At 35.8% G+C, this 57797-nt stretch overlaps 5 protein-coding genes and 2 pseudogenes across 6 annotated transcripts; 1 reads left to right on the top strand and 6 right to left on the bottom strand.

Annotated features, from left to right (window-relative positions):
- Positions 1-116: 116 nt before the first annotated feature.
- LOC147277855 (uncharacterized) lies at positions 117-3656 on the bottom strand (annotated as a pseudogene).
- A 14353-nt stretch (positions 3657-18009) lies between these two features.
- On the top strand, positions 18010-19284 carry FTM1 (Plant stearoyl-acyl-carrier-protein desaturase family protein). The gene is made up of 2 exons (XM_086255740.1): positions 18010-18639; positions 18709-19284. The coding sequence occupies exons 1-2, from the start codon at positions 18010-18012 to the stop codon at positions 19282-19284; spliced, it is 1206 nt and encodes a 401-aa protein (XP_086111866.1).
- Positions 19285-20628: 1344 nt separating this feature from the next.
- Positions 20629-21387, bottom strand: LOC147277853 (uncharacterized). The gene has a single exon (XM_086255286.1). The coding sequence runs from the start codon at positions 21276-21278 to the stop codon at positions 20694-20696; it is 585 nt and encodes a 194-aa protein (XP_086111412.1). The 5' UTR covers positions 21279-21387; the 3' UTR covers positions 20629-20693.
- A 9042-nt stretch (positions 21388-30429) lies between these two features.
- LOC147277852 (secreted RxLR effector protein 161 pseudogene) lies at positions 30430-30945 on the bottom strand (annotated as a pseudogene).
- Positions 30946-33114: 2169 nt separating this feature from the next.
- Positions 33115-34504, bottom strand: LOC147277851 (uncharacterized). Its single transcript, XM_086255739.1, has 2 exons — positions 33711-34504; positions 33115-33613 (listed from the first exon to the last, which is right to left on the bottom strand). Exons 1-2 carry the CDS (start codon positions 34502-34504, stop codon positions 33115-33117), a joined length of 1293 nt encoding a protein of 430 aa, XP_086111865.1.
- A 744-nt stretch (positions 34505-35248) lies between these two features.
- Positions 35249-36352, bottom strand: LOC147277850 (uncharacterized). Its single transcript, XM_086255323.1, has one exon. It carries the CDS (start codon positions 36350-36352, stop codon positions 35333-35335), a length of 1020 nt encoding a protein of 339 aa, XP_086111449.1. The 3' UTR covers positions 35249-35332.
- Positions 36353-51305: 14953 nt separating this feature from the next.
- On the bottom strand, positions 51306-55732 carry LOC147277849 (protein trichome berefringence-like 7). 2 transcript variants are annotated; one of them, XM_086255468.1, is made up of 4 exons: positions 54362-55732; positions 52907-53065; positions 51695-51969; positions 51306-51483 (listed from the first exon to the last, which is right to left on the bottom strand). In XM_086255468.1, exons 1-4 carry the CDS (start codon positions 55177-55179, stop codon positions 51446-51448), a joined length of 1290 nt encoding a protein of 429 aa, XP_086111594.1. In that variant the 5' UTR covers positions 55180-55732; the 3' UTR covers positions 51306-51445. The 2 variants fall into 2 exon arrangements, with proteins under 2 accessions (XP_086111594.1, XP_086111595.1); XM_086255469.1 differs by having other exon boundaries at positions 51306-51969; positions 54362-55730.
- Positions 55733-57797: the final 2065 nt, after the last annotated feature.

Genomic DNA, 57797 nt, shown 5'->3' with positions numbered 1-57797 from the left:
CCTCGAAAGGTAAAAACCACGTGACCTAGTCCAGCACAAAAAAAATTCACTAATAAAAAAATATTACATAAGAGTTCTTAATTACAAAACAACACCAAAAAAATAAAACAATTAATTTAAGCATCCATATCATCATCAAGCTCATTGTCAGCAATTAAATTAACCAATTCAGTGGGCAAAGGTAATGCTTCATCAAAAGGTGTCTCTTCCATGCCAACTCTTGTTTGCATATCTTCATTGTCAAGTACCCGATCATCCAGATTTGGTATGGCATAATCATCAATTGTATCTTTATTCTCTAATACATCAAAAAAATCCCTCGGATGCATTCGGACCACTACATGCCAATCTGTTTCAATCAAATCTGCAACATAAAATAATTGCATTGCTTGTGAAGCTAGTATGAAAGGGTCATCCCTAAATCTCAATCGATTGAAGTTCACCAAGGTAAAACCATATTGATCTGTCTTCATACCCCTAGGACTTCCACTATCAACCCAATCACACTTAAACAACATCACACAACGACCCATATCTTAAGCCTCGGTAGGACCACAATATCTAACCAGAAACATATCTGTGACAACACCATAGCAATTAACTTGCCCAACACCACCCGGAATATTTGCAGGAACAAATATACCACAATTTTGATTCTTATGATTATCATCCACCGATTTTATTCGAAATCTAAAACCATTAATAACGTGGCTTTTGTATTTCGTCACAAGTGTGCGAGGAGGATTAGCAAGCCAATGCAAGTCATCGGATATTAACGGATCATTAGCATAAAACCTTGCATTAATCTGTGAAAAAGATGATGTAGAAACATTAGGTAAAAACTAATATTAGCGACATGATGTAGAAACTTAGTAATTGAATTCTTACATGTTTCTTGAACCATTCAGGAAATTCCTTCTTGCTTATCTCCATGATTTGTCGCCTAGTGAACCTTTCCCTTCGATGTTTATCTCTCAAAAAGTCCTCATGTTGCCTTCTAAAAGGGATCACTTCATCACAATTATCAAGAATGTATCTGTGACATTGATTCCTATCATTTAGATCAAGCTCCACATTTTCACCTGAACCTAAATATTGGCCTGTGGAGTCAAAAATTGATAACCCCCCCCACATATTCCACGTCCAATACCATCTGCATTTCGACCTTTACGATTACGACGAGTATCAACATCTCTAAGGTACATGGAACAGAAAGATAAACCCTCATCAACCAAATACCCTTTAGCAATAGAACCTTCAGGACGACTCTTATTTCGCACATACTGCTTCAATGTTTGCAAATACCTTAAATATTCAACATGAAAAAAAATATATTAGAGAATCAAAACTAAAATTAATGCAAATTAAGCATAAGGAAATGACCATTACCGTTCAATGGGATACATCCATCTATATTGAACTGGTCCTGCAATAGCAGCTTCATTTGCCAAGTGAATTGGGAGATGCACCATGACATCAAAAAATGGAGGGAAAATCTTCTCCATCTGACATAAGGTCAATGCAATTCTAGAGTTTAGTTGATTGAATGCTACCTCAGTTTCCTTCTTGCTACACAACTGTCTAAAGATAGCACTCAACTCTAGTAAAACCATAGTGATAGATTTGGGTAACACACCACGTATCGCAAGCGGGAGTAATTGTTGCATTAAAACATGACAATCGTGACTTTTCAACCCATTTATTTTCCTCTCATTCACATTCACACATCGAGACAAATTTGCTGAATATCCATCAGGAACCTGAATAGTATACAACACTTTGTAAAATGAGGTTTTTTCTTCTTTGCTCAATGTGAATATTGCCGGGGGCAAAAATGTTTTATCTCCTTCTCTACGAGGGTGTTGACTATGTCTTATATTCAAGACTTCAAGATCTGCACGTGCAGCCAATCCATCCTTTGTCCTCTTCGCAATATCCAACAATGTTCCAACCACATTATCACATACATTCTTTTCAATATGCATGACATCGAGATTGTGTCTGATCAAAAGATGCCTCCAATAGGGTAGTTCAAAAAATATGCTTTTCTTTCTCCACTGACTGTTATTACTTCTAGAAATTGAAGGCCTTCGTCTTCTTTGTCCAACAGGAGCATTTTGGTCATGTTTTCCAAAAGTAAACCTCAAACTAGATAGTTGTTCAAGACATTGTAACCCATTCAACTGTCTTGGTGCCTGACGATCTTCTCGATGACCATTAAATGCTGCTTGTTCCCTTCGAAACCTATGCTCAATTGGTAAAAATCTTCGATGCCCCAAATAACAAATCTTACGACTCACAGGCAAATGTTCAGATACATTATCATCCATGCAATGCGGACATGCTTTATATCCCTTCGTACTCCATCCAAACAACATTCCATAAGCTGGAAAATCACTAATGGTCCATAACACAGCAGCCATCATCGTAAAAGTTTGGTTTGAAAATACATCATACGTGGTAGTGCCAACCTCCCACAACTAATTCAACTCATCAATTAATGGTCGCAAATATACATCGATGTCATTTCCAGGACTTCTCAGTCCTGGAATCAACAAGGACAATAATAAATTTGGTTGCTTCATACACATCCATGGAGGCAAATTGTAAACAGAAAGCACCACAGGCCATGTGCTATGAGCATTGCTCATATGGCCAAAAGGATTGAATCCATCACTTGCCAGCCCTAAACGCAAATTTCGAATTTCTGACGCAAAGTTAGGGTACAAATTATCTAAATGCTTCCATGTTGGAGAATCTGACGGATGTCTCATAAACCCATCCTTGGGACATTCAGTTGCATGCCACCTCATATGTTCAGCAATATGCTTCGACATATAAAACCTCTTCAATCTCGATTTTAAAGGGAAGTACCACATAACCTTAGCTGAGACTTTCTTTCTAGAAGTATCATCTCCTTTGTTATCTTTATATCTTGATTTGCCACAAACCAAACATGCAGTCAATTTTGAGGTGTCTTTCCAATATATCATGCAATCATTGGGACATGCATCAATCTTCTCATATGTGAGACCCAACCCATTTATAAGTTTCTTTGCCTTATAACACGAGTCAGGCAAACAATCTCCATCAGGCAACATTCTTTTAACCAACTCTAGTAACGTAGTGAATAAACTGTCCGGCAAACTCCCTAAACACTTGATCTGGTACAATCTTACAACGGCCTCCAATTTCTTAAACTCTTTACAACCAGGATACAACTCTTGATCTACCTCTTCAAGAACCTTGAAAAAACTTTCGGCCTCTGCTGGACGCCCATCCACAATAGTAGGCTGTGTTGATGACCCAACCTCTTCTTCCATCACTGGTTGAACAAATATGTCATTAAGAAAATCATGCATACCATCCATCTCTCCTCCTACGTCATCTTCTATCTCTCTTAAATTTGGCTCTCCAATATTAGGCTCCCCATGATGCCGCCACCAAGCTTTTTTGTAATCTTTATCCATATCATGCCAAACAAAATGATCCACAATAGTTTGTCTTTCAAAAATATATCTATTGCAACATTTTTTACACGAACATTTGAATTTATCTGGCCCAACACCATTCGCAGCTGCTTGATCCAAAAACAAATTAATTCCATCTACGTATGCCTCTAACTGTCGCGGAATTGTCAACCAAGTCCTATCCATGCTTTACCTGTTAGATGAAAACTCTAGACCCTGACGCATACAATCTTTCAATCCCTATCATGTAGGCGTACCTATTCATACCTAATAGATTAAATTCAAAAAATATTCAATAATAATTTATGATTATTTAAATATGTCAAACAAATAAATTAAATTCACAAAATATTCACAAATAAGTTATATGTTTGTTAATCTACTTAACCTTTTTTTTTTATTTGAACTGTAACAAATAAATTATATCTACAAATAAGTTGTTCTATATTTATTTATCTAATTAACCCAAATTTTTAAAAATTTTCAGTCAATTTTATTTTTAATTTGAAATAGAACAAATGAATAAATTAAGTTCACTAATATGTTATATTTTTATTTATCTATTTAACCAAAAATTTGCATTTTTTTATTTCTCCTATTATTTTTATTTTTAACATTGATACATGAACACTAACATAATACTAAAATTTTTCATATATACTACCCTAATAATTGTATGTTAGCTAAATAATTAATATTATACTCCCTACCCTAATAATATATTAACACTAACATATATACAATGCAAAAAATGAACACAAATCTAACATATACATATATAAATCAATTAAATCAAGCATATATAATTTTTAACATATCTAACATATATTAACATATTTCAACACATCAACATATAAAAAAAAAATATCCAAGCTAGTCATAGAAAAACCTTGTTGCAAAATCCAAATCAACACTTAAATCTTGCTGCACCAAAATCACCACTTATCTGGCCTGCAAAAAAAAAAACACAAAAAATCACATATATAACAATAATGAAAATGAATATACAAATACAAAAATTAAATATAATCTAGTATATACAAAAATCAAATTCGGCATACCCCCAAAGAATTCAAGAATGAAGTGGATCTTGGCCTCTGAGACAAGAAATTTGAGAAGATTTGGATAAACCTAACAAATTATAAAACAAAATAAAAAACAAACTTAACAAAATCTGAAAATAAAATCAGAAATAAAGAGATGAGAGAGAGAGATTACCGGAGCCGAAGCCGAGCGTGGACGTGGAGCCGGAGCCGAGCGCGGTGGTGGCAGATGAGGAGGAAGAAGAAAGATGGAGAAGATGGAGGAAATAGAAGGAATCGGCGCGAGGAAGAAGAGAAGGGGAGGAAGAAGAAGAAGGAGGAAGATGCGGCGTGAGGAAGAAGAGAAAAGGAAGGAGAAGAAGAAAGAGGGTGCGGTTTAGGTTAAGCACTCAATCCCGGCGGTTTGGACCGCCAGGATTGATCAATACTGGCGAAATAGACCGCCAAGATTGATAAATCCTGGCGGATAATATCTTCCGCTAGGAATTCTTAAGCATTTGTGGCGGATAATTCTAATTCGCCAGCATTGTCCGCCAAGATTAAGCATTTTTGTAGTAGTGTCATCATCAAGATCAAGGAAGTGTTCCTTCAGCAAAGGAACCACTTTGATTCTTCCATTTTTTAAGAAGATATTATCTTCATTAAAATTGATATAACATAGATGATAATCAGTCCTCACATGGAAAGAAAATTCCACCAAATCTCTATACAAGGATAAAAAAAAGTATTAGAAAATGATACACATATATATAAGTTAAACTAATTAAATAATAATTTCAAAAAACTATATCAAGTATTAACTCAAAATTAACTCACCTGAGGATTAACTGTGCCTCCTCTTTCAAACTCCCATTTTCAAACAAATTATTTTTATCTTCGGCCCAATTCCGTAGCGTCATGTCTAGACGCTCGGTGAATAGGATCTTGCTGCCATTTGGGAGTGTAGTTCGGCCGTCGACCCGTGCAAAGAACCCGCTACTATCAGCTCCAAATGTTCCATACCAGTGGAATGGAAACCCCGCATCGCTAAAAAGTGATACGATAACGGAAACAAATATTCGCCATCATTTATATGGCCATGCAAAACAGTAGTGTAAGCTGACCTCATACCAATATCAAATACACCCTTGGTGTATTTGATAACCCTATTACCACCAACAACCTAGAGCATTTAATTTAAGGAAAAAAAAAAAACCTTAGTACCACTACAACAAAAATGTCGATAGATATCAGTCGTGGACTGATATCTATTTGGGTAGCCGTCTGATATAGCGCGTCGTGATATCTAATGTTCATATTTTAGATATCTAATGTTCATATTGATAAATCTTGGCGGATAATATCTTCCGCCAGGAATTCTTAAGCATTTGTGGCGGATAATTCTAATCCGCCAGCATTGTCCGCCAAGATTAAGCATTTTTGTAGTAGTGTCATCATCAAGATCAAGGAAGTGTTCCTTCAGCAAAGGAACCACTTTGATTCTTCCATTTTTTAAGAAGATATTATCTTCATTAAAATTGATATAACATAGATGATAATCAGTCCTCACATGGAAAGAAAATTCCACCAAATCTCTATACAAGGATAAAAAAAAGTATTAGAAAATGATACACATATATATAAGTTAAACTAATTAAATAATAATTTCAAAAAACTATATCAAGTATTAACTCAAAATTAACTCACCTGAGGATTAACTGTGCCTCCTCTTTCAAACTCCCATTTTCAAACAAATTATTTTTATCATCGGCCCAATTCCGTAGCGTCATGTCTAGACGCTCGGTGAATAAGATCTTGCTGCCATTTGGGAGTGTAGTTCGGCCGTCGACCCGTGCAAAGAACCCGCTTCTATCAGCTCCAAATGTTCCATACCAGTGGTATGGAAACCCCGCATCGCTAAAAAGATGATACGATAACGGAAACAAATATTCGCCATCATTTATATGGCTATGCAAAACAGTAGTGTAAGCTGACCTCATACCAATATCAAATACACCCTTGGTGTATTTGATAACCCTATTACCACCAACAACCTAGAGCATTTAATTTAAGGAAAAAAAAAACCTTAGTACCACTACAACAAAAATGTCGATAGATATCAGTCGTGGACTGATATCTATTTGGGTGGCCGTCTGATATAGCGCGTCGTGATATCTAATGTTCATATTTTAGATATCTAATGTTCATATTGATAAATCTTGGCGGATAATATCTTCCGCCAGGAATTCTTAAGCATTTGTGGCGGATAATTCTAATCCGCCAGCATTGTCCGCCAAGATTAAGCATTTTTGTAGTAGTGTCATCATCAAGATCAAGGAAGTGTTCCTTCAGCAAAGGAACCACTTTGATTCTTCCATTTTTTAAGAAGATATTATCTTCATTAAAATTGATATAACATAGATGATAATCAGTCCTCACATGGAAAGAAAATTCCACCAAATCTCTATACAAGGATAAAAAAAAGTATTAGAAAATGATACACATATATATAAGTTAAACTAATTAAATAATAATTTCAAAAAACTATATCAAGTATTAACTCAAAATTAACTCACCTGAGGATTAACTGTGCCTCCTCTTTCAAACTCCCATTTTTCAAACAAATTATTTTTATCATCGGCCCAATTCCGTAGCGTCATGTCTAGACGCTCGGTGAATAAGATCTTGCTGCCATTTGGGAGTGTAGTTCGGCCGTCGACCCGTGCAAAGAACCCGCTTCTATCAGCTCCAAATGTTCCATACCAGTGGTATGGAAACCCCGCATCGCTAAAAAGATGATACGATAACGGAAACAAATATTCGCCATCCTTTATATGGCCATGCAAAACAGTAGTGTAAGCTGACCTCATACCAATATCAAATACACCCTTGGTGTATTTGATAACCCTATTACCACTAACAACCTAGAGCATTTAGTTTAAGGAAAAAAAAAAAACCTTAGTACGTACCACTACAACAAAAATGTCGATAGATATCAGTCGTGGACTAACTATAGTCAAAATGGATGATATATATATACTAACTATACAGTACTATGCAAGTAGCAAGTACTGTATCAGTTCATTAAATTGAGAAATGAGCAATATATTATAGGGAACAAATAGTTCAAGACAACCTTCTTTGTATAGTTTTAACTTTTAAGACTCAATTACCTGCACAATGCAAAATAACAACAGATTAAATTATGGGGAAGGATCCCTAGCCCAATTCAATGGCTTTCAATAGGTTGCTCAATCAGACATACATCCAAGGCATTGAAAATGAAGAATAGAGAGAGATAGAGAGGAAAAATATAACCAAACCCTAGCCCCCACAATTAAAAAACAAAGGAAAAGACAATAAAATTTTACCTAATTTTTAAGTCGGCGTGTAAGTTTATCGAAGAATTCTATTTGGGAAGAGTTTATTGTAGAACTCATACAAAACTGGCAGATAGCCTGGATAAGCTTCTGTTAGTCCACGGTCCATTTCTTCTTGAGAAAGACCAGCCTAAAACAAATAGACAAAAATTAAAATGAAAACTTTAGTGAAGCCAATTAAAAAAACACACTAAAGCTATAAAAAATAAAAAAATAAAAATTATATTACCCTATCCATGGCGTGTGCTACGGCATTACGGCTCAATTTGTAAAAACTGAAGGCAATATTTGATGGATATGACGAGTGGTAGCCAGTTACGTAATTTGACCAATCAGCCTTTGCTTTTGGAAGCACATCCCTTTGCAGGTTCCTCCTCCAGGCTATATTATTTAACTTCCAAGAATTAAGTAAAACATCCAATTCTAAATTCACAACCGATTACAGTGGTGAAAATCTATCCTCAACATTTGTAAATTGCCACAAACGGTAAGCATTCCATTCTTCATGGCTCAAAAAGACCGGGTGATAATATAATAATTCCAAAGACATGTAATAAAGAAGAAAAATAATCAAATTTTGGGATATAAATATTGGAACAAATATTAAATTAATTGGTAAAGTAACTCACGTTGACTTCATGGTATGACACATATGCCACAGTTCAAAGGGCATAAACTCACCATGAGACTCAAATAGTCCCTCATACAACTGCACAAGACTATCAAAATCATCTTCTTGATAACGCGCATCACCAAAATCAATGAAGTCTTTCTTCAACAAAGTAACCACTTTGATTCTTCCATTTACTAAGAATATACTATCTTCATTAAAATTGATATAACCTAGATGATAATCAGTCCTCACATAGAAAAAAAATTCCAGCAAATCTCTATACAAGGAAAATAAAAAATATCAAAAAATGATACACATATACGATAAACTAATTAAATAATAAGTTTAAAAAACTATATCAAGTATTAACTCAAAATTAACTAACCTGAGGATTAACTGTGCCTCCTCTTTCAAACTCTCATTTTCAAACAAATTCTTTCGGCCTTTAGCCCAATTCCTCAACGTCATGTCTACACGCTCGTTGAATAAGATCTTCCTGCCATTTGGGAGTGTAGTTTGGTCGTCGACCCGTGCAAAGAACCCGCTTCTATCAGCTCCAAATGTTCCATACCATTCGTATGGAAACTCTGCTTTGCTAAAAAGATGATATGACGACGGAAACAAATATACGTCGTCCTCTATATGGGCATGCATGTAAGACAATAGTATAAGCTGAGCTCATACCAATATCAAATACACCCTTGGTGTATTTGATAACCCTACTACCACCAGCAACCTAGAGCATTTAATTTAAGGAAAAAAAACCTTAGTACAATAAACTTTTTAAAGAATAAGTTAAAATTTTTTAAAAAAGCTATAATAACTTACACTATGAGAATGCAATCGGCGTTTTCACCGAAATTGATTTAACATTATTTAAAGTTTATCGGGTTTAAAATGTTTTGTTTTAAATTGTGAGAACCCGTATTTTTTGAAGTTTTATTTTGAAAAAGTATTTTAAAGATTTTGGGAATTGATTTGAGAAATAAAAAGTTTTGGGTTAATTTTAAAATTTTGTTTTAAAATTAGTTTGACAAAAAGATTGACTTTTTTGTTTATTGGTTTGACTTTGAGTTTGGGCTTGTTGGAAAGGTCTTGAATTCACGAACGCATAGGTGTGAACGGTTCGTTAATCGGAGTTGTGGTTTGAGTTTTACGGACGATTAAAGTGTAAGGGCAAATTTGTCTTTTCGCACCCTAAGGATTTTTTCTACAAGGGACCAAATTAGAATTTATTCTGATTCTCTCTCACTCACGCACAGACCCAGACCCTCCTATCTTTTCTCTTTTCTCTCTTCTCTTTCCTCGACTCTCTCTGCACTGTCTCTTGGTTTCTCAGTCCAGCGGTGGTCACAGGCGAACCCAGCCAAGCCGAGACCACCGGTGTAACACCTTGAATTTTCGTCTTATGTTAATTTCGTTACTTAAGCTCTTAACCTTGTTCTTAAGGTTTGTTTAAAGGAATTAAAGTTTTCCTTGATTTTGTTTTAACTAACTTAGACCTTTGGTCGTGGATTTGGAGTTTAGTTGTGTGAAAGTGAATTCTTGAAAAAGGAAATTTAAGAGTTTGGTAATTATTTTATTTGTTTTCATTTTTCAAAATTAAAAAATGAGAGGAGGAATTTTCATAATTTTTCTGGAAGTGATTTGACAATTTTAAGGCTATAGGAAATTAGTCTTCATCATTACGAGTCCGTAGAATTTTTCGGGGAATTATTCGAAGTCCCAAGCTATTTTTGGTGAATTAACGAAATTTGGAGAAATATGAAAAATAGGAAAAAGAATTAAAAGTGAAATTGTTGCTGACTGGACTGACACACGACACGTGTCGCAACGCGACTGGTCCACTAAGGCTGACGAGGTACCAGCAAGTGAGCTCACGCTGCATCCGATTAGTTCCGGTGTTTTAATCAAGGCCATTGCGCCTCATTAAAGGCTTTTAATTCGAAGCGTCCATTTCATGTGAAGACTGGTCAAACCCAGCCTTTCTTTCTCCTGATCTGTGTGTACAGTAGCCGGGTAACCCGGCTCGTTTTCTCTCACAAATCGGGTGACCCGCCAGCTTGTGTTGACCCAACTCGTGATTCTTGTGTGTTTTTCCCTTGTTTTTGACACTTTTGAGCATCATATCCCACATTGAAAACCTACAACTTCTTCTCACCCCCTTGTGCTTATAAATAAAGATCATTGTACCTCATTTTCACTTACACCACCAAATAGAGTTTGAGAGCTTCTCACTCTAACTTTGGTTTCTCTTTCTCTCTAGAAAAGTTATTATTCTTTCTATTTTGGAGCAAGATTATATTTTTTAGAAGCTCCCTCATAGTAAAACATTTTGAGGCCTTCTCTTGGAGGAGAAGACCCAAGTTTAGAAGAGTCCATTAGGAGTGGAGTCTAGCTTTGGAAATCTATAACCGGGTAAGTCTTTTATTTATTTTTCTTAAGCTTTAATATTGGGTTGCATGATTAAATTAATTAAGTATGATTTATTTATTAATTAAGCATGCCTAGGTTTATTTGGGATTGAGATCTAATTGCTTAATCTATTTGTTTAATTAAGCATGATTAGTTGTAACTTTAATTTGAAAAATTATTTAAAGGTTATTAACTTGTAGAGATTAAATTAGATTTAAGCTATTATTCAAGCTTAATTATTAGTGGAATATTTTGGAGAAATACTAATTAATTAAATACTTGGATAATACTTAGGTTTGATTTATTCTAACCTAAATTAATTTGTAGAATTACTTTAAACCAAGACAATTAGTCAAGTAGTTTGACTTTAAAATTAACTTGAAACTTAGAAACCTTAAAGAGTAGAGTTTAGTCCACTTAGGGCTAGAGTATTTAGGGACGTGTGATGTAAAGGGATGAGTCATAACGAGATTGTGTTAAACTTAACTTTTGACTAAGTTGTCGTATTGTCGAACACTAGGAACACTAGTTACCGAATGATTTCTTTGTGACGTGACAGGAAGGCGATGAATTCGAGACGGATGGGGATGCATAGGCTATGTAAGAGAATACTTGAAGAACATTAGATTTCAGGTAGGGGGATTTATCCTACATTCCTAACTATGGACTTTGTGTGTGTTTGTATTTTTAAATTATTATAACATGCTATATTTGTATGATTGGTCTGAGAGTTTGGGTAGCGCAGTACGTGACCTTAGGTTCAAATCTCTAAACTTTCCAGAAGAATTTATTAGTATATTATGGGGAGCTTAGTCAAGTCAATACGTGGCTACGTGTGCTTGTGCGAAGCGTGGACACATGGTTTATCAGGTGGTAGTAAATACGGTTTCTCAACTGCGAGTTTCTATTTCTATTTACCAGGGCACTCTCGCTATGGATGCTATTCTCTTTGAATAGTTGGTCATAGTCATACTTAATGTGTATCGACCATTTGTTTTATTGTTATCTATGGATTATTATGCATGTTTGCCATATTGCTGTACATCCGAGTCACAAATGTTTTGTAAGTGATTTCAAAGGAAATATTTGAAGAACTTATTTTGGATGATTTAAGAATCCAATGGAAAAGGATTTATACTGTGTTTTTCACTAGTTATGGTTTCATGGTTTTCAAACCTAGCTGGGTCCCCTAAGGGAAGCTATGATCGTATGAGATGTTTACCCCTACATTGTTTTTGTATTCCTTATTTATTAGATGTTTTTATAGGTACGAGCATGGTAAACATACGAACTTGGATGATGGTTGAGTAGAGTAGCATCTTGAGACTTGTCAACTTTCTGGATTCGTTTGGTGATGTCATTTAATTATTTTCTCATATCAAATATGTTTTGAATGATTTTCCTCCATTGATTGGAGATGAATTTGAGTTATTCACTTTGATTATACGTTTGTGTAGTTTTGAAACCTTTATTCTATGCTTGCTATGTATTTCAAATTTATATAATTCTTCAAGGTTGCAATGAACTACCGTAACCTTAGGGGTTGGTTTTATAAAGAAGTTTTATTTTTACTTCACATGTTTTCCGCTATTTATTATCTTTGATCTAACCCGGTCCATTTAATTTAAAATGCTCAACCTATCTTGGGTATCTTGGGAAATTAATGTTTGATTAATGACATTAATCTCTTGGGACATTCAAGATAGGTGCATCTGTTGCATACCCGGGGTTCGGGGTGTGACAATTAAAGTGGTATCAGAACAATGATTTTAAAAGGTTTTCAAAACTGTTTTGTTTACAAACGGTTATCTTTTGTTTTGTGAAATTTATATTTGACTTTTGTAAGTTTGTTTTCTCAAAGGCTAAATTTCGAAATTCTGGAGAAGTATGTTCAAATAGTTCTTATTTTGAAATACTTATTATTTTCAATAAATGTCTTATAAAAGTATTTTATCTTCGAAATTTTTGTTAAAGTTTCCCTATTTTGGAAAGAATTTTGTAGGAATTTTCGTTTTAAAATGCTAGTGTTTAAAAGAGTGTTTTATCCTCTTAAATAATTTTAAATATTTTATTTTCTATTTTGAAATCTCTTGAGGATTACCATTCGGTTTTCAAGAGGATTGTTGAGAGTTAAACCAGAGTTCTTTACTACAAATTCAGAAATCTTATTTTAAATTGTGGATTGAACGATGTTTCTACAAAGTTTTGGAGTCCATCTCTTGAATGCGAGTTGATTTGTTTCTTCAGACTCGGTTCATTGACATGATTATTATTCCTTCATGTTCGGTTAATCCAGTTGACAAGATGTTGTCTCGACCTCTCAACTATGCTCAGCCTATGAACAATCTAGACCAATGTTAATTGGAAGATCAAATTGGATTTTGAAAGACTCTTAAGGAACAAGAATATAAGCGGTAAGCTAAGTATTTTGATGACTTTTATAGAGCTGACATCCATGAGTTTTAAGGAATCTCCGAGAAGGAAAGTCTGTAAGATTAGATCGAAAATATTCAAGAAAGATTTGAGTTTCTGAAGGTACCACCCGAGTATAGAGTGAGGATGGTAACTCACCTCCTCAAAGGAGAGGCAAGAGCTTGGTGGACATCTGAATGCACTCAAAGGATTGGAGCATAGTCGACTTGGGAGAAGTTTGAACAGTTGCTTATCAATTGCTTTTTGTCTACGATTTTGGAGACTGAAATAGGATGAGATAGAAGTTATTTAGCTCACTCGATTTATGATTAAGCTAATTGTGATGTTTGGTTAAGGAGTCAATACTTATTGTACTTCGAAATTAGGTTGCACGATGTATTTGTTTTGAAGGAATATAAGACTTTGACACACTCGCGATGAGCGTTGAGATCTCAGGCATTCTCAAAGCAAGTACTTCCAATGCATACTTTGTTTTGGTTGTGAAAAGTAAAGTAAGTTAGATGAAAGCTCGTTTGAACTGTTTGGTCTATTTTCCACATACACTGATATTGACCAATGTTTTGATGCTTGGATACAATTAAGTTTACTTAAGGACTTGTGGAGTAAGACATGAAATCATGTAGTTGGTGGAGAACTAAGAATGTACTGAAAGTAGTCGAGTTCACTCAAGGTTTGGGGAATGCAATTTGAAAGTACTTAGTTGGAGCATGACTGTTGTCATACTTGGAGTTAGTAGAAGCAATTTTGGCTAGAGAAACACCATTATGAGAGATTTTTGCAGGAAAAGAAGTTGGTTGGAAATACCAAGAAAGAGAGATTATGTTTTTGTTGTAAGGAAAGTGGACATTTTGAAAGCAAGTGTCTGTATAGAGCAAGAGCAACCATGGATAATCAACTTCAAGATGAGGAGAAGCAAGAGGACAATCAAGATGGTCAAGGATAAGCACCCGTTGTTGAGACAAAGAGAATGTTCGTGAAAGAGAAGCAATCTAAGGACGTGAACCACACTTGAAATGAGTTTGCACCTTTAAGTTGAAATTTTATTGGTTTCATTTGCATCTGTTTGATTGTTTTATGCTTGTTTGATTTGTGGTGTTGTCCGTATCAAGGAATAAGATGAAATTGAGTTGGTGATATCTTATACAAGTTGAAATTGTTTCTTTAAGGCTTCACTAGTAATTGGATAAATTCTCACGTTAAGAATTGCAAGTTGATTACTTGGAATGCTTGAAGTACCTACAAGAGTTTTGAAAGAATTACAAGAACTGAAGAACATTGCAATTGAAAAGGGTAATGGACATGTATTGGAAACACTATAAAAATTTGTCACCCAAAACAAGAGTTTGAATGTGAATGTGATTGTAACTATTGCTTGTTTGATATTCGTCATTGTGACTTTGTGATTTTAAATGTTAATTTCTTATAAAGAATATCTCTTATGTCGTTATAATCAATTCATTAGAGCTCTCATGTTTTTATATTAAAGCCGTTATGAGATTGATTAACAGGAGATTACGTAGACTCTTCGCCTGATCAACGAAGATGTCTTTGGTTTGATACTTCCCGTAACATTTTTCAAAAATTGTTATAATGAGACTCTAGATGATTGACTATGACATAAAGAGATGATTTCACATAATGGATTATGTTACTAAGTTGAAAAAGATCGTATGCTTATTTGAGAATCGCCTGGAAGTACAGAAAGACTTGACATGTGAAAGGAAGACGTTTGTTTTGGGAATGTTTTCATGGATTCTTGAATTGAGTGATCTCTTAAGTTTTACTTTAGGAATGATGACTTGCGAATTAGATTTACTGTTTCGGAAACAAGGATCTAATGTATCGTTGGATTTAAAAACTTTTCGAAAGTTGATTTGTGATTTTGTTACCGTCAAATGACTATTTGAGGAAAAAAAATTTATATGAGTTTGGAAATACTCACTTGGAAGTGAACGTCACTTGGGAGACGATATGTTTCTACCTTGGATAATCACATGGATTGCATGTAACGATCTTCTTGAGTACGTGGAGTTGTCAAAGTGACACTTCCAATAAAAGGAAAGTATAGATTGGATGTGATTGTGATATCTGAAAGGAAATATTTGAAGAACTTGTTTTGGATGATTTAAGAATCCAACGAAAAAGGATTTACACTATGTTTTTTACTAGGAATGGTTTTGTGGTTTTCCAAACCTAGCAGGGTCCCTTGAGGAAAGCTATAATCGTATGAGATGCTTACCCTCTACATTGTTTTTGTGTTCTTTATTTATTAGATGTTTTTATAAGTACGAGTATGGTAAAAAGACGAACTTGGACGAGAGTCGAGCATAGTAATATCTTGAGACTTGTCAACTTTCTAAATTCATTTGATGATGTCATTTAATTATTTTCTTGTATCGAGTATGTTTTGAATGATTTTTCTCCATTGATTGGAGATGGATTTGAGTTATTCACTTTGATTATACGTTTTTGTAGTTTTGAAACCTTTATTCTATTCTTGCTATGTATTTCGAATTTAACTATATAATTCTTCAAGGTTGCAATAAACTACCGTAACTTGGGGGTTGGTTTTATAAAAAAAGTATTATTTTTACTGTACATGTTTTCCGCTATTTATTATCTCTGATTCAACCCGGTCCATTTAATTTAAAATACTCAACCTATCTTAGGTATCTTGGGGGATTAATGCTTGATTAGCGACATTAATCTCTTGGAACATTCAAGATAGGACCTGATCAACACTTAATCAATGGGACCAAGTAGGTTTATTCTCTCAATTTGATTAAGGGTGCTTCTATTCAGATCCAATTTTTATATTTACATCCCCAACACAATTTGTACACCCAACAAAAAGTTTCAAATTTTATAAATTTATTTCTACACCCAATATAATTTTCAAAATTACCCTTAACACAAACACCCAACATAAAACCTTAATTCTACTCTCTTTACCCAACTTACAAAACCTATCCCCAACACCATCACCACCCTAAACCACCCTGGGACCCACACCCCACCTGGCACCCACAACGGCGACCCCACACCGAAGAACCCAGTTTGGCAGCACCTTCCCAATTTTTGGTATTATGCATATTAGATTTAGGATGTATGGGTTTTCCATAAATTTGGCATGAGTTATTTAGTTTTGTTAGATTTTGTTTCAGTTTGGGCTTAGATTTGTTGTGAAATTAAACAAAATTGGAAGATTTGTTGTGAAAATTGAAAAAAATGGGAAGAGGTGTTCAGGTTTTGTTCGATACTAGTTTACCAAACACTTCTTAAGATGTGGTGAACGACCGAACAAGCCAGTGACGTTCGGTGCTTCATCGTCTCCTTCAATTTTCCATGTCCTGAACAGTACTGTTCATCATCTCCTTCATTTTTCTAGAATTTTTTCCAGTTTTACCAAATTTTTCTTGTAACTTTGGTCCTGATTTTAACCTAGCAAATCTTAACGAAACTGAACAAACTTATACTCGTTTTAAATCTTGTAACACCATCTTTTCAACCATACTTTTAGATTTAAAAAAGGAGTTCTAAATCTTAAGATATAAGACCGCAAAGAAGGGTAAATGAAACTGTCCTGTTTTTCCAGGAAAATGCAAAGTTTTAATTTCGAAAATTCAACTCACTTTCATCCAATTCTAACACTTTGAATATATTTCTAACTCTTAAAATCATTATAAAGGACCTTAGTTTCACATTAAAAAACTAGAAAACAAGATTGGAGCTACAAATCAAAACAACCCAAAAACAAAAAAGGGTAGAGAGTGTGAGCAGAGATGGTGGGTGTAGAAAAAGGGTGATATTGGGTGTATTGATGGTGTTGGGTATAGTTGAAGTGATATGTTTTTTTTAGATGATATGTCCTTAATAATCATTTCACAATAGAATAAAATTGTATATTAATAATACAAAAAGTTGTTGGGGATAGATATGTTGATTAATCATGATAGTTGCACATAAGTTACATAACAATTCAATTAAATAACATTGAAAAAGGAATAAAAAAATCTCTGAAGTACTGATGACAGAGAGTCAGATTCTCTAGGCTGGGATATGTTAACTTAATTAATTAAGAATTAGGCAAAGAAAATCAAAATTTCGATGGTACCAAAGCAAGCAATGTGCTGTCGATTACCATTTCAAACACCAACCCAAACCAAAGCACTTAGACCTTGACCAGTTGACACTTGTTTGCTTTAAACCCACAGAAAACCAGACCTTGCCTTTTTGTCAAAACCACTGCACCCCTTGATTTTGCGAACCCCCCCACTTACTGCGTACAGTTTTGCCCGAATTTTCAAATGACATTAATACCCTTTTCCCATTTTTCTTTCCAAAACCTTGTTTTTTTTATCAAATATATCCACTTTTCTAGGACTGGAGCTTAAGTGCGTAAAAAGTTAGTCCCAGAAAAGTCAATAGAAAATACCATTTCAAATTTCTTTCTTCCTTATTGCCCAAAAGAAAATATTTCATTCTTCCCTACATTTTTGTTTTTCAATTTTTTTGTGAACATCGATCATCAAACAAAAATGGCAAAATGGTTATTATAGTGAAAACGAAGGTCAAGTTTCTAATATCTGTTGTTATAAATAAGAAGCCACACTGCACAGTGGAGTGGTGAGTGACAAAGAGCGTCCAACTGCACAGTGCAAAACACTCCTGGAATCATGCAAGCCTCACACTACCTGGACACCAAAACTCTTGCATGGGCTTCACGTGGCCACACCCCAACCTCCCACCGCCTCAGTCCACCAAAGCCCACTACTAGATTCCAGCCTCCGCTGCCGACACTCCGAGTCTCCGCCATGGCCGTTTCTCCACTGCCACCTCGAACCCGCCAAAAGACCCACTCATTACCACCCGAAAAAGTAGACCTCTTCAAGTCATTAGAGGGCTGGGCCTCCGAATCCATCCTCCCGCTTCTCAAGCCCGTGGCCCAATGCTGGCAGCCCAGCACGTTCCTGCCCGACCCAACGCTTCCCAGAGAGGAGTTCTTGGACCAGGTGCGGGCACTACGTGACCGCACCAACGGGCTCTCCGACGAGTACTTTGTGGTGCTAGTCGGGGATATGATCACTGAGGACGCACTACCCACTTACCAAAGCATGATAAATGGGCTGGACGGAGTGAGGGACGAGACTGGAGCTAGTCAGAGCCCATGGGCCCAATGGACTAGGGCCTGGACTGCTGAGGAGAACCGCCACGGGGATCTGCTCCGAACTTATCTCTACTTGTCGGGTCGGGTCGATATGAATATGGTCGAGAAGACTATCCAGTACCTTATTGGAGCTGGCATGGTAAGTCCATATTATTCTTTACATTATTACCTAAAAGCACTTTTTTGAAATAATCGCTTTTGATTTCAGGAGCCGGGAACAGAGAACAACCCGTACTTGGGGTTCGTGTACACGTCGTTTCAGGAGCGAGCGACGTTCGTATCGCACGGCAACACGGCACGGATGGCGAAGGAGAGCGGGGATCCGGTGCTGGCGCGCATATGCGGGACCATTGCGTCCGACGAGAGGCGCCACGAGATCGCCTACGCAAACATCGTGGAGAAGCTTCTGGAAGTGGACCCCACGGGCGCGATGGAGGCGATCGCGGACATGATGCGGAAGAAGATCACGATGCCGGCGCACCTTATGTACGATGGGGAGGACCCCAGGCTGTTCGAGCACTTTGCAGCGGTGGCGCAGCGGCTCGGGGTGTACACGGCGGACGATTACGCGGATATTTTGGAGTTTTTGATCGGACGGTGGGGATTGGAGAAGGTGGAGGGGTTGAGGGGCGAGGGGAAGCGCGCACAGGAGTTCGTGTGTGGGTTGCCGCCGAGGATTAGGAAGCTGCAGGAGCGAGCCGATGAGCGAGCGCGTAAGATGGAGCCGCAAGGGGTGAAGTTTAGCTGGATCTTCAATAAGGAGGTGGCGTTGTTTAATAATTAGTGAGTGGTTAGAAAGAGCTAGAATGGGAATGTAATTAGGAGCTTAGTTTAAGAATTTTGGTGGTCCAAAAATCTTTGTTTCATTTTTGTTTTGTTTTGTTTATGATATGTTTATAATAATATGTAATATTAATAATAATAATAATAATTAAACTAATGTTTTATTTTATTAATTAGGGTGAATTACACAAATGTTCCTCAACTTTAAACTACATTTGGAAAAGAAGAGTGAGAAAGGTGAAAAGAGAAAGGTAGGAGGAGCATTTCCCATAATGTTTTTTAAATGCAATCCAAACCGATCATTGCCCATATTGGTGGTGATTGATTGATAAGTCTGAGTTGCATTTAAAAAAAGGGTTAAATATAAAAATAGTTTATGATTTTACAGTAAATTTCAATTTAGATCACTAATTATAAAAAGTATCAATTTGATTCACGAATTTTTAAATTGTATCAAAGCAGTACAAATATTAACTTTCATAAAAAAATTTAACAAAAACTATTCATGTGTATAGCAAGTGACCACATTTTTAGGGACATTTTAGTTTGTTCATCACATTTTTATGCGACCGGCCAATTCCATCACTATCTATGTTCATCACCCTAATGTTTGCACTGCTTTGGTACAACTTGAAAAATTCGTGGACCAAATTAATATTTTTTAGAGTTAATAGACCAAATTGAGAATTAGTGTAAAGTTCGTGGATCATTTTTGTATTTAACCCTTTAAAAAAATAGCGAGTCTTCAAACGATAATTTCTAGGAATGAAAATAGATAGTAAAGGCAAAATATAGCATCGGAGCATTTCCAATTGGCCGGCCAAAGTCCTTTTTTGCTCATCACAAAAAGGTAGTGATAATATTTTTGTTCATCACAAAAAGGTGGTAGTGAGTATTACCATCATAGTGGATGAGTGATACTTGTTACAAAAAGGTGGTCATGTGACACGTGTTACCCATCTAACATGGTGATAATAAATCCCTCCAATTGTAATGTACGTGTTCTTTTGTGTACCGGTATCCCAAGTAGAACCTTCTTACTCAAAAGATTTTACTAATTAATACTATTTGGAGGGCCAAATGGTGTTCCGAATATATATATATATATAGTATATATTGCCATATTGGTAACATTTTTAATAAAAGACCTTTATCATATATAAGGTCTAGCGTTGAATTTGGAAGTAAAATACTCATTGAGCTACAACTCCTTACAAACAAGACTTCATTTATAGATCTTATTAGAGAATAATTATATATAAAATAGACATATATATATATATAGGTCACTTTTCAGTGAGTTCGATCTTTTATTAAAACACGGAATTAATCACGAGTCAAATGTGCATGCATGTATAAGACTATATATATATATATATATATATATTATTAACCCTTATGGTGATCTGATCATGAACTCGTAGAAGGCGCTTGCAAATTACCTTTACCAAATCTCTCCTTATTCTTCCTTATCGCCTCATCTATATGAGCATCATCCTCAACTGTTAACACCACAGCTTTTTCTCCATGGGGACCTTCAACATTAATGTTTTCCTTCACCTTCCTATGTTCATCAACATGAATAATCTCACTTTCTTGGTCAAGATTCGAACTCTTAGAAAGAGGGCTTGGAATATTATTACTCTCTACACCTTTAGCTGCATGCAAACCTCCATGACCAAACCTCTCAGTCGTAGTATTCTTCCCTATATCCTCGTCTACATGGACATCATCTTCAACTGATAGTGTCACAGCCTGTGGTCCATGAGGACCTTCTACAATGGCCTCCTTGATCTTCTTGTGTTCGTCCATGTGAATAATGTCGGTTTCTTGTACAGCAGTCTTCTTATTCTTTCTCTTCTTAAGGAAACAAAAGAGAGCAACTGCAAGAAATGCAAGGAGGAAAACAGAACCAAATGAGATGAACACAACGACTATGACAGTGGGATTATTGTCTGAGGATGGCGGCAGTGGTGGGGGTACATGCGGAGGCATCGGCCTAAATGGTTGATGTGGTGGTGGTGGTGGGGTTGGTGGAAAGAAATTTGGGAATTTGAAATAATTTGGAGATTGTACGTAAAGGTTTTTAATGTGGTATAGAGATGAAAACTTGATTGTTGTGAAGAAAATGGTGGATATGAATGCGTATTTGTAGTAGGCGTCTATGCTAAATTAAGAAGTTGCTTAAATTTAGTGTCTAGCTTGACTCTCATTCTAAGATTTGGGAAGGGTTGTTTGCATTGGAAAATACTTCTCAGAGAGTCAGAGTTTCTTATTTTTCTTCCAAGGCTTATTTTAATTAATTCCTTCAACAAGGTAGATGAATGAATTTCTCAGCTTGATGGGTATAATATTATATAGGGAAAAGATTTTGTGCCCTATTAGGGCACAAGGGCTATGTGCCCAAATTGATGTGGCAAATACACATCACTATTTATTTTTCACATTAAAATCACATTGTTGTAAAAAGACTATTTTTTTCAACTCAATTTTAATTCAAATTAATTAATAAAGATCAAATATGTATTGTTTATCTTCTTTAGCCCTAATTTCTGAATCAGGAGATTAAAACTGATGCCACAACACAGTTTGCTGACTACCTTGAGGGAAATCTAGCTGCTCAACTCCACTATCCTTGAAACCAAGGCTAGAGGACTACAATGTAAAGCAACTATAAAATTATGTCTACAAAAATTCTAGAATAACAAAAAAATCCTCTTTTATGTTGAGCACTAAAAATCCTCAATCATGATATATCACACCTTTTTGCTATTATAACCCACATAAGATCTACAGATTGAAGAGATCTTTTGTATTTTATTTTCATGTGATTGATCAAAAAAGTTTAATCAAGTTCAAGAAACTCTTGAGCTCAAGAACAGAACATGCAATATGCCCATGGCATATTTGTATTGTTTCCTTAATCAAATTCAAAAGCAACACATATTGGATGTATGGCCTAAATGCTAATTAGTTATTGAATTTTAAGAAATAAATAAACAAAAGGACAAGGAATATTTTATGTATCCACATATGTTATAAGTATATGTGTGATATACTGAGCAGTACATAAAATGTCTATGAAAAATAAGGAAAGGAGAAAGTATTCTAAAGAATATTAGAATCAAGAGATCTTTACCTTGTAGTTCTTATTTTCTAAAGATGTTTCTAATTAACGGATCACATATTTGACACATGTGATTCTATATCAGCACTTGTTATATTAGCATTTTAAGGGTGGATGATCGATTGTGGATCAAGACGAAAGTCAATCAAAATTCATCCTTATGGGTTTTCCCTTTGCCAGTTGAATAAATTGGAGCATTTAATCCAAAATCAATTAGAAATTGGTGGAAAGACTCAAGTCTTTATATTCTATTATGCAAGCTAGCTTTATTTTCCCAATGCGAGATTCTACTCACAACACATTCCCTCACATATAGTGTGATCGACTTAAACAAAACACATGGACAACTATTTGGTTGACGTGAGAGCACATGTGATCGCTGTCTGATCTAACACATGGATATCATGCGCTCTAACATCCAACTCAAAACCAATTTGCAATGATTGGAGAGACCCAAAACCTTAAAAAAATTTGAGCAAATTACACGTAAGTACCTCAATTATATCACCATTTTTAAGTTAGTACCTCAACTTTAAAAAGTTGCACAAATATACCTCAAATTTCATTATGTGTCAATTTCATATCTTTATTATATTTTCCATTAAGAATATTGTTATCTGCCGACGTGATAGAGACATACCCCACTACTAAGCTTTGATGTGGCTTTTAAAAATAGCCACCTTGATAAAAATAATAAAAAACTAATAAAACCATTAAAAATAAATAAAATACAAAATAAAATAATTAAAAAAATAAAAGAATTAAAGCCCAACAGCACCCCCCCCCCCCCCCCACCCCACAACGGACCCCACCCCTCTTCTTCCTTTCTTCTTCTTCCATTCTTCTTCTTCCTTTCTGCAACACACCCCCACCCAACGAACATCCCTTTTCCATTCTTCTGAACTGCCCCATCATCTGCATTCTCCACCCACCAAACCTTTGAACATAAAATTCAAAAATAAAATAAAACAAGATTAAATAAGATAATAAAAATTCAAAATATCAACACTTTAGGAGTATAGGAGACCAAGGCCCATTGGGGCTTCTTCTCAGAGTAGTCGACGCATTCAAAGCCTGCTATAAAAACTACAGTACCAAAAGTTTCGAACAACTTTACTCTCTAGGTGAGAATCGGCCATGGCTGAGCAAGAGAGCTTCGAAGCTCTCCAAGTAGAAAAACAAAAGGATTAAGAGTAAGCTGCTATACACTATGAAAACCAGTACCAAGATTGTTTCCTGGCTATAAAATGTTCAGCTTGAACGTAGATCTTGTTCTCTGGCTGCGATTGGAGGTCCTGGAACTGCCGCGATGCGCCATTTTTTGTCCGATCTGGATCGGATTGTGCAAAATTTGATGAGAAATTTGAGATGAGAGAGAGAAAAATTGATCGGACCGGCAGGAGATATCACCAGAAAAAGAAGACCCACCGGTGAGGATGGGGAGGGAGGAGGCGTTGCTGGGGTTTGGAGTTTGCGGGGGTAAGGGAATCTGGGTTTTTGGTTTTGGTTTTTTTTTTCTAAATTATTTTATTATTTTTTACCCTATTTCATTTCTAAACGTTTTTTAATTTTATTTTTGCCCATGTGGATTTTAAAGCCATGTCAACATTTAGTCATGGGGTCCATGTGTGCTACGTCGACACATAACGGCATTCTTGACAAAAAATATAACAGAGTTATAAAATTGACACAGAATGAAAGTTAAGATATATTTGTGCAACTTTTTAAAGTTGAAGTATTAACTTAAAAATTATGGTATAATTGAAGTACTTACGTGTAATTTGCTCAAACTTTTTTATTTAACAGCAATTCACAAGTTAGTCCATTTTATAGGTTATCTATGGAGTATAACCTTAATAGTATATAAAAATTGATTGAGGTTTAAAAATATTGTCCAGTTGCCACGTTGGCATTTTCTATATATAGGATTGAAATCATAAAATTAGGATAATAATTAGGATAAAATTTAAATCATAAAATTAGGATAAATCATAAAATATATGGGATTTAAATCTATAGAAAATTATGATTAAATACCAAATTCCAATAATTTTCTGGTATAGCATGAAAATTATATAATATTTCAATTGAACTACCAAATTTAAATATAATTTTTTAAATTAGGTCACAAATATGTTGGCCCCTTTGATTTGGGCCTTTTCCATTTGACATTTTTATCCTTTGGCCCACATATGATGAGTGTTAGTTAAAATTTATAAGGTTTTGACAAAATTGTCCTTTGAGGCTTTTATATTATCTTGAAAATTTGCTAATGTAGTCTCAACTTCACATTTAGTTGTGATTGTTCGATACTCACAACTTCAAATTTAGTTGTGACTGAACGACAGTCACATCTAAATTATAAGACAGTCAAGTTAAGTTGTGACTTAATTGAACTTTTTTTAGAGAAATTATACTACAATATAGTATAAATAGATGTCAGAATAATACTTTTACTCAAACTAATATATAGTATAGTGGTGTGAGTTGTCTCTTTCAATTTACCAAGACAGTCACAGTTAAGTTGTAACTTGATTGATTTTTTTTTTTTTAATACAATATAGTACAAATTAATGTAATATTTGTGATGTAATATTTTTTTTATTTTTTTATTGTAGTGGCATGTGATGTAATATTTATAAATTCTAATACCTTTTACTTTATTAATTTGTTTGACTTTTCAACTAATACCTAATCTAAAATGCTATTTAATTTTGGTACATAAACTAAAAAGTTATTGAAATTTAGTAGTTAAAATCAATGGACCTTTAAATCTATGTGTTATCCTAAAATTGATAACATTTAAATCCCACAATTTAAATAATAAAATTAGGATAATATTACCCTAAAATTGTTTATTGTAGAAATCTCATAGAATATGAAATTTATTCACCTGAAAAAATTAAAATAAATACATCAGCCCACAAAATTTGAAAAATAAATTAAATGGCTAGGGCAAAAAGTATAGGTTGGTATATACATTTCAATTGTATCAATATATGGGTGGTACATTCCAAATTAATATACAATTTAAACCTGAAACACATATCCTTAACCCTAAACATATACCTAGTTTGTCGCTTATAAGTATGAATTGGTACATTTTGATTATACCAATACATATTTTGGTACATTTGAATTGTACTTGTATGTAGGTTGGCATATTTCAAACGTATGAATATGTGGGTTGATACATTTCAATTTTACCAATACGTCGGTTAGTACATTTGACGATACAACCAAGAGCAGCTGAGCGCTTTGGCACTATTTCCTCCGCTCAATTTTTACCCTATTATCCAATGAACACTCCCACACAGTACTCCTAGGGTATAGAAGTTAAAACTAACAAAAAGTTGATAAATTAGGTGTTGAGCGCTCGAAGAACCAAATTTGTGACCTAGCACATTATTCTTTGTCTTCTAGTGCTCGGCACCTAGTTGTCGGCTTTATTTTAGGTTCTACAAGCCATATTCTACACCCTACAAGGTATAGGGTGAACCCATCGAAGAAAGAGGTCAAAAATGGGTGGAGGAATCTGAAACCCAAAATCCTAAAACCCTAAGGGCCTATTTGGTTCGCAGAATTAATTTCTTGGGAAATCATTTCCTATGCATTGTCTTGGGGGAATGGAATGTAAGATTTTTATTCCTGTGTTTGGTAATGCTTGGAAAGTAAAAGTCGCAGCCCCCACCGGCCAACAGAGAGAGAGAGAGAGAGAGAGAGAGAGAGATGTGGGTCATCAACAAGGGGGTCGCCGCGGACGCCGACAGTGAGGTGAGGTGAGGTGAGGTAGGGTAAGGGTGGGGAGGAAGGCTCAGGATGGGGAGGGAGGTTCTGATCCTCCCCTTTTTTATTTTTTATTTTTGTTCCTATTAGTTTGTTTTTCATTTGTTTTCCTTTTATTAGTTTGTTTTTGTATATTTTTTTCTTCTTTTATTTTTATTTATTTATTTATTTCTTCTTTTAGTTTTTTATTTATTTTTTCTTATTTTAGTTTTATTTTTTTATTTTATAACTATTTTAGTATTGAGAAATGTCAATTTCAACCTTAAAAATTGATCACGTGCATGACATATGATCAATTTTTAACGAAATGACCTAATTTGACGCTTAAGCAAAGTAGTAGGGCTAACATATGACTTTTGAAATAGAAGTCATGATCTGGCTCCGACACCTAAGTCGGAGTCCATTTGCTCAAATTTTCCCTATTATCTTTTAAAAAATGGATAATATCTTCAATAATTTTTAAAATTAAAAACAAAAAAACTGAAAATGTCATAAACGGATATGATTTCTAATTATTTTTTAGCTTAATTCATAACAATTATCTTTATTTTAGAAGATAATATGAGCCAAAATTCAAAATATAACTTAAGGGTTAATATAGGTCTTACATAATTTTTTTTTGAATAAATTATTGTTGATGTGTCATGGGTTATTGGAAAAAAAAAATGAATTTGAGTAAACATCTAAACAACTATATATATATATATATATATGATTTTAGTTGGAATGACAATAAAAAATTGGACTGCGTCTAATTTTTATTTTTTATTTTTTATGATAGGCTTTATTTATATAAGGGCAATGCTAGAGTGCCTAATGACATGTCAATTCAAATATTTGACATATCATAATTTATCTGCCACATCATTTTTGTAAAAAGACCATTTCAACATTTTTCAAAATCTTTAAAAACATTCTTTAAAGTTATGTAATAATAATAATAATAATAACACTCTTTGGCCTCGTTTGTTTCACAGGACTGTCTTGGCTTGGACTAGCTATAGGGACTGGCATGGACTAGCTTGACATGGATTAAGCTAGCTAAGAATTGCCTTTATGTTTGGTGCAGTGCAGGACTAACAACCTGGATAATGAAAATAGTCTTGTCCTATGTTTAGTGCAGTGCAGGACTAACAAGTTGGAAAATTAATTTTTGAAACAAAATCATAAATCCCCATATTTATTTATTTAGAATAAAAAGATTAAAAATGACATTTTTATAAGAATAGATAGAGGCAAGTATTATTCTTATTCAAATTTTGTATGATCATCAGCTTGCCCCAGCCAATTAATTTGAAATATCCAAGTCAATCACTTTGGTCTGAGTGAGAAAATTCAACAATACAACTTAGTTGATCTTGCGATTCCAGTACTATTTACCTGAATCTTTTGGCAGAGTTGTTGACAATGTGGACATTTGGATTCAATATGCAGGGTCCTTTGCTGGTCTAGGATTTCTCTCACTGCACTTGTCAGGAAAAATACAAGTATTTGACCGCAAAGGCCATGTCGCAAAACTATGCATTGTTTTTCTTCCTCTACTATTTGCATCACTTGTTGGGGTTTCTCGAGTGGATGACTATTGGCACCATTGGTAAGATGGGTTGGGTTGCTGTAGAAGATGAAATAGCCAAACACCCATATTATCAATGTCAAGAAAACCCAAAAAATATAGAACATACACTCAGAGAAAGAAAACACAGAACACAGAAAACACCCAGAAGATTACCAGTCGCTTCTGCCCAGTTCTTCTTGCCAGTCGCCGCTGCCCAATTCTTCTCGCCAGTCGCTGCTGCCTAGTTCTTCTCGTCGGTCGCCGCTGCTCACTCTTTCTCACTCTCTCTTTGTCGTTCAGTTTGTTCTCTTCAGATATGAAACTGATGCTTCATCGTGTTCTATTTTTTAAGTTTGGTCTTAGGTAGACCCAGCTAAAGAGGTTCTTAGCTAACCCTCCACATTTTCATGAGTTTCACTAAGCCCATCTAAGAAGGCTCATTTAAGTTAGAGGGGATTTACTAAGCCCCATTTTTTTTAATCCTAAGCTCACCAAACATGGGCTTAAAGTCTTAACTAAGTTAGTCGCTGTTAAGAAGGTGAAACAAACATGACCTTTCTTCCTGCAAATCATTCCATAGCCATTATTCCAAATTTAATATAGTTTTTTGACATTTGACAATAATCTTCTTTTTTAGAAAAAAAAAGTCATTAAAACTTTTTAAAGTTCTCTTCAACTCTTAAATTTTTGTATTTCTTAAGTTCTTAATTTACATCCACTTTTTTATTAAATTATTTAAGTTTCAATCATGATCATTCCCATCAGGCAAGCACACATTAACCTTTATTTCCCAGCCACCGCCCCATCAATCTTCCCATAAACTCACAAAAGTTCTGTTCTTGAGCTCAAGATGGAGTTTCTTGAACTTGATTAAACTTTTTGAGGAATGCTAATCATTTTAAAAAGTGCCACATGGTTTTGTATTTCAAGAAATTTCAGATTTTTTATTTTATTGTTAATTCCCTTGTTGCCCCTCAGTTTTAATGGTAAAACTACACGATCTACCATCTTCTCTCTCCACCTGACGCCACTCTCTTTGCTCTTTTTTTTTTTTTTTTTTTTTTTTTTTTTTTTTTTTTTTTTTTTTTTTCTCTTTGACGCACAGGCCACCATCCACCACCATCACCATCAGACTTACCATGTTTGTAAAACTTGTAAAATAAATAATAAAATTGATTGCACAATAATACAAATTGTGCAAGGAAGACAATTTCACTGCAATTAAATAAGTTTTTGTGATTTTGGTTTTTTCCTATTATCAATTCTAAACCCAGAACAGATATTATTTATGCATTCTAAATTCTAATTACAAGTTTGAGTTTCACCAAAAAAAAAATTACAAGTTTGAGTGATAATTTGCACCCTCCAAGTATCTAATTAGAACCTGGCCACCATGAATTAAAGCTTGCATATCCCAAATTGAGCTTGGACACCATGGTCCATGGGAGTCAAGAAAATGACAATTGTCCTGCACCAAAAGGAGCTGTCTTTTGATTTTTCCGGCAAAGGGGCAAACATTTGAAAAAAAAAAAAAACAGAGAAAGTAAAGAGGGTGTGTCAGGTTAGAGAGAAGAAAATAAAACGAGGGGCAAAAAAGGGAATCAACAATAAAAGAAAAAATCTGAAATTTCTTAGTACTCAACATAAAAGAGAATTTTTATGTTGAGTACTAAGAAATTTAGTGCTCATTTTCTAGAATTCTTGGCCAAAAAAAAAAAAAACATAAAAGAGGATTTTTAGTGCTCATTTTCTAGAATTATTGTAGACATAATTTTATAGTTGCTTTACTTCGTAGTCCTCTAGCCTTGGTTTCAAGGGTAGTGGAGTTGAGCAGCTAGATTTCCCTCAAGGTAGTCAGCAAACTGTGTTGTGGCATCAGTTTTAATCTCATGATTCAGAAATTAGGGCTAAAGAAGATAAACAATACATATTTGATTTTTATTAATTAATTTGAATTAAAATTAAGTTGGATAAAATAGTCTTTTTATAAAAATGATAATTTTAATGTGAAAAATAAATAGTGATGTGCATTTGCCACATCAGATTAGGGCACATAGGTCTTGTGCCCTAATAGGGCACAAAATCTTTTCCCTTTATACCATTTGGGGTTCAACTATCAACACTTCTACCACCAATCGGGTGTTGATGGCATTCGTGAAGTTGATTGAAATGAAATCGGCTTGAATGAATTCCGGGATCTATAACGTTTGCACACCCAGCAAACGGGAGGCAAATATTGTTGAATTATAGTAGAAATTAGCAGAAAAATAAAGAAGGAAAGGGAATGTAGACAAAACTCTCTCGAAGCACGCGTAGTGCTATGTATCTATTCATTCACATATATTCTGATAATTACAAGCAATGATATATAAGGTTTTTCTCTTTTTGCTGTTGTGACAGAAAAGCAAAAGGGAGAGACTATGTCCTCAACCCAGCCACAAAGACAAGACCCTATAAGAAATTGACACCTGTCCAAAATGACAGCTAACAAGACTAACACCTTTCTTTTATTTAAAACTGATTAACTCCTTATAACTACTTAATTAAGCTATCAGTTAAGAACCTTAATTCCAACACTCCCTTCTAAGGTCTTAACTAATTTAACTCCAAGCTTGCTCCTTAAGTAACAAAATCTGTCCTTGGCCAATGGCTTAGTGAAAATATCAGCCACCTGCTCTTCACTTTTGTAGTACAATAGATCTATCACACCATCTTGGACTGCGTCTCGAATGAACTGGAATTTCTTGTTTATGTTTTGACCTTTGATGAAATACAGGATTTTTAGACATTGCAATGGCAGAGGTATTATCACACCATAGTGCAGTAGGTTCTAACTGCTCTTCACCAAAGTCATGGAGCACAAATCTAAGCCAAACTGCTTGTGTGGTTGCTTCCGCAGTACTCATGTACTCTGCCTCTGCAGTAGATAGAGCAACGCTTTGTTGCTTTACTGAAGCCCATGAAAATGCACCATTCCCAAAAGAAAAAGCATAACCTGATGTGGATTTCATATCATCTTCATCGCCACTCCAATCACTATCACAAAAGCCAATTAAAAGAGCTAAGTCTCCCTTCTTATATTGGATTCCATAGTCTAGTGTGCCTTTGACATATATGAGAACTCTCTTGGCTGCTCCATAGTGCTTGGCTGGAGGGCAGTGCATAAACCTTGCTAAGAGGCTGGCAGTAAACATGATATCTGGTCTTGTAGCTGTCAGATAAAGCAGACTCCCACAATTTTTCTACATTGTTCTTCATCTGCAGGTGTGCACTCATCATCCCTCCTTAATTTTTCAGTTGTTGCAAGAGGAATTGACACCTCTTTGCAGTCCTTTAGACCAAACTTTTCAAGCAGGTTGAGAGCATATTTCTTCTGGTGTATAAAGATACTCCCTTCATTTTGAATAACTCCCATTCCTAGAAAATGGTGTAGCAGCCCGAGATCTGTCATCTCATATTTTTCCATCATGGCATCTTTAAATTCTTCCATCATTTTACCATTACTTCCAGTGTACACGATGTCATCTACATAGATAGACACAATTAAGGTTCATTTGTTTTCCTCCGATTTCACATACAGTGTTGCTTCACTTGGATTTCTCTTGAAACCACATTGTTGTAGATATGCATCAATGTTACTGTTCCAGGCTCTTGGAGCTTGTTTAAGCCCATAAAGTGCCTTCCTTAGTCTGTAGACTTTGTGTTCCTCATCTTTAACCACAAAGCTATCCAACTGGTCTACATAGAATTTTTCCTCAAGAACACCATTTAGGAAAGCTGACTTGACATCCAATTGATACAATTTCCAACCTTTATGAGCTGCTAAGGCAATCAAGGTCCAGATAGTATCTAATCTAGCAACCGGAGCAAATGTTTCATTAAAGTCTACTCCAGGCTTCTGTGTGTAACCTTTAGCTACAAGCCTTGCTTTATGTTTCTGGATAGTTCCATCCAGATTTAGCTTAGTCTTATATATCCATTTAACTCCCACAATTGGTTTGTCATCAGGCCTTTTCACCAATTCCCAGGTTTGGTTCTTCTCTATCATTGCAATTTCCTCCTCCATGGCCTTTTTCCAAGCTATGTCTTTTACTGCTTCAGCATACCCTTCAGGTTCAATCATGCTTACTCGACATTGAGCAAACACTTCATTGAGATCCTTCCATTTCTTTGGTGTAGAATCATAAGTTTTTGACAAATCTATTCCACTTTCAAACACATCAGTTTTAGGGGCTGATCTTTGGTTCTTACTTCCAACAGAAAAGGTAGTGATTTGTGAACTCGAGCCAACATCTTGAGTATTATCATGTCTTGGAGATGACTGCACATGAGTAGATGATATGCACAAATTTTCATCTTCACTTGCTTCATTTCTTTTGTCCCATAGAACTGTCACATATGAGGTCTCATTTGTTTCCCAATTCCATAGAGCATCCTCATCAAAAACAACACTCCTTGAGACAATTATTTTCTTACTTTTCAAATCGTAAACTCTATAACCTTTTTCTCTAGTGCCATAGCCAACAAATATCCCCTTTTGTACTGTTTCCTCTAGTTTCTGTCTGAGCTGAGATGGAACATGGGTGAAGCACACAGAACCAAATACTTTCAGATGCTTCACACCAGGTTTCCTTCCACTAAAAGCCTCAAAAGGTGTCATGTTCTCAAGTGCACGAGTAGGGCACCTGTTTAGAATATATACAGCAATATTTACTGCTTCTCCCCAAAAAGTGAAAGGCAGCTTCTTCTCGTGAAGCATTGTTCTGACCATTTCCACCACGGTTCGATTTTTCCTCTCAGCAACTCCATTTTGCTATGGTGAGTAAGCAACTGTTAGCTGTTTTTCAATTCCAGCTGCTTCAAAAAATTTCTCAAACTCCTGTGAAGTATATTCTCCACCCATGTCACTCCTTAGCTTCTTTATTTTAAAGCCACATTGCAGTTCAACCATGGCTTTGAATTTCATAAACACTGAGAGCACACTTGACTTCAACCTTAAAAAATAAATCCAACACATCCTGGTCTTATCATCAATGAAAGTCAAAAAATATTTGTTACCTCCGTGAGTCTCCACCATTGGTCCACACACATCTGTATGAATCAATTCAAGGGGGTCATTCGCTCTTTTCACCTTTTCTTTATCAAACACCTCTCTGTGAGTTTTCCCAATAGCACATCCCTCACAAATGTGATCTTTATCTGTGAGTCTAGGTAGTCCATAAACCATGTCTCTATCCTCTAGCATCCTTAGGCTTTCAAAATTTAAATGTCCAAGTCTCTTATGCCACTTCGAGGTTGAGTCAACAACAGTCACCTTATTTGCCATTATTGGACAAATGCTTTCAAATGTAAGAGGAAATCATCTATTCCCCTTCATTTGGATAGTTGCAACTGGTACTTGCATATTTTTGTCTCCATAAATATAGGCCATAAATCCTCCAAATACTAGCCAGTATCCATGCTCGATCATTTGTCCCACGCTTAGTAAAATTTTCATCAAGGCCAGGAACAATCATAACCTCAGGTATGAATCTAGTTCCACCCTTTGTCTCTACAACTAGTGTCCCTTTGCCAACTGATTCAACCAAGTCACCAGTTCCCATCTTAACTTTGCATTTGACAGTGCGATCAATGTTAATCAACAAGGATTCACAACTAGTCATGTGGTTACTACAACCACTATCCAGATACCACGCATTTCCATCTCCCTGCACAGAAGCTTTGTGGCATGCATAAAACATGGTGGCGTTATCTTGTACCTGGTTTGCATAGTTAATTAGCTTGTTGACCCTTCCTGCTAGGTTGATGACACTATTTTGCCATATGACCAAACTTCTCACAATTGTAGCATTTGACCTTACCCTTATACCAACAATCACCAAAATGAGTCTTGTCACACACTTTACATTTTGGTTTTCCACCATCATTGGAAGTGCCCTGTTTTGTATTTGTTTGATACCTGCTTTCCCATTTCTTTGGCTTTCCTTTCCATCCCTTGTAATTCTTCTTTCCACCTTCTTGACCATATGACCTGTGATTATCATTCTGGCCCTTTGAGGAAATGCCCATACTAGCAAATGCTTGTTCTGAAGTTCCAGAATCATCATCATCTCTATTTATTCGTAATTCATAGCTCTTAAGGGACCCAACCACTTCATGTACATAAATAATATTCAGATCAGAAGTTCTTTCAATCACAACACACATCGGATCATATTTCTTGGTGAGACTAATTAGTACCTTATGTACCATTCGTTGGTTAGCCAAAGTTTCTCCATATTTTCCCATCTGGTTTGTTAGCTCAAAAAATCTACTGAAATAATCAGAGAGTGACTCATTTACCTTCATCTTCATATACTCAAATTCACGTTGTAGTCCTTGAAGTTTCACAAATCTGGCCTGCTCATCTCCATGGTATTCCTCCCTGAGTAAGTCCCAAGCCCCTTTTGCTGTTTCTTGATTCACAATACGAGGAAAAATTTCCTTTGAAACTGCCCCCTGGATAATTCCCAGTGCCTTGGCATCTTTCATAAGCTGCTCCTCCAGGTAAGCATCATCCTCTTCATCATCAACACTCCCTGGATCTCCTTCTTTCTTTCCCTTCTTCTTCTTGGACTCTGGAATTACAATACATCTGTCAACAAGTTTCCAAATCCCAAGAGATTTGAAAATTGTGATCATCCTGACTTTCCAAAACTCAAATTCAGTACCATCAAAGATGGGAGCTCGTAGCTCACCACCAGCTCCTGCCATTTCTGAGTTGAGAGTATGCTCTGTTGGATTTCTCTCACCCGTTACACAGTGACAACGCCCAGCTCAAATCAAACCTTGGGCTCTGATACCATGTTGAATTATAGTAGAAATTAGCAGGAAAATAAAGAAGGAAGGGGAATGTAGACAAAACTCTCTCGAAGCACGCGTAGTGCTATGTATATATTCATTCACATATATTCTGATAATTACAAGCAATGATATATAAGGTTTTTCTCTTTTTTCTGTTGTGACAGAAAAGCAAAAGGGAGAGACTGTGTCCTCAACCCAGCCACAAAGACAAGACCCTATAGGAATTGACACCTGTCCAAAATGAAAGCTAACAAGACTAACACCTTTCTTTTATTTAAAACTGATTAACTCCTTATAACTACTTAATTAAGCTATCAGTTAAGAACCTTAATTCCAACAAATATGTGTGGCGGCAGCAGGTGGTGGCTTGTGGCCCTTCATCACGAATCCGGAGCACTGTGGAAAAGATTGGAATAAGGACATGCTCGTGATTTATATATGGTAGTTGGGAAGCCAAGGACAATGGCGGATTCTCGATTCCAATTTCGTTAATTAAATTGCCCAAATTTTTTATTGAAGGGAATTGTTTCAATTTAATTAATTAACTATTTATTGAATGAATAAAAGAAAAATGAGAGGACAAAGGATTTCATTTTGCAGTGCTAATATATAGCTCCATCTCCCCCCATATAATATATAATATACATATATATCACTTAATTTCAGTGAGTACTTTTATTATTGCATGTAAATAATCATGAGCAGAATGTGCATATATATAAGACTATATATGCATGATTAAGTACCCTTGTGCAAAAGATGGTGATGATGATCTGATGAAGTACTCGTAGAAGGCGCATGCAAACCTTTATCATATCTCTCCTCATTCTTCCTTATCACCTCATCTATGTGAACATCATCCTCAATTGTTAACACCACAGCTTTTTCTCCATGGGGACCTTCAACAAGGTTTTCCTTCACCTTCCTATGTCCATCAACATGAATAATCTCACTTTCTTGGTCAATATTCGAACTCTTAGAAAGAGTGCTTGGAATATTATTACTCTCTACACCTTTGGCTGCATGAAAACCTCCATGACCAAACCTCTCAGTCGTAGTATTCTTCCTTATCTCCTCGTCTACATGGACATCATCTTCAACTGATAGTACAACAGCTTGTGGTCCATGGGGACCTTCTACAATGGCCTCCTTGATCGTCCTGTGTTCGTTAACGTGAATAATGTCGGTTTCTTGGACAACAGTCTTCTTCTTTCTCTTCTTAATGAAACAACAGAGAGCAACTGCAAGAAATGCCAGGAAGAAAGCAGAACCAAGTGAGATGAACACAATTACTATGACAGTGGGGTTATTGTCTGGGGACGGCGAGGGTGGTGACGGCGGCGGCGGCGGGAGTACGTGGGGAGGAGGTGGCGGCCTAAATGGTTGGTGTGGTGGCGGTGGGGTTGAGTGACTTGGCGGCTTTGCTGCTGGTGGTGGTGGCGGGGTTGGGTGACTAGACGGCGGCTTTGCTGCCGGAGGTGGTGGTGGCGGAGTTGAGTGACTTGGTGGCTTTGCTCCCGGAGGTGGTGGTGGTGTGGTTGAGTGACTTGGCGGCTTTACTCCCGGAGGTGGTGGTGGTGTGGTTGAGTGACTTGGCGGCTTTGCTCCCGGAGGTGGTGGTGGTGGGGTTGAGTGACTTGGCGGCTTTACTCCCGGAGGTGGTGGTGGTGTGGTTGGGTGACTTGGTTGGTAGGGTATTTGAGGTGGGGATGGTGGAAAGAAATATGGTGGATAGTCGAAATAATTTGAAGAGGCCATATTATCTTATTGTAATGTAGTGTTGATGAAAACTGGATTGTTGTGAAGAAATTGGTGGATTTGAATACCTATTTGTAGTGAACGTTTATGCTAAATTAAGGAGTTAGAATCCAGATATAAAAAATAACTTAAATTTATTGACTTGACTCTCATTCTAAGATTTGGGAAGGTTTGTTTGCATTGGAAAACACTTCTCATAGTTTCTTGTTTTTCTTCTGAAGCTTATTTTAATTAATTCCTTCAACAAGATGAATTAGTTTAGTTTGATGGACATATATTAATTATATATTTTATATATGTTTTATAGTTTCTTGTTTTAGTTCCCTCTATTGCATTTGTACATCATAGTTTTGTGCATTTTCTTTACTTTATATATGCATTTACTTTTGTTCCCTCTATTGAGAGACTTGATAAGCATAAATTTAGTTCCCTCTTAGATGTCAATATTATGATTTAGATCGAGGGAACAAAGAAGCAAGTTAAATTTATGCATGTGCATGAATTTATGATTATTAATTCTTCTTGACTTTTAAGAAATTGAAATTTATAATATATATGCATAGCAAGAATAATAATGTTATTTAAAGGGAGAATATATACAATGCAACAATATTGTGAATCATATACTTGGCTTTCTTTTAACAGTAAGCACACCAAGACTCCAAGCAAAAGCAGAATGCTAATATTTTATCCCATTTTAATTTTTAGGTCTTAAGCTCTGAGCGAAATTTCGGCGAAATATTGTCAAAAAATTCATGAACTAGTAGTAAAATTTCCATACCCCTAAAAAACGAAAATTTCAAAATTTAACTCCTTGGTCTTAAGTTACATAATATGGAGAGGACATTTTATATTGTTGCAAGTAGTACTAGCTCCTATGGAAGTCATTTGCTGAGTAGTCATGACTCATGATGGCGTACTTGCTATATGTTTCATCTGTTTAATTGTATATATTTTGTGGGCATATATATGTCAAAAATACTCTAAAACTAACTGATTAATAAGTTAATACAAAACTAACTACCCTGTTGAGCCCACTACACAATGTAATCTCAAAATCCGAACCGTTTATTTTTTTGGCTCTACTTCAAAGATCATTTCTGTAAAAAATCTCTAAAATCGGAAGTCATTTAGTCATTTGATTATAATAACAACTATTTCTATGCTTTTATAAAAAATACTGATCGTCTATTTATTTGATCTCAATTAGATGACTACATGATTTTCGATTTAGTTGATTTTTTGAAATGATGATCTTTGAAGTAGGGCTTAAAATTGATGGTTCGGATTATGAGATTAGTTATGTAGTGGGCCCAAAAATATAGTTAGCTTCGTATTAACTTGATAACTGGTTAGCTTTAGTGCACTTCTCTATTTATGTATATGTATATGTGTAAGTACTTTTTTTTTTAGAAAGAAACACTAACCGGCCAGAACAATTTCGACTGCAAGCAATGTGTATGGCATTCCATGACACTGATCCACTACCATTAAAGGAAACAATTGGTCTGTTATGGTCAAAAATGCTTTAATTGGCGCCCATGGATTGGGCTGAGATTTGGTCTATATCATTGATTTATCTGTATGAAGTAGCGTGCAATAAGTATAGATCGTACTTGGAACGATTGCAAAATAACTAAAAATATAAAAATATGATAAAATATAATAAAAGTAAAAGGTATCAAACAATTGTGGCTGGTTCTTTTTTATGTTTGGGCATTCCAGGACTTTAAATGCTAAAAGCCTTTGTCTAAATCAAGATGTGTTCATGTCATTCTTGGTAAATGATTAAATAAAAGTAAATGGGCTAAAAATTACGGATATTAACTTATCTCAAGATCCAAACCTGCCAACAATACTCATTGGAATCACAAGTCACAAATAAGGATTGCAAAACTCAAGAAAAGGAAAGAAAATAGACTGATAATAAATATTCAAAGATTGAGAAAGTAAATGCTTCCTTGATTAATTCTTAATGATGAAATACATTAAATTCCAAAAAAAAAAATGCAAGGAGAAGAATAGTAAATAAAGCTATTAAATGTGTAAGAACAAACAAAGTTGTAATAAAAAAACGAGATCGATCAATGCATTGAACAAAAATAAAGGGCAGACAAAGTGAATGATCAAGTTATTTGGCAGAGAATTTTCAGAGAATGAATATTTTTGTGTGTGTTGTTGGAGAGAGGCGTCATTTTGGCGGTAGCTTTGTATTTATACTTGAATTGGGATCCTGAAACCCTAGACAATCTTTCTTTGGATTATTGCCATATGTATGGTTGAACAAACCTAGAATTCTTATGCTTATCCTCTTTGACAGCTGTTGCCCAACTTTTGACAACTTTATAAGTCCACGTGGCTTTGCATTATTGGCCTCTTATGATTTTCTCGGCTTGGTGTAGCCAAGAAAGTATTCTTCTGCCAAGGCATTTCTTTTTCACCAAGGACGTCCCACATGGGCCTTGAAATTGGGCTTGTCTTACCTTTGGGCCGATATCATGTCACCTAAAAATCATGGTATAAACACCAACATAAAGAGGTAACCTACGCTGGTCCAATTATAGCAAGTAATTAATCCGCAACAGAATTAGCTTTCTAATAAATACATCTGCCAAAATGACACATCTTGAAAGCAACTAATTAGGTGAAGCCGTGAAGGCCATGTATATATTTTGATATAAGTATTGTATGCAATGAATGTTGTTAATTTGGATAAAAAGAATAGAATGAAACTATTTGCACACATCTCTCACACCATATATTTGGCCATCCTGCACTCGTATAAAGAGCACAACAATCATATAAAATGTATTATATATATATATAGGTCCCTTCATTGTTAAACACTAATGGTGAAATGTTAAATGCTGTGTTAAAAGCTAATATGGCATAGCTTTTCAACTATAGCTATTTATTTTATGATTTTTTTTTTCAAATGTCATATAACTATATGTTTATATCTTTAACTTTCAAATGTATTCGTATATATTCTTATAAATTTAAATTTAAAAATTAAATTATTTTAATAATTATAACATTGTAATCAGATCTTTAATATGAGTTCAATATTAAATATATTGAAAATTTTTATTTTGATACACTTACAAATCAATATTGAATATTTTAAAATTTTTTCATCTAAAAGTGTAGAAAAAAAAAAGGTCAAGAAAGAAAGTTGCAGTGTCACGTGACACAACGTGGCTGGTTGATCAAGTGACCGTTGCACAACAATCAATCGGTTGGGTTTGAAATTGCCCAATAAGGGTGCGCCCCGTGGACCGCACTATGAACGGCAACACCCACGTAAGTGAGTGGGTTCCGTTTCTCTCTCTTTTGGGATCCGCTCTTGCATCCAACTTGTCTTTTCTCTCTCATCCTAGCCAATCAGCATACCTTTCAACATTCACCAGTTTTTTCTGATTGTGGAGCCTCTTTTTTCTTAGCATTCACAATTCCTAAGCTAAAACTTTCACTATATATTAAAAAAAAAAAAAAAAATTAGCTTTGGCATAGCTAAAGCTAAATTTAGCTCTCCATTTATAGATGTGTTCTTTTTCTATTTCTCTAAATATAGCATTTAGCATAGCTTTTAGCCCTCCTATTGGAGAAATTTTTAAGTGTACATTCTAGCAACTTCACCTCAACAATGCGAGATGGTGTTACTTTCTAATAAAATTTAAACGCCCAACTCCTACACCTCATCTCAAATTGGTTTGACATTAAAACTATCGTCGACACAATTTGCCGACCGATGACAATCTTTTATTATGTAAATTAGCAGACAAACAATTCATTGAAGGTTGATCTTCGAAAGGTGGTATCATTTTTTTTTTGTTGGTCATTTGACTGTGCAAATTTTTCTAGTAGGGTGATGGTAATATGTTCTTTTGATCTGATGTGTCTGCCGCAATAGTCAACAAATGAGACCTACATTTTCAAATCCCCAATTATCAACACCCCACTCACAAAACTTGCACAAATCCTAAGATCAATTGCAATCATAAGGTTTGAGATTGGAGCAGTATTAGATTCATTACCAAGCCGCAACTTAAGTATTTTCACAACCGAGAAGAAGAAGATAAGGGAGGCTATCTATGAAGAACATTACAGATCATATAACGAGAGTCTTCCCCTAAATCTCGGATTCTCGACTAAATAATGTTAAAAATATATTGAGTACAATAACTGCAAAAGAGAAATTATACAGCTTCAAAGTGAAACAATATAGACAAAAAAAATATTGATTAACCATCAATGCTTTCTGCAAAGCAGAGAGTGCATTTTGCCTTTGATTTGGTGGGGTGACTGTTCTACCCTTGAGAGACAATTATCAATTCTCTAGAAGACGAAGCAGCTCATGGATAGAAGACTAAGGTTTCAACATATATAATCTTCTTTGTTGGAGACGGGCGCCATTGTTCCTTTTCCTTGCAGAATAGAAGATTTTCGTCTGTCGGCAATTCAATTGTGTCGACGTTAATTCTAATGTCAAACCACATTTAAGTTTAAGATGATCGAGGTGTATGAGTTGGGCCACAACTTTCAATTTTATTGGAAAGTAACACCACCTGGCATTGTTGAGGTGGAGTTACTGGAACACTGAAACATTTCTCCATGGCGCGCGGGAACTTAGACTTCCAAATACAAAGAATAAGAAAGATCTTCACAAAAAGTAGGACATTAAGAGAATAATGTCAAGATACATTCAAAATTAAGAAATTCCAATAGAAAGATATGAAATAGTAGGAAGCTAATCTGCAGTGATTCATATGACATGTATCAATTCAGTTTAAGAAGACCCATTTAGAGGATTGAAAAGCAGTATGTAATTACCATATACCAAACGACGTATTAAAACTTAGGTCGAGTGCTCAGAGTTTGGTATATATATATATATATATATATTTTGATCGAATTGGTATATATATATATATATAGGCTTATTTTATGATTTACCACCCAGAACTGTTTTTCATTCCCACCTTGTCACTTTAAAGTTTTTTTTATCCCAGATTACCACATGTAACTTACATTCGTGTCCCATTTTACTTTTGTAAGGACCATTATTTTGTATTGGCATTATTTCGGTGACACAAACACGTTAAGTCTGTATTGGTCTAAGTTCTACCATCTCTGTGATCCTTGTCATGATGAAAGCTTCATCAGAACACTCAATACAGTCTTTGTTATTATAGAAAAGTAAGTAACTTAGTTACCTAGACTCATAGGTGACTAAACATTCCGTGCATATCATGTATCAACTCATTTCAAATTCAATGTCAGTTGCATACACTGCATACACACACATGTATGTTTGAGAAACCCTGCATATCTTAATTTGCATGCCAAAATAATTAATTTTGATCTAAAATAAATATTATAAAATAAATTTATTTTGCGTCAAAACTTTTTTTGTTGTGGAAGCTGCACTGCAAGTTGTGGAAGCTGCACTACAAATTGTGGTGGCCGCACTTCTGCAATTCTCAACGAAACATTCGGCGTAAAGTGTGCAAGCACTTCCAGTACCAACCGCTGGGTGGCTGTAGTGAGCGCTCGACAAGGCTTGTTATAAGACAGCTCAAGAGCCCTCATTTCTTCAGTTCTTTAGTTCTTCATTTTATGTGGTTTTGGAAACTCTGAAACCTTTATGCTCTCAAGCTTTCTTCTAGAAAGAACTCCATAGATGTCTCAATGAATTCTTATCTCTTTGCATGTATGTTCTCCTAAGTTGATTAGTTGATGGTTAAAGTCTTCATCTTATTTATATCAACTTAATCATGTTTACTACTTAGAAATTTATCTTTAGGAGAACATCCTCTTAAATGCCATGTCTTGTTCATCTTATGCATTCAATCTCTTCTAGGTTGGTAGTTGATTATATCATCTTGAACTTGCATTAATCATATGCCCTAGAAATCCTAATACAATCCCCAAACCAAACATTTTTAGAATTGTTGAAACTTGTGGATTCAAGTTTAGGGTTGTGGACTCAACCCTTGTGGATTGCTCGTGGATTCAAGGATTGTGGGCTTGTGGATATATTCAAGCGCGAGTGGAGGTTTGTTCAAGCATAAGATGATCCCGATCGTGGATTCGGTTAACGTGGAGCGCTTATGAAGTCCATGGATTTGGAGGGTACATGAGTGGAGCCTACGAGGCTTGAATTAGCTTATGGTTGTAAGTCTTACTTGTACTCATTTAATTCATAGTGGATTTTGTTGTCTGGACTTGTGTCCCGCAGTTTTCACCCAGAGGAGTGTTTCTGCGTTACCATGACTTGTGTTAAGGCTCCGTTTGGGATTGCGGTGGAGGACCCAAAAGCTACTGTGGATGACAATTCTCAATCACCTACAGCAATTTTAGTGTTTGGTAAAAAAATAAAAAACTGCTTTCCCCCACAATTCTCAACTCCCCACAACAAAAACAGAAAGCAGGTTTCTAGGTGCTTTTGAAAACTGCAGTGACTCACAACAACAATGAATATTTTATTTTACCCATACTACCCTTATTGATTTCTATAATTTTTATTTGTTTATTTTAAATTAAAAAATATGTTCATTGTTAGTTATATTTTATATTGTGATAATTAATTATGATATTTTATTTGTACGATTAAAATTATAATATACTTAAAAAAATAATAGGAATACTTATTTAATAATGTTGTTCTTAAAAAAATTAATGCTAATAAAAATTTGTAGCCACAAATTTTAAAAATAAGTAAAAAAATATTTTAGTTTTACCAAACAAATAAGTGAAAGACATTTTCAGCATAATGTCTATTTTAGTAATTATACATAGTCACAGCACTTTTACATTAACATTTACCAAACACTTTGATACTGTTTTTTGCACTCACGGCACTTTTGAAAACATAGTTTATCAAACACTTAACTGCTTTACTTTACAGCTGACTTTACTTCACAGTTGTTTTATTTCACAGCTGTTTTTTCTCACAGCAATACCAAACTGACCCTAAATGCTTGATGGATTGATTGTTTAGATTAAACAAATTAGTTATGGATATGTATTGATCTTAATACATAGACTACTTACCTAAGTTGGTTAATCATGTTTAAGAATTTAATTCTTGCATTTAACTTTACCATAAACTTGTGAGTTTACTTGCTCTTGAACATAGGTGGTTTAGTTGAACCCGAAAAACAAATATTGAGAACTCTGGATTGTATATTTGTGTTTGCTTTGTAGGTACATTTTTTTTACTGTGACAAAAATCGGGTTTAACCTATTCACCCCCCTCTAGGTATAGTATCGTTACATACTTGGAACTTCAACTTTGTTCCGTCAATAACTCCGTAAAAAATGATGACGTGGCGAGCTAGCCGGATGTGCGCCACGTGTCACATATTTTCTTTTATTTTAGGATTTTTTCTATTTTTTTATTTTTATAAACTTTGAAAATTAATTAAAATAGCTCCGGACTTAGAAAAATACACGTTAAATTCCTACAAACTTATCCTGACCAGTAGTAATTTACTTTGGGATAAAAATACCAATTTTCGCTTTGAGCGTTTCCAGAAAATTTGGGAAGTCCAAATTTATTTCTAGAAAATTAAAATATTTTAGACTCTTTGGAAATTCATAGGGTAATCTCCCAAAGTCCAAAAAATATAATGTCTGCACTGTTGGTCTTCTAAAAACTAACAATACCTTTCTTGTGAACTTGCTACCCAAAAGACCTCTCGGTCTTAGAGGAAAATAAATTTCCCTCTATAAAATAAATTATACAATTTCTGTAAAGTCTAGAAAGAATTTTCTAAAACAAGTTTTTGGTAATTTCTAAAATTTTTTTGAGAATTTTTCCGAGACTTTATAGAAATTCTAGAATTTATTTAATAGAGGAAAATTTATTTTGATTTTTTAGAAATAAATTTAGACTTTCCAAATTTTTTCTCATAAGGCAAATTGGTAATTTCACCTTATAGTGAATTAGTACTAGTCAAGACGAGTCCGTAAAAATTTAAAAATCTGAAAATAAAAGAAAATATGTGACACGTGGCACACATTCTGCGTGCCACATCAGCATGTTTAACAGAGTTATTGACAAAACAAAGTAAAATGAGACACATATGGAAGCTACAGGTGGTAAACTGGGACAAAAAAAACTTTAAGGTGAACTCCGATGGGTCACAATCCCGTGCATCTTACACAGGCAGGCTCGACCGGTCAACACGTGCATTTACACAGCAGTCTTTAAATATTCTTTTCTAAATTCTCCTTATCAAACCCACTCACTGTTTACTCCGAACTACACCGAAACCTTTCCAAGATTGATTCCTATTCACGACTCTTCACTTGTTTGTCACTCAAATCATACCAATACTTTCTCCATACTCAATTCGATCAAATCGATATAATAATCGCCTAATCATCATTTATTTACTTCGACAATAAACATTTCTTTCCTAATTCAACAATTATCCTTAAGACAAACTCTAAAATTCCAAATTTATTTCCTTAACCTCAGATGCTCATCAATTCACTCTCATGATCCAATCCTACCCTTAGTCTTCCTAACATAAAGCAACAATCACACAAAACAGACCATTCAATAACAGTACTCTACAATACAATCCAATAAGCATCAATCACAGTTCCACTGCTCGGATACCAAATCCGGCAGCATAACGGCATCGGGAATGAGATTTCTCGAGCCCGTGTACCTGTTAGGACCAGACAACCAACTTCAATATATACAGAAATTTCACAGAATTCTCTAAACAACCTCCGAGGGTCTCCTAGGAGTTCAATTTGGGCAAAAAGGGACAAATAACCGCTGACCCGCCGCCACAAGTGGCGGAGGCAGTGGTGGCAGCGGCGACAAGTCCTAAAAATTTGGTTTTTCAACTAAAATCAACCCCAATCAACCTAGGCACTTCAATTGGACCAAAAACAACTCAGAATTCATTTAACTATGCTCAATTCAAGGTAAACCCGAAATGGATTCAAGCCCTAAAAATTTCGATCTCCAAATTCTCAAAATTGACACGCAAGAGCAAGGGGAAAGAAAGCCCATACCTAGAGGATCATTTCTCATAACTGGATCGAGGGCCAAATCTCGCCGGAAACGCCGGAATCGGCGGCGGAAGCCGCCGGCCTTGAGTGGTCGATTCGCCGTCGTGCGAACTCCGATGGACGATCGGAGGGTACCATCGTGACGGGTTCGACGAGAGGGAGCTTTCTGGGCCAGAGCTGGGTTGCGAAACCGCCGGAATCCCCACGTCACCACCGGAGCTACAACCGGCCTAAACTGGGTTTCTGGTTTGGGGAATGCATAGGCTGAACCGATGCCAGGGAAAGGAAGAGGGAGGGAGGGACGGCGAGGAGATCTGGGCCGGTCCCGTCGTCAGCCACGGCCGGACGCGCCGCCACGCGCCGGTGACAGTGGCGGCTGCACAGTTGCAGCGAGAGAGAGGTGCGCGCGAGCCAGAGTGAGAGCACGGGGAGAGAGGAATAAAAAGAAGAGAGAGAGAACCTTCTAGAGAGAGAGAAAATTCTAGAAAGATCTGATTTTTAAACCCAATTTGTCCAATTTTACGAAATCGCCCCTCGCTTCAAACGCCCATATCTTTCAAACTGTAACTCGGATCGACGCGTGCTACGTGTCTATAAAATCGTGGGATCGAAACCTATCTAACGGACCCAAAGTCAAAATCGAAAGCCCATTTATTTTAAAAGTCAACTTTGGGTCGGGTCGTTACAATCTTCCCCCCTTACAAAAATTTCGTCCTCGAAATTTTGCATATATTGTAACAGACAAGTGATGCCCAACTCATAACTCCTCTCAAGTTTCTAAGTCAGTTCCACCAATGAACGATTCAACCATGAGACTGAACCAAAGTAAAATATTTCTTTATATGTCGTATCTCGCTAATCCATCTGTTAGTCACTTGTCAAGGTGATTTGTTTAAGTCTCACCACGCTTCCGTTGCGTCACTCTGATTGACCCTCTGATCTCTTATTAATAAACTTACTCAACCTTCCAACTTCTCTAACTTCAAACCTCATACTAAGTCTCAAACTTCCAACTTTCCTGAACTTGCTGAGAAGCAGAGAGACGATGGCAGTGCAGGAGACATTTCTCAAAACTTTCTCAAACATTTTCATGGCTCAAATAAAATATTTTTCTGAAATCACTTGAAAATCATTTTCTTTCTCAACTGATTTCCTCAAACTTCCTGTAACATCACCATTCCTCACCCGGGCAGTGTGGGATCACTCACTTCTCCTCACCTGGTAGCTCGCCACTGCCTCGCGCAGCCGCCCACTCAGGGTATTGGTCCCTGGGTCTTGCAATCCACACACTTCCGGCCGGGTCTTGCTCTGATACCATTTGAAACGCCTCAAACCTCGAGCCATGAAAATACTGAACATCAAACTGTTAAATCTGTTTTCTCTTACTTTTGAGCCAAACACAACAACGTAAGTAAATATAATTCTGTCAAAAACATTTTAAACAAACCACTTAGTAAAAACAATTAAATAAATCTCTCTGGGTCCCACTGCATCGTCTTCTCCCCACTGCTTTCTCAGCCTGCTTAACCTGCAAAAACACAATTAAACACACTGCACCATATCCATGGTGCACCGGGTCATTCAAACAAATAACCCCGTGATAAGAAATCACAAGGCCTCAAAATACTTTTGTCAGTTATCTCAATTTACAATCCACAAATTATTCGCAATAAATCCAAGGCGCAACTAATTAATCTTCATAAGTCCGAAATTCTTCAATCACCTAATATTCCATCAATAATTATACTCTGACAAATCAATTGTCTAATCATCAACCATTAAGCTCAACTTCAATTATTCACGTCCTAATTAATAACCTCAATGCATAGACACTATCACTTCCATCCTCACGATTCAAGCCTAGACTTTACCAAGTCCTAGCAAACAAATGCAATATAAGCAACCAAACAACCATCTATCTAATTTCACACACTTCGTTTCTTGGAAATCCTCCAGCTTTATAATTACTTTCAAAAATCTTCTCTTTCAAAACAATTTTAAAATCCCCTCAACCGTAAATCAAACTCTGTACTGAATTTACCCTTGGAAGCTGATATCTCGAAACACTTATTCTCAAAACTCACATCCTTCTCGTACCTGTATTGTAGACAATGTCCTGGCCACAATCCCGCACTCGGGCGGGCTCAAATCCTAGCCATAATCTCGCACATAGAGGTCATTCTGTAAGAGCAGAACCGTATCCTGGCCACAATCTCGTACGGAGGGGTCTCTCCGCACAAGCAGGCTCGTATCCTGGCCACAATCCCGTGCATCTTACACAGGCAGGCTCGACCGGTCAACACGTGCATTTACACAGCAGTCTTTAAATATTCTTTTCTAAATTCTCCTTATCAAACCCACTCACTGTTTACTCCGAACTACACCGAGACCTTTCCAAGATTGATTCCTATTCACGACTCTTCACTTGTTTGTCACTCAAATCATACCAATACTTTCTCCATACTCAATTCGATCAAATCGATATAATAATCGCCTAATCATCATTTATTTACTTCGACAATAAACATTTCTTTCCTAATTCAACAATTATCCTTAAGACAAACTCTAAAATTCCAAATTTATTTCCTTAACCTCAGATGCTCATCAATTCACTCTCATGATCCAATCCTACCCTTAGTCTTCCTAACATAAAGCAACAATCACACAAAACAGACCATTCAATAACAGTACTCTACAATACAATCCAATAAGCATCAATCACAGTTCCACTGCTCGGATACCAAATCCGGCAGCATAACGGCATCGGGAATGAGATTTCTCGAGCCCGTGTACCTGTTAGGACCAGACAACCAACTTCAATATATACAGAAATTTCACAGAATTCTCTAAACAACCTCCGAGGGTCTCCTAGGAGTTCAATTTGGGCAAAAAGGGACAAATAACCGCTGACCCGCCGCCACAAGTGGCGGAGGCAGCGGCGACAAGTCCTAAAAATTTGGTTTTTCAACTAAAATCAACCCCAATCAACCTAGGCACTTCAATTGGACCAAAAACAACTCAGAATTCATTTAACTATGCTCAATTCAAGGTAAACCCGAAATGGATTCAAGCCCTAAAAATTTCGATCTCCAAATTCTCAAAATTGACACGCAAGAGCAAGGGGAAAGAAAGCCCATACCTAGAGGATCATTTCTCATAACTGGATCGAGGGCCAAATCTCGCCGGAAACGCCGGAATCGGCGGCGGAAGCCGCCGACCTTGAGTGGTCGATTCGCCGTCGTGCGAACTCCGATGGACGATCGGAGGGTACCATCGTGACGGGTTCGACGAGAGGGAGCTTTCTGGGCCAGAGCTGGGTTGCGAAACCGCCGGAATCCCCGCGTCACCACCGGAGCTACAACCGGCCTAAACTGGGTTTCTGGTTTGGGGAATGCATAGGCTGAACCGATGCCAGGGAAAGGAAGAGGGAGGGAGGGACGGCGAGGAGATCTGGGCCGGTCCCGTCGTCAGCCACGGCCGGACGCGCCGCCACGCGCCGGTGACAGTGGCGGCTGCACAGTTGCAGCGAGAGAGAGGTGCGCGCGAGCCAGAGTGAGAGCACGGGGAGAGAGGAATAAAAAGAAGAGAGAGAGAACCTTCTAGAGAGAGAGAAAATTCTAGAAAGATCTGATTTTTAAACCCAATTTGTCCAATTTTACGAAATCGCCCCTCGCTTCAAACGCCCATATCTTTCAAACTGTAACTCGGATCGACGCGTGCTATGTGTCTATAAAATCGTGGGATCGAAACCTATCTAACGGACCCAAAGTCAAAATCGAAAGCCCATTTATTTTAAAAGTCAACTTTGGGTCGGGTCGTTACACAAAGATAATTCGTGCAAAAAATCAGATCAATCAGAGATATAAAGTGACATAACGGTGATCGAATGAATGAACGATTGTGGTTTTTATAATGATGATCGAATGGATAATTGAATTTCGATTTGGCCAATTTTTTGTAAGGATGATCTTTGACTATGAATGGGTCAGATTGTTGAAATCACGTTGTGGTCTTCATAATTATGGAAACGACAAGGTTTCAACGGGAAAGTTATTAGAATTATACTCTTCAAGTGTATTTATATGTAGAAGCTCACATATCGATCGTGATTTCAACGATCCGAACTGTTCAAACTTTAGTTCCCCACTCAAAGAGAATTCTTGCAAAAAATTAGCTCAATCGAAGATGTAAAAGTGACGTAACGGTGGTTGAATTAATGAATAATCGTGGTTTTTCTAATGATAATCGTACATTCGAACAGGTAAAAAAAATTCCTATTTGGCCGATTTTTTGTAAGGATGATATTTGACTATCAACTTATAAAATGAACGGTTCAGATCGTTGAATTAATGAGTGATTGTGGTTTACTAACTTTAATTATAGCTGTATTATAAAAGTTTATTATAATAACTTTAATAACTATAGTTGTAAATTTGTAATGTTGTACATAATTTTAAAAGTTTATTATTTATAGTATTACACAGTTTACACTATTACTATTTACTAACATTATATGATTATAGTATTATATAATAACTTAATAAGCATATTAATAATTTATTAGAATATACAAACGAAAAACCTATTAAATATGTTATGATTCACCAGTTAGACAAATAAACTAGTCAGCTCAGTTGGTTGAGAGTTGAAGTTTGTTCCATGAGGTCTCATGTTTGATTCACAACATAGCCAAAATTAATGGGTTTTGGGCCGAGCCTAAGTGGGCAGTAGAAAAAAGTTTTTAGATAGAAACCGGGAATGTTTTAAAATTTATAAGAAAATTTTTAATTTATAAGAAGATCATTTTAATTCATAATAAAGTCATACCTCGATTTGAAGGGTATTTCCCCTCTTAGGGTGTAAAGTGAGCTTTGTAGAGGCTGCATATTAGGTTTTAACTCCGAGATTTTGGGCAGAGCCCAAAATTATGGAATTAAAACTTAACATAAAGCCGTCAAAAAAGAAAAAGAAAATGACTTAATTAAATATCTTAAATCACTACCAATCTTAGTCTAAGAAAGGTTCATAAAATATACTTTACTTGAAGTTTCCCTTTGACATATCCCTATAACGTTTCCGTTGGAAAGTTAAAACCATCGTCATGAGTCAAAACATCCATATACTTTTGAAAAGAAATTGGAGTAGGAGCATATCAAACTTTCATAAAGACATACAAAAGATGTTCACTAAACACCTTTGCATGCGGCTTAATGACCTATACTTGAAAGCCAAATTAGCAGTCAAGTGATGATAGCAATAAGAGTGTGTTAGGGAAAATAGCTGCAATTGCATCTAATAAATCCTTGTTCTGATTCGAAAAAGTAATCACTCTATTTTAAGAAATAAGAAACTCAGCCAACTTGGAGCCAAGCCAAATTACAACATTATATATATATATATATATTTTAAAAAGACATTAAAATTATGACAATATATTTTTAGTGAAGTATTACTTGGACTCATCACCATCAATTCAAACTTAATCAAATGCTTTTCGTATCAAGATTTGCGTACCAAGTATCATGGAAAACCTATTATTTTGAGAGCAAATTTGCTCACTGCCTAGTAAAGGTGGTGAGCATCACCATTACATTTTTTGTGGGTCATGTGTCATGTGTGGTAGTGGTGGGTCATGTGTCAATCTAGGATTTTAACTACCCGCGAAAACAAAATCTAACTCTTGGTAGTGGGGTAGAGTTGGCAAAGAAGAGAGCTTTCTTCCTGGGGGTAGAGGTCCTTTCTCCATATAGTGGAGACACTATATGTATGTTTTGGTAATTTAATTTACAGTTTAAGTTTATCTATCATAGAACAGCAAACAGCTAGCAAAGCAATTTAGAAGCCTCTAAAACTTGCCTTTTTATTTTTTGGTCAATTGCCTCTACAACTTGCTAGCCGAGTAAATTTGGACAATGTATAAAAACTTCTATTTCACTTTAAAAGTAAAGCTGAAACCAATGGACTTTACAAGCACTAGTTTGCATACAAATTACAACTTATATACTCTTCAACTACTACGCCTCGTGAACCATTATATTACAGTAAGGCAGCTTCATCTCAAGTCCCAATGGTTTGAACGGTAGTTGTTACAGTGACTGAAAAAATGATAGTACAACAAAAGACAAACAATTAAACAAATTTCCTGAATAGGTAAAAACTCAAATCAGAAAGGCTGGATTTCTCTCATTCTTTAATGTTTCTGCTGTTCCGAAAACAGTGTGAAACTAGAGGTACTCATTGATGCAAAGAGCAAAAGAAGGAAGCATATTCACAAATTTGTAGTTCATTGAAGGGAAACACCATTACCAGGTAGCATATATGCCAAGAGAATTTCATTCCACATATCAGGTACACCAGGAAGGCACCAGTGGCTGCAATCAGGAACCGATGGATTATCGCTCCAAGTACCCACATGTCCATCACTACGGAATGCTCCCATAGGTGTGACATGCAGAATTTTCACAGGAACCGTCATTTTCCTCACAACCTTTATAATGACATCTGAAATTGGGCTTCGCTCTCTTCCCCAGGAGCTTGACCAAGGAAGTCGAGTCACTTTGCAAGAATTACGGTTTCGACCACTGTTGCATATACAAATATTACTAGCAGTTAAGCTTTGCATTAAGTCAGGAACAATAGTTGATGATGAATAATTAAAAATTATTGCAATGTAAAAGATTTAGCTTTTATAAAGAAGAAAATAGGACAAATTATAGATAACAAGTTGGATTGCTTAAGACCAGCCAATCAAACTGTGCATTTCCACGATTAACCAGTAACTAGAAGTCTAGAACAAATTGAGGCCATAAAGACTTGGAATTTCTTGTTTATCCAAGAGTACCCCAAAAACCAAACCAAATTCAACCAAATGTTTATTTTTCTTTGTCAAGTTCCATGAGGATTCTTTTAGCAAAACTTCAGTTTTATGATATAGAACTATATTAAAATACAACTATAGAGTACTAACATGGATGGAAAATTATATTCACAAGACATAAATAACAAATTAACATGGAGGGTCACAAAAAGCCTAAAACTATAAAATGCTCTAATGGGAATAGGAAGTGTCTACAGATGCAGCAAAATAACAAATTTCAAAAGGGAACTTAAAAAATGTAATTAATGTTTTCATGATAACTTATACACATATAAACCAACTAAATTCAAATACATTGCCACAGAAAATAGATTTGGTAAAGCTAGATGCAACTGAGCTCCAGCAGCCTTAAGAAGTTCTATAGGATTTGGTTTGTTAATATATTTAAAAAAATATATGCTTGTATATTGTTATATACTTATATATAACATGTAATTTTCTACAATGGATAAGACTTTGTCTTGGTATATACGAGTTCTTGAACATAAAGGAGCAATAATCAATTTCTTGTTATATCAAGAGGTTAGGTATTGCTCATTTACTTTTTAGTAAAACCACCAGCCCCACTATAATGAGAATATTTCAATCTTTTTTTATTCCACGTATTAAAGAAACACCAAATAATTAACTACATAGCGCACCTCCAATGCGATGACTCAAAAGTCCTGAAGAACACAAGTGTTCTATTTGTGTCGATCATGGTCTCAACCCAAGATGCCCATGTGTTTAAAGCTGTTTTGAAGGCGCTGGTAATTGGCATTCCAAGCTTCAGTGCTTTACCTACCTGAAAATAGCAGCCCCTGTCTGATAAAAAGTTAGACTTGGCATTCCAAACTTTGTTGAAGGAAAATGGTTAGAAGCAATCCAAAAATACATTTCTGAAAGTCCCTTTCCAAACAAAGGTTTAAATTCAAAGTTTTATGTATGCAAACTCATGGAAAGCTGCTTGAGAAGCCCCGTACGACAAAAAAGCATAATCATTCAAATATATTGCAGGTACATACAACATAATTTCAGATACTGGTTGATGAGGAAGGAAAACAGAAAATAATAACAGAAGCCTATCATCTTAACTTAGGAAGCCCTAACTTGCAAGCACCTGCACTCGCACACACAATCACAAACACATGAATAGGTGAAGGGGAGCGAACGAAAAAAATTTCCATTGGGATAACACAAGTACAGGCCGCAAATCTTTTCGCCAATTGTCCACTGGGGCAATAATATCTTCGTGGTAGAAGGTACTGTAATTAAGAAGTTGAGTAAGCCGATCCTTCTATGGTCTGTTTGTCTTTGTGTAACAACCAATGTCAAATGGGTCACTAGTTTGATTAGCGAGAGAGGAAAATGGAGAGTACACAAAAGAAGTTGAGTACACCTAAACGGCAATTTTAATGCAACCTTCATTTATGCATGTTCTACCCATTATTTATCACATAATACGTATTTAGATTATATATGTACACCTTCCCTCAACTGATGAAATTTCTATTGATGGCTAAGCATAAGCAGAAAAATCCACACCAGATGCATTATGGCACTTGTAAATGAAATTTACGAGTTAATTTAAAGTATCATGCAAACATACTGATCTACAATTATACAAGAATCATAACAGAAATGGAGTTTGCATCATCAAGAAACTTCAACCAAGACCTGGGCCACATCAGTACTAAGGGATTTTCTAACTTTCATGGGAAACTTGACCTTGTTAGTGCAAGCTAACATGCAGAAGGCCTGTGAACCATTTTATGAATATTTAAGTAACATGCATAGGCCTTTAAAACCCTCTCTTTTAGTTAATGAATAAGTTAAAATCCATTTTATGCATTACATTTCATGTCAACATCAATACCAAGAAGCATGGAGCATGAACGCATGATGCACAAGCACTTAATGCTGAGGATTATGGAACTGAATGTAGGGGGGTAAATTAAGAGAACATACAAAATAGAATCACGAAGCAAGTCAAGCCACTTTGTATATATTGTTGACATCAGATATCAGAAAGCATTCCATAATAATAACAGAAAAGTAGGCTATACACCGAACGCATGATTTATGAAAGACAATGTTCAGAAGACTAGGAAACTCACATTTCAAAAAGTTTACTTGGTGTCCACCAGTGCCCTGAATTGAAAATCAAAAAATCAGAATCAATCCAATCTTTGCTAATGTCATCCAACTTGTCAACTCTAAGTGTCGACTTAACCCTCTTTGGTGCTCGCATTGGCACTGGAGCAGGCTGCACTAGGAAAACTGACCGGTAAAAGTCAATTCTGAGATTATATGAACTAAACCGCACAGATAAAAATCTAATCCGCTTGGTGATTTCATTCCCATTCACTTCATACACACTCTTCTTATCCTCCACCCCTGTCATGAGTAAACATATCAAAGATTCCCACTGTGTTCTACTTAATGAGTCACCAACAAAAACAACCCGTTTCCCACGAAGTTTTTCAAGGACAGTACGCACATTAAATCTTGGAATATCACAATTCTTTGGCTTCCACCTCCATTTAGCATAACCCCTATCTGTCCGCCCATTAGCCAAGCAATTAAATCCGCGTTCTGCAAATGGACATTGGGAAGCATTGTACAAAGGGTAACTTTCATCTGGAACCCATCTTCCTTCATAAACATTGCAGTTTTCAACAGAACTACTGGAACTGGAAACTCCATAACTATGAACTACTGGGGGAACACCAGGAAACAAATACAAATATGCACATGCCATGGCTACAGCAAAGGACATCAATGAGCCAATTGCAACTATTCCATTGAAAGTTTGAAAAACCAAGATCTTGCAATGACCCTTCATCATCTCATTGCCAAAATTTAAAACCCTTTTGTAGAAAGACCTTAATTGGACAAATGAGTCCCAATTGATATTCCTTACCCTCTCCATCATTTTGTAAACACACCCAGATGAAAAAGAGCTCCAATTGCAATCACATATGAGTAATAAAAGCTAAGGCAAGTAGGCAACCCAGAAGAAACACATTTACATATCAATAAACCATCAGCGAACTATAACTGCCTACTTAACCGAAACCAGATCAGCCAAAGCAGAGACCAAAAACAAAACTTGAAAACTTGCGCACTTGAAGAAGACTCATCAAGCAGAGAACCTATAACAAGCATACTAGCAAAGTAAAAAGCAGTCTTACAGATTCACCAACTGGGTTTTGCAAGAAAGCATTGTGCTGGTGTCATGTGCTTTGTAGAGAATGAAGGTAGGGGAAGCTGGTGGAGCAAAGAGAATAAAAAAGAAGGGTGAGGATAATTTGGTCACTTAAATACCTGGTTCTGGTTAATTTGAACATGACTTCTCAACTGAAATGTGCAAACAATTGCTTGAACTGTAATTTCCCTAATTTGCAAAGCGACTATTGTCGGTGGGTTTTTAAGCATGGAATAGGAGATACAGATCCGTGTGGCCAGAATAGATAAGGCCAGTCAGCTTGGAAACGTGGAGCAATTCACTTTTTAATCACATATCGTATTTAGTAGGGTGGTTTCCTCTAATGTAATGCCCTTGTTTTAAATAAATTATTTTATATGCTAGTTAATAATGTGAGGGTATAATAAAAAAAAAATAAGGAATTGAATTTCTCCAAAATAAATAATTGGATTACAACCTCCCACCCAAGAATCAAATTCCTCCAAAATAAGGAGTTGAATTTCTAATTTCATGTGGGCCTCACTTATGTTTTTATTCTCATATAATTAGTAAACTTAAGAGTAATCCGTAATCCGTAATCCGTAATCGAAATCCAATTCTTTATTTTGATTCCGATTACGAATTAGTAAACATGTTATAAGATCTATTTTGAGATTCTCTTTCCTCTAAGGTCCATTTAGACATTTTTACCCTTTGCTAGTGGACAAATGTGGCCCTAGTGGTCCCTTGTTTGTCCTTTCCTGAATTTTGAAGAATTTGGCTTTATTGTTCAGCTATAAACTTTGTACTTGAAAATAGTACTCAGTTATTGTCTTCCAGTGTTTGTGTTATTCCTTCATATTTTTCCTCTGTTAAGTTATCCCACCATCTGACATCTTCTTCATCTACTTCTCCAGTTGTCTCTATTTTGTTGATACAGTTAAGGAAGACTTCTTATGTGTGATTACTCATATAGAGTATAGATGTTGAAGAAATTGTCTTTACACGTGTTCTTGTGTAGATGTTCATAGTAAAGGTTTGACAGACAAGGTTGAGTTGTCTATCATCATACTTATCATGTTCTACAATCTATACTCCTTTATAGGCTTTAATATTTGTTCATCCCCAACTCAAGCTCACATAAGCTTACTATTATTTTGTCTTGTCTTTCTCCTTTTATTTTGTACACAAAAATATATATATAAAATAAAGAATCTTAACATTTCATTCCAAAAGGTTTAGATGTTTGTTTTGTCGGAATTCACTCCAAGAATGGTAATGTGGGATCCAAAGTAATCACATGGATCAAACATAACAAAATAAGCCAATATAAATTGGGGCAAATCATTTTGGGCCAGAAAATGCTATGTTAAACCAATCGGGCTTAACAAAGGATGATCCTAGCTAGATCATGAGCCACTAAGCAAGAAAAGCTAATTAACACGTGATAAATATGATTAATGAAGGCTGAAAGTGGGTGATTACCACCACAACAAGCGAATCCCACAAAAATCTCTTTATTAAAGCCATGATTAATACCAATTTAATGGGTAAGGGGAGGAGAAAGATAGGGGAAGAACAAGGCATGATCAGCCTATAATTACCTCCAAAGAGGAGGAAATGAGATTATCTGATGAAATTTTACTTTGGCATCAAAGTGTTTTTGGCAGGTACACCCCCCATCAGATTTCGTGGACGACGATCAAAGATGGAATTCGGGCTTCTCAAAATCACCAGGAAATATTATTGTTGGCAAATTGTCACCATGTGAGAAATTATGCCCCAACAAATAGCGCCGTCTGTGGGAATGCCTGAACGAAAGGCCATTAGATAAGCTCCGGATGTCCTCTATAATGGGGGCAGGAACTAAGGCCCTAATCATAGAAGATTCTTGATTTTTATTTCAATAAATTGACGAATTTTATGATTACTCACTTTTTCGATAATGTAATATTTGGGAGTTTTCAAGTACTCTCCAAATACATATATCAATAGTTTCTTGGTAACGTGATTAGGGAAAACACGCAACCATTGCAAAACAGCATAACAATGCGACGAGCTTGATTGATCTTCAATGCAGGGCTCTCGAGCCAAGACATGGATAAGCTCCAGTAGTTGCAAGCTCAACCCAATTAAAGGAGTTAAAAAGATTAATTCTCTCAGGACCCAAGCAATTGCAAGCTCGACTTGGATGAGTGCAAACAGTTGTAAGCTGGACTTAAAACCCGCCAAAAAGGATAAGAACAATATGTTATTCCCTTCATTTCGTTCATTATATATATCGATCTGGTACTGGTAGGCATGCAATACTAGAGACAACAATAAGTATACAACACACACACATATATATATTTTTTTGTTGGGAG

Source organism: Dryas octopetala, chromosome 8 (genome assembly GCF_963921425.1).
Source record: "Dryas octopetala chromosome 8, drDryOcto1.1, whole genome shotgun sequence".
Lineage (NCBI taxonomy): Eukaryota > Viridiplantae > Streptophyta > Magnoliopsida > Rosales > Rosaceae > Dryas > Dryas octopetala.
The sequence above is the reverse complement of the archived record's forward strand: the minus strand, read 5'-3'. Positions and strand labels throughout refer to the sequence as shown.

What these genes read in the sequence shown, in the direction of transcription:
- LOC147277850 (XM_086255323.1), bottom strand. Translation starts at nt 36,352, where the DNA reads ATGGCCTCTTCAAATTATTTCGACTATCCACCATATTTCTTTCCACCA.
- LOC147277853 (XM_086255286.1), bottom strand. Translation starts at nt 21,278, where the DNA reads ATGCCTCCGCATGTACCCCCACCACTGCCGCCATCCTCAGACAATAAT.
- LOC147277851 (XM_086255739.1), bottom strand. Translation starts at nt 34,504, where the DNA reads ATGGCAGGAGCTGGTGGTGAGCTACGAGCTCCCATCTTTGATGGTACT. An exon ending in CCAAAGAAATGGGAAAGCAG is followed by an intron (nt 33,614 to 33,710) that starts GTATCAAACAAA and finishes TGTTGGTATAAG; the next exon opens with GGTAAGGTCAAATGCTACAA.
- FTM1 (XM_086255740.1), top strand. Translation starts at nt 18,010, where the DNA reads ATGCAAGCCTCACACTACCTGGACACCAAAACTCTTGCATGGGCTTCA. An exon ending in ACCTTATTGGAGCTGGCATG is followed by an intron (nt 18,640 to 18,708) that starts GTAAGTCCATAT and finishes TTTTGATTTCAG; the next exon opens with GAGCCGGGAACAGAGAACAA.
- LOC147277849 (XM_086255468.1), bottom strand. Translation starts at nt 55,179, where the DNA reads ATGATGGAGAGGGTAAGGAATATCAATTGGGACTCATTTGTCCAATTA. An exon ending in CCAAGTAAACTTTTTGAAAT is followed by an intron (nt 53,066 to 54,361) that starts GTGAGTTTCCTA and finishes TTTATCAGACAG; the next exon opens with GGGCTGCTATTTTCAGGTAG. An exon ending in CTTGGCATATATGCTACCTG is followed by an intron (nt 51,484 to 51,694) that starts GTAATGGTGTTT and finishes TCATTTTTTCAG; the next exon opens with TCACTGTAACAACTACCGTT.